We start from the raw sequence: 69,497 nt of genomic DNA on the forward strand, positions 1-69,497 counted from the left end.
ATTTGTATTGGAGCAGCCCCTAGCGGCCTGTGGAAGAAGCACGGGGAGCATCCTACACACAGCATACATTCCACATTCAACACCGTGAATACCGAGGTCATTTTTCCCTTACAAACATCAGGAACGCAAAGCTTCGCTTCCACTGCAAATGCTGCTATGGCTGAGGGCAGCCCGAGAGCTCTCTGACCAAAGGGCAGCTTCACCTTCATCACATCACTTCTCTCCCAGATTAAAGAATCCCTGTGTGTGATTCATCATGGAAGGAGGGGCAGTAGGAAGGGCCTTTCACCTTTCCAGCCCTTACCCAGGCACCAGCACGCTCTGTGTTGCGGTTTGGCCACCTGCCCTTGGGCATGGCTGTGTGCTGGCTGCCAGCCCTGGCAGCTCTGAGCCTTCCCCCCCCAGAACACTGGTTGCCATGGGAGGTGTTTGTCCCCCTCACACGGGTGGCACCCCCTGAGGCCCCACAGTTCCTTGCAGGCAGTGCAGGGAAGAAGCTCAGGTCTTCCGAGCACTGCTCCATGCCTTGCTCTGCCCAGAGCAATGGGGAGATGCCCACAGGCAGGTGATCACACATAGGCATATCTTAAATACCCAAATTCTATTTCCTTATTTAAAAAGCTGGTAACACTTAAGGGATTTTTCTGCCTAAAGGCAAAGGACTGACCTGCAAACATCTATGCTATGTCATAGCCAGCCCTGCACCACTGGCACGGGTCGAGGACAAGAGTAGGGATGGCTGTGAAGGAAGTGGGACCATTGGGCACAGCTCAGGGCACAGGAATGAGCCTCTGAAGGGCTGTAAGCGCCATCACTGTATGATTCTAAGCGCCGTGCTGTGTAGCTTTGCAACGCGGCCATCACGATTATCCGCCTCTTTTCCCGCCCCTCAGCCTCATTGGCCGCCTCCTTCCCTTCCCGCCCCCCGGGGCTCCATGGGAAAGCACGCGAGAGCCGACGGCGCCGTCTTGACGTCACGTAGCGTCACGTGAGAGAGTCACGTGACGTGCCGCGGGGGCTGGCCGCCCCGTGCCCCCGCTGCTGCCGTTGGGAGCGCCTCAGCCCGGGGCGGGAGGAAGATGGCGGAGCTCTGCGGCCTCGGGGCCGCCGCCTCTCTGAGGGGAGACGCGGAGGAACCCAAGCAGGTGGCGGTGGGGGCCGGTCGGGGCGAGCTACGGCGCGGTGTGAGCCAGGCCCGGGGGTTCTGTGGGGTCCCGTTCAGGTGCTTACAGCTGTGTGGGGGAGGGAGTGCCGCTGCCGGCCTGGCGAGTGCCAGGAATGCCCTCGTTATGATGAAGCTGTAATTGCAGGCTGTTGTTCTCTTCCTTAAATTGAAGTGCGGCGCGCTGCGTTTTAATTACCTTAATGCTGTGCCGTGGGTCCGTTTCTCCTTTTAAGTGTGTGAGTTCAAAGCTCTCTGTCTAACTCTAACGGCGTGTTTTGCTGCTTGTGTCACTCACCATGAAAGGGCTTAACAGGAAGAGCCGTCCTGTGCCTTTAAAGCCACAGAAACGCCGACCGATTTTTCCTTTGGAAACCAGGGCTCGGTGCTGTTCCTTGGAGGCAATGAGGTGAAGAGCAGCGCTGTGGTGAAATACTCCTCAGCTCCACCGCAAGCAGCCTTCGCCTGGCTGCAGGAGAAGACAGACCTGAAGCTGCCACCTGCAAATTGGTTACGTGAGAGTGCCAAGCTGGGGCCTGCAGGCACCACTGTCCTTGGCAACAACAAGAAGAGCACGCCATTCTCAAGGTATGTGCGGCAGGCTCTGCTGTTGTTTGTTTTGTCACGTCTTTAAGGTTAAATCCAATAAAAGGCCAAAGTTCACTATATTTTTTTCCAGCGAGGTATCACACCTGCTTTTCTATCCTCAGTTTCTGCCTTTATGCTGTCTCCTTTGTATATGATTAATGATGCCTTTAGTACTAGTGGATTTTATGTTTTCAAGTGTGTAATGATAGCTTCTATGACACCATGATGCTGACTTCATGTTCTCATGTCCCTCTCAAGTTGGCTATTGTCACTTGTACAGAATTAAACTAGTCTGCTTGAGCCAGCTGCTCTGCTTTTGGCAGGGGGTAAAAATGGAACAGGTGTGGTTTCCTTGGGCAGAAGAAGCTTTCAGTGTTTCCTTGCTTTGCAGAGCAAGGTCTTTGATGTCCTTTTGTCCTTAATGGCTTGAACTGTTTTCTTTATAGCTTTGGAATGGCTTATGACTTCATTGACTCCATTGGAAATGATGTGGATGTTGTGTCTGATTCAGAGGTTTGTATAACTTTTAAGTTTTATCATTCAAACATATGCGTTATGTAAACCTTACCCTAAACTGCTGTCCTGTCTTTTGTTATCTTCGAGTTTATTGAGGAAAAGCTACTGAAACAGCTCTGTGTAATTCAGATAAGATGATTCAGAAAAAGGAAGATATTAATATATGAACTAACATAGTATATTGGAAATGAAGATATTCATATGTGCATAATGATATTAACTTATGCATTAATATATGCATATTATGTGTTTATCTTGGACAGATGACGGCTTCAACTTAGAACTCTGTCCAGGTGTTCTTTGGGTACCTGACAAATTGTTATTCCTTTGGCAAAGATCAACTCTAAACCATAAATTTCCTTTTTTTTTTAGTCACTTCTGGTGGTACTTAGTTAGGCTGATCCAAGAGATAATGTTTAAACGCTGTGCACAGTTTATACTGATGACTTAGCACCATCGTTTGCTGTTGATTTTGTTGTTGCTGTTCACATTCTCATACCTGACCTCAGCAAATGCAGCTTCTTGAGAGATGGTCTTAAAGCCTTATAAAGGCAGAGATTTTATTGTTCTGACCATGCCTCCCCAGCGTTAAGAATGTATTCTTTGTGTCCACTTTCCAATGAGTTCTGACTTAGAGTGATGTATATATGGAAAGTAATGTCTGTTCTCTTTTCTCCTATAAGAATATTAAGAAACTTCTGAAGATCCCTTACAGCAAGTCACATGTGAGCATGGCAGTACATCGCATTGGGAGGACGCTCTTGTTGGATGAACTAGATATTCAAGAACTCTTCATGAGATCATCTCAGGTTAGCTTTCTTTTTGTGACATACACCATATGGTCAAAATGCATTATTTTGGGAGTAGTGTAGCCAGCAAGAAAGCATATATCTAAGTTCCTGAGACCAGTGTGCTAGTATAGATGATATGCGTGAAGCATATGTTGCAGCAATTGGTTTAATTACAAACTTTACTATTGTTACTGTGCAGTCTCTTATCATGCACACGACTTTCTTTAATGAGAAGTTGACTTTGTTGAAATCTTGCTGCTTTTAGGTGATATTTTTTTCAATAAATAACCAAGAGTTTAGCATTGGAGTTTGGATTTTGGATGTTGTAGTTGATATTCATAAGGTAATGAGGTACTTTGCTTAGTTTGCAAGTGCATCTTGATGTTAATTTCATATTATATTGATTAGACAGGGGACTGGACGTGGCTGAAAGAGTTTTATCAAAGACTAATTGATCAGAAGTGGCAAAGGAAAAAGAAGAGTAAAGAGCACTGGTACCAGAAGGCTATCCTTTCCAAATTTTTGTATTACAGGTAACCTTATGTCTGCATCAGTTATGCACCAACTTCTGACCAGCTTATTATTTTGAATTGAATGTTAGAATTTGTCCATCTTATTTGCTTCTTTATCTTTACATGGAGGGATCTGAGAGGTGACATCATGAAATAACGTGAATACATTCTTATTATGAGTTGTGGTATGTGAAAGCATAAAATTAAGCAGCATAGCTTAACTTCTCTCAGTATTCCTTCTCAAAAATGGATTTCAGTTGTGTGCAAAGTATAGTGATACCTCCCACAATACAGTAAAACCTGTCTTTGTAGCATTCTTCTAGCATATTAGCAAAGCTGTTCTCTGAGACATGCATCAAAGCAAACTTAAAAATTCTATAGAGGATTCTATATTGTAAACTTCTTAATGTTTTGTCAGCATTAATGGTGATGGAGCTGCTCAGCCTGTCCCTTCCAGTTCAAAACAGCATGAGGAGGGTGCTGTTCCAGGTGAGAGCGATGAAGCAGGAAGGGCCTCCTGGCCAGCTCCTTTTGAGATGCCTTCTTCGTTATCTGAAGATCCAGGTGCCTCTAACCAGGTTAGTGTATTTAAATGGTACATCAGTTTTTGTAGGGAATATATGTATTCCAAATCAAATGTTGTCTGTATTAGGTTTTCAAAGGTGCTGCCATTATACTCATTATGTCAGAAAGACATGAATTATAGTAACTTGGCAGTATTTTAGCTCATGCCAGCGTTTCCATGCTCAGAACTTGGTAATATGTTTTCTTATTTTTGGTCTCTGTAATACTAAATATGCATATATTTTTTTGAGAGAGAAAACTTCTGGCTAAGAGTAGCAGTGAGCGACTTCACCTTAAAGTAGGCAAACTTGATATTTGGCTGGTGTGCGAGAAGCTCATGGTTTTGAGTTGCTTCTTTAGACTACCATGAAAGTTCCATCATGGCCTTGAATTTATTGGTGAAGAGGGAGATAAGAATCTATGAAAATGTTTGTGAAATGATTAAGTAATATGTGCAAATGCTTGCTTTGAGGTAACACAAATAAAAGGCAGTGATGTTAATTACACAACAAACTGCTGTTAGTATTAAGCTCTAATCCAGGGTTTCTGTGTGGCTAGTTTCTTTATGAATATTAATCCTAGTGGTCTTGAAGTAATGCAATACAGGAATTGATGAAGTTTCTGAGAGGATGAAAACTGTATTCATACAGTCTGGATTATCTTTATTATGCTAAACGGTAGTGGTAATTAGTATGCCAAATTCCTTGAATAGCCAACTTCTGATGGTTCTTACCTATGTTGACCATCAAATCATAACTTCTTGTGTTCTGATACGGTAACATTTTGAAGTGGAGGGATAATTCAGTACTTGAAAGCTCTTAGAAAAAGAATTCTTCACTTTCTTGAGGGATTACTGCCAAATCACGCTGCCAAGAAGCTGTTGTGCATTTGTTAAGGTGTTGGGTTTTTTTTCTTATTAATAAATGAAATAAGACATGGAGATTGAGCATAAATCTACTGCAGGTTGATAATCTGGTCCTGACCCATGGGAAATAAAGTGTTCTTGGAAAAATCTTTCTTCCTGAAGATGTAAGAAACAAAGTAAAAAAGTTTTGGGAATAGCTGTAGCAGAAGAAACATTCTAGTCACTGACTGGAGGCATTTCCATTTTTATATGTATATTTTACTATAATGAGGGTAAAAGTTCTTGTCTTCTGTGCTTTTGTCATTCAGAGTATGAACATACAACTTCTATTCTATGGCTTAAGTTACCTCAGCAGTGGAATCACTCCTTATCCTTGTGCTCTTCACAGGGAAGTGTGCCTCTTGAACCCTCATATATAGTGGGGCATGTGGCCTCAGCCCCCAAAGAACAAAACCTGACTCCTTTGTTCAGTGACGGGGAGAACAGTCAGGTATGCTATCTGTCAAATTTGAGCTCAAACACAACTTCCCCAATTTAATCAGATACTTCAAAATTTGGTCTAAATTGGAGCCAAGAGAAAAACTTAAATCTGCTATAGAAGTAGTTTTTGTGGCATCTGTGATTTCAGTCCTTTGAGTTAACACAAATGCATAGCGTAGTTCATTTTGTGCTGTCTTTTATTTGCTGCTTTTGCATCTTGCTTTCTCATAATTCTGCAGATAGTCATGGAGAAATGTGTTTGTAACTGATTTATTGACCAGTTTTTTTTCTCTTAATGAAGGGACTTAAAAATGACTTTGTTCGTAACATCCTGTGGACCTTTGAAGATATTCACATGTTAGTAGGATCAAATATGCCTATATTTGGAGGGGGGAGATACCCTGCTGTGAGCTTACGTCTCAGGTGAATTGATTGCATGTGCCAGCCTTCAACTTGTTGTTTTGCTTTCCTATTTAGCTATCTGCAAGTTTTTAGTCGACTCTTAATACTTAGATGCAGTTTAAACAATCAAATTCATGCTTCAGACTTAAGTCGCAATGGCATTATAAAATCCTGGAACTCAGGAAGTCCTGTAGCTAAGTCCCATAGTCCTCCTGCACTGGAACTTGAGATGTTCTGCTGCTCTTTCTATCTATGTGATAGATAGCTTTATTTGAAAGCAGTGGCAGTCTGCAGCCTTTCATGAGTCTTTAATGTGTTTATTAGAACTTATTTCTATAGAACTTCTGTGCTCTTTTCTGTTTATTAGTACTTTGCTGATTACTTGGTTACTGGTCTCTCTGTTCCTGCCTATGGAGTGGCAGAGAATGAGCAAAAACTTGAAACTTGTTTGACGTATTTACCATCTTTAGGTGCATCTAGAAATTAACAGCGCTTTGCTTTGGAAGGAGTTCTGGAAAGTCTGTGAGAAGGTTTGTGCTATAAGTAGGTGCTGCCAGTGCTGCCATTCCTTTAGAACTTCAGAATATTCCTTTAGAACAGCACTTGCTATTTTGGTAATAGCATGACGTGTAAATCTTGTTGAAGTTTCGGTGTCAGTGTAAGCAAAAACTCAAACTGCTGAGGGAATGTGAATGTATTCCATTGTTTGCCTCTACTTACAGCAATTAGCAATTAAGTGTTTCAGTGCCATCCACTAAGGTGACTTAAATCTAAACCCCTTTAGTAAACATTGCTTATTTTCTGGAGTGTAAACAAAGACTTAAATAATAACACTAGGAATACTTGTTTCTAGGGATAACAACAAGCCAATAAATGTGTTAACAGGAATTGACTATTGGCTGGACAACTTAATATGCAACGTACCGGAGCTTGTGATGTGCTTTCATGTTAATGGAATTGTTCAGGTAAGCCTGTTTGTGCCTAGTCCTGTCAATCATTCTGTTTCTAAAACTGTTGCAGCTGTAGCAGGTCTTTCAAATCTTACTGTGCTGACAAAAAGGTGACAAAATCTTTGTTACAAAATGAGAAATATCTACACAGCTTGCAGGAGTCATCTAAAAATACTTGTTCTTTTTTCTGCCTTCCTTGCATGTAAGATTTCCATTTGCTCAGATGTACTAGGACAAAAAAAAACAAAAGAATATGGCTGCAGAAATGCACCAGTTTCTTACGTCTTAAAACCTGTGGTGCGTGCTTCTTAGTGTTTCAATTAAGAAACAATTCAAGAGCCTGCAGATACCAGCTGGGTTTATCAGTTGCACTTGGCAGCATATGGTTGCTGACTGAGTTTCGTTGTTGTAGGAAGATGTTGCATTGCTTCTTTTTCACCTTTTGTTCTGTTTGCTCAGTCATAAGTTTTTCTTAGCAGTGGATCTTCTTTAAAAGCAAGCATAGTTTGGTAACACCTCTCAATAAAACATTTGAAAGTAGGTCATAGAAATAACTGAACTTTGACACTTGTAATGGTTGATGGTTTCTTTAAGCAGATAATAGAGATTCTGATCTGTAGATGTGTGTGGTAGTGGCAAAAGAAACCCGTCTAATGTTGTTTTAAAATATATTCCTTGCAGAAATATGAAATGATCAAGACTGAAGATATTCCCAATTTGGAGAACTCTAATTTCTCTACCAAAGTGATAAAAGATATTGCTCAAAATATCTTATCATTTTTGAAATCAAATTGCACCAAAGAAGGCCATACATACTGGTTATTTAAGGGTAAGTAAACTTAGATTAAAGTAAATCTTTTCTCAGTTTATGTCATGCTGCTTAATAAAAAGTCTTGCCTTTCAGCAAGTGGGAGTGATATAGTAAAACTCTATGACCTAACAACCCTTTGTGAAGAAACAGAAGACAAATACCAAAACCCTTTTACAATGCCAGTGGCAATTCTTCTGTACAAGTGAGTTTTCAAATAACTTCTGTTGTAACTTCAGTTATTTCTTTGTGTAAACTGTGTTCTCACTAAGTCTTGTAGACCCGTTAAAACATTTGAAAAGCCTCCATTTGTGGTGATGTTGTTTAAAGCTTTTTTTTTCCCCTTACTGCACAAAGAAATTCACTAGTCTCTTTTTGACTTTTTCCTCTTAGAGTTGCTTGCAATATGATGCTGAAGAAAAACCAGAACAAGAAACACTATGGCACCATCAGAACATTGCTTCTGAATTGTCTTAAGTTACTGGACAATGGCAGACATCCTCAAGTAAGTGCATTATGTTCTTGTATCTTTGTGCAAAGGCAGTGGAGAAGTTTTCTTGGTGGTCAGAACCTTAGGCATCTAAATCCAGTGTTTGAAGCCTTAAAGCTACTACTTAGTGTTTGTATAATCATAGAGACATGTGGAGTCAGTCTTTTGAAGTGGAACATAAACACTCAACATAGAATGGTTTGGGTTGGAGGGGATCTTTAGGACCATCTAGTTTCATAGACAGTTCCAACTTAAAACTGCTGATTCCAGTTCAAGGTCCAGATGCCTAAAAGCAGGTCACTTTAATGCAGTATGTGGTCAGTTTTAGTTTATTTTCACTAGATCTGACCCAGATTTCCTAGCAGATTTGATGCAGTATGACTCATCCCTGAGACTCACAATTCCTCTTGTGATAGGAAAGTGGCTGCTCTCTGAGCAAGATTTCAGGCTTTGAGTAAACTTGAGGTAGAAATCCTACATCTTGATGTAAGAAATGTTATTTTTGCTGGAATAATTATTGGGTATGCTTGCTCATTAATGAAGCCTTTCTGCAAACACTACTTGAAGTGGGAGGAAATATATATAAAGTATATAAGTTTCTCATCTTGCTGAATTAATCTTAGGTGCCATTGCAGAGAAGTTCAGTGAAGCAGTCTTGACCACATTGCATTTCAGGTGTTCATGTATCTCTGTCTTGAGGGGAGAGGTAGAAGGTTATGAAGTGAAGTATGCAGGCCTGAGTACTGTGGCACACTTAAGGAAGAAATGGGTTATTTTTGTATTAAAAATAAACCTAAGGGTGAGGAAACAGTGCTAGTTTTAGATCACGGAGTCATAGAATCTTACATCATGACCAGTGTGCCTTGGATTTCTCCTGATATGCTATGTAGCTGGATGTTGCTGCTGCTATAGAATAGCTTTTAAGTGCCCAATATTTAGTATTTCATAACTATACATGGTCAGAGTTTCAAAATACATTGGTAATACTAAAGCAAATTAATATCAATAGTATATATAATGCTTATATACTTATTATATAAATATAATTAATGCAAATGAAAAAAAAAAAACTCTTAAAATGAGACTGAAAACAAGAAATGGTTGATCAAGAACTGACCTTTATGAATGAAAGAAAGGTATGGGACAGGGTGGCCATATTTCCTATTTCTTTTGTCCTCTTCCTCAAGAGAGGCAAAGGCCCTGAAAGGGCTGTATTCCAAAGCCGTTTTTAGATTGGTGGAAGGTATAAGGGCAGGCTGCTTTCTAGACGTTTGGGGAGGTTTATAATTCATTTGCATCTGTAAGGTGGGTAAAAGCAGATGTGGATGAGCTTGACTGCCTGCTTTGTTAGCCAGTTAACTGTTGTATGTGCAGTATTCTCTGACTTGCTTCTTAAATGTTGTTTAAACATTGAGTGCTCAGGCAAGGTGAGAATGCAGGCTGTACTTGTGGATTATTGAATATCTATTTCTATGTACTGTTTACTCCTCGTTCCCAAGTGGAAGTATATTGCTGTTGCCTTCCAAAAGAGAATTCTTACATGGAAATGAATCGCTGGTTTTTCTTTTTTCCTTTTCTGAAAAGATTATTGCTTCAGCAAACTACATGCTGTCAGAGCTATTCCAGTTGGATGAGCCTAAAAAAGAAGACAATACAGACTTCCCTATAAACGGGAATTCTGATGAAAGTTACAGTGAAGAAGAGGAAGAAATGCCAGACAGTGATGAAAATGGTTCTTACAGCAACAGTTCTGATCCACCAGATGACAACAAAGCAGTGGCTATAATAAAATCTGTAGGAGAGTTATCAGTACCAGAAAAATACAAGTCCGTTCATCGAATACGTGTAAGTAAAGTTACGGGTTTTTATTTAAGGAATTTCTTGAAAGCTTCAATTGATACTGCAGAGTTCTGTTAGTTTTGTCATAAGGTGTCGTCGTGTGTTTTCTCTTTAGTTCTGGTTTTTCACTTATTTGTGTTTTTGTTTTGTTTCCCTCTGCCTCATGCTTCAGTTAGCTTTTTCATTAGCTGCTCATAGAATTTGAGGTCCTCTACAAAAAAATGCATGCTGCTGTGACAGGAATTAGTATGTCCACTGTAGCCGTGTTTAAGAACTGTGGATGACCACAAACACAAAACAAACATAAACCCAGCCTTAAACTGCTGAGCCCTTCAAAGGTGAAGTGCTGCTTTGACTTAAAGGTTGCCTAAATAGCTTTTTGAATTGTGGGTCTGCATTTGCAAACAGTCTGTGCATGCTTTTGTAATTACTGTTATGATATAGAAATATCTATTCTTCCTTCTTCTCCTTAAGCTTACTGAGAAACCAAGAATAGATGTTAAGTTAAATCCTGTAGTGATGACCAGGTATGAATTGCTGTCTGAAACAGAAATACCATGATGCTTTTCAATGTGGAGATCAAATGTTTTATCAAGCTTTCTTTCATGCAGTCTTTTGTTTCTTATAGCCAGTAGTGTTGATATTTTGTACTTTAAACTTCTTCTGTTTTTGTTATTTTTCCCTGTTATGCCTTCAATCAAGCCTAGTTGTGCATTTCCTGTCTGCCATGGTGCTGAAGAGCGTTGCAGGCTTGTGCTTAGCTACGTCCTGGAGGTGAGTTCACTACCAGATTTGTATTGGTACTTCAGCTAGTGTACAGTTCTTCATGTGTTGTGTATTTATGAAGTATTGATTTCAAAGTGAATTAAGGCAGTTCTTCTTGCAGGGCTTAAAGTCTGTTGACAGCAGTGTTAAAAAAGAGAGTGACCTTCCTGCTGCTGACCCCAGCACACCAATCCCACTGAAATATGAGGATGAATCCACCAGTGGTGGTCCAGAGTGTTTGGAAAAACAGATGGCCTTATTTTTAGACAAAAGTAAGTTGTATTGTTGTGCAAATAAGACCTTTCCAGTACTAACACAAAATGCTGCCACTTCATTTTGGTTGACAAAACAGTGTACTTGTTGCTAATTATGCTGTGGACTCCTATTGTGAAAGTAGCAGCGTTCTGCAGGGTGATGAGTCCTCTGTAGAACTTTGTGCAAATGTCAGTAAGAAATTGGGGCATATCTTTGCATATCCTCAATCTTCCCTTTTTTCTCCTTTTCTCATTTAAATCCTTAAATAAGCAAAATCAGTTTTGAGTTAAGCATCAGAGCAGTTAAATGATTGTCTTCCACTTCTATGATTGTCATGAGTTCTAGTGAACTGGGGATATAGTAATACTATCCCGTGTTGTGTTTTTTCTATCAGATACTTGAGCACATGATATAATATCTCTATTAGAAAGTTGCATTGTGTTGAGCTCCCAGAAATTCTGCACAGTGCTGCTAATATGGACTGTGTGATTTGTTTGTATGGAGATCTACTGCAAAATTGTACTGAGGTCAGCTCAACAAGAACAATGTGCTGATTTCAGCTGTACTGCAGCCAGGCTCTATCTTCTGTCTTTGCTCTTTGGAGCTGGTGACACATTGCAGCTGCTTGCTTTTTTTTTATTTAGAAGCATGAGTTTCTTGGAAAGCATGGGAGATAGATATTGCAAAGATCTCAAAAAAGACTTTACTTGGTTTCTGGATCTGCACTGATGTAATGGTGCTACTCATTTGGGTCATAGCGACTGAATTCAACCTAGAGAAAAGTAACTCAAGCTTAAGGGAGAAATTTTAGTTTCCCAAGTGTGGTTTTCTGTGTTGTTTTTTGTAATGCAAATCATTTTGCATTACACCAGTTTCTCTGGTGTGCATTTGCATATTGAAAAGACAAGTACTCTTTGTTTCTGGATTTTTAATTTGAAAAGAAACACTTCTGAATATTATGTGCATGTAGCATTATGAGTATTCTGTGCCTTTAATTCATTTTATCTTAAAAAGCATGCAGTTTTTCTAGCACTCAGTGAGGATTGTCAGTTTGCAGGTCAGGTCTCATAGGTCCAGCTGTAAGCAAAAACCTCAATTCTTTGTGCTTCCCATAGTGTGTGCTGCTTATTCTGCTTCAACCCTCCTGGTCAGGACAGCAAAATTCTGTCCTTTGGCATCAGGACTCCTAATGTGCTTGAATTCTCTTATCTGCTGCTTTGTGCTTCCATAATCACTGCAGCATCAGAGGCAGAACCATGATCTTACGCTGATGATTATCTTGGAACTGGTGTGGGAAAGTCTTTGGTCTTATTTGCTGGACCAATTAGATTATCCAGCTTCTGTAATACTGGACAATTCCTTAATTTGAGGCAGTTAATACAGAAATAAAGCAAATATAAAGATTTGGCAGAACTCATCACAAATCATGTCTGCTACCAGAAGGAGTAGTCTTGGTTGTTGCACCAGCATTTCAAAAGCTTTGAGTATGTTGGAGTTCAACTGCATTGGCACTGTACTCTTTGTATTCAGGTACAAGGCTTTTAGGTGAGAGAAGTGGAGAAGTTCCAAATGTTGGGTCCATTTTGTAGATGAAAAACACAGTACAGTGCAAATTAGCATATACTCTAGTGTGCAGAGCTGTAATGTGGCAATTTACATTCTGTCTGTATGCTGAAGTAGGGTCAGACCTCTGGTGTATTGTATAGAAATGAGATTTACTGAGGAGGTTCTGTTTGTTACAGTGGGCTCGTTTCAGAAGGATAAGCATTCCAGTCAGTCAGGAATGATTCCTGGATCGTGGCAATATAAAATGAAACTCCAGCTCATTCTGAAGTCATCAAAGGCTTATTATGTCCTGTCTGATGCTGCTATGATTCTGCAGAAGTATGGGAGAGCATTACGGTACATCAAGCTGGCTTTACAGTGCCATGGTAAGTTACTGGAGTTGTCACCTCTATACTGACACACTTCACAATATCAAATACCTGTATGTGTGATTTAGCTTAGTGGCATGCGGTGACAAATCATATGCCTGTGTGTTTAGTTAAAACAAGTGTCTAGCTCATCCTTCTGGAGAGACGGAAGTAGTAACTTGCTCATCACTATTTGGGTAGAAGGGTGCTGCCATTTTGATGTGGTGGGAAAACTTAGATCACAGGCTTGACATTTCTGAGCACTGAAGCTGGGAGCGTTCAGTCCTAGTAGCAGCACAGAGGTAACCTGGGTTCTTAGTGCTGTCACAGGGTTCCCCTTTCATTTTAATGTTCACCTTAGATACACCTCTAAAGTGAATTTGATTCAAGGAAAGTGAGGGGAGTGGAGGAGAGAGAATTGGGCTGTTTAGGGTATCAAGTAATCAGAAAATGGTATACACTTAGAACTTTAGTACTGCAGTTTTGCTTCCATGTTTGTAGGATGTGAGGTGATGGGGTAGTAAAACACTTACAAAGCAAGAATGCTTGATCTCAATGCAAAGCATCAGAATGTGTAGATTTTCAGTCCTGGGAGGGCTTACATTTAACTGCACTGCTTGAAAAATCATTTCAGTCTATAACTGACTCAAGTTAATCCTGAAATGCAGTTTTCCCTGGTTGAAGTTTAAAGTCTGAGAATAGCATTTGTAATCATCAGCGTTGATACACATATTCAAGGAAGTAGTCACTACTCCTCAGCTGTGTAGAATAAGTGTGATTTTAAAACAGGTTAGTAACTCTCTGAAGAGCGTGTGTTGTCTGGATACAGGGAATGAATGTGGGAAGTAACATAAAACCAATTACGCTGTCAGTCTGTGTCAAAACTTAGGAATTGTGATTCTCTCCTTCCTTCTCCTTCACCCATGGGATTCTTTTCTTTCAGATACCTACTGTTGTCTCTCTGCCAGCATGCTTCCTGAGGTGTTAGTATTTCTTTGTCAGTGCTTAACACTTTGTGGTGATATCCAATTAATGCTGGCTCAAAATGCAAACAACAGAGCAGCATACCTTGAAGAATACAACTACCAGACAAAGGAAGACCAGGAAATACTGCACAGTCTTCACAGAGAATCCAGCTGTCAAGGTATGGCACAGGTGTAAGATAAATGTCTGTCATGTAGGCAGATTATGACGGAAATCACTTTGCTGTACTTCGTCCAATCCATGCAGCAATATCACTTCCAGAGCAGAGCTGGTTATGTCTCATTCTGTTTTAATCAGAGAAAGCACCTTTTCTTATGGCAGACACAATAAGTTATCAAAATATTGTATGGCATGCCTGAAGTTGTAAATGGGCTGAAGGCATTTGTTGTTTGTGTCCTGAGTAGATTCTGCTTGTGTGTGTGATCATTCTGACCTGGGTCTTATTCTTGGTCATCTTACTGGGTGATTTTTCTCTGTACTGTCAAAGGCTTGGATTTACTTGGAAATGCTATTTGACGTGGAGACATTGTTTTGTTTTTTAGTGTTTGCCTGGGCTACTGACTTATCTACAGACTTGGAATGCCAGCTTTCAGTCAGCTGCAAATGTTATGAAGCAGCTTACGAAATCTTACTGTTCAGTAACTTAAAGAAGCAAAATCCTGAGCAGCATGTACAGGTGCTGAAGAGGATGGGTAACATCAGGAATGAAATTGGAGTATTTTACATGAATCAGGCTGCTGCAGTGCAGACTGAGAGAGTGGGTAAGCATTCTTGTTTTGCTTCTTATTGCATACTGCTCATTTGAAAAGCAACTGTTCACTAATTGTGAAGGAAATCTTGACCATTCCTGATTATTAAGATGGCACTTAAATAACTTTGTAGTAAGCATCAATTCTTTGAAAGGGTAGATAACAGCAGGACAAGGGGAAATGGTTGAAGAATTATGGGTTAGAGTTTAGTTTGGTGGCTGTTCCTCATTTCCATGTTTTTGTAGGACTGCTATTGAGCCAGAATAGAAGCCTTAATGCTGAATTTGGCTTGTCTGTGAAAATCACTTGTTTCATTCTGCAAGTCCATAGAAGTAACTGATATCCTGAACACGACCAGATATGGGGAAAAGCACTTATTAATTGTACTTCTAATTCTCCTTGTGTGTTATCACAGTTCTTTCTGATGCGTGCTATGTGCAATAGTATGCTTCAGTTATTAACAGATTTTCATTTGTTTTGCTGCTATTTTCCATGAATTTGGGTGTTCAGAATATTTTTACCACATTTAAATTCTAAAAGGGGATCTTTAGAAATCTGTGAGGGAAAGACTAGCACAGTGAACAAATGTTAGTTTGGTGTCCTTGAAGAATTTGCATTAATGGAAAGCCTTGTGTTTTAACTTCAGTGAGTAAGAACGTATCAACAACTGAGCAGCAGCTCTGGAAGAAAAGCTTCTCTTGCTTTGAAAAAGGCATTCAGAACTTTGAGTCAATTGATGATGCAACCAACGCTGCTCTCCTGCTGTGCAACACAGGAAGGCTCATGCGAATCTGTGCTCAAGCTCACTGTGCAACTGAAGGTGACTTCAAAAGAGAATTTTCTCCAGAAGAGGCCCTTTATTATAATAAGGTAGTACTCTACTTTTACAATGGCCCATACCCTATTCTACCTTATAATACAGAAGTTACATAAACAGCTTAGAATCATTTAAATAAAGTGTTGGTATGGACAAGTCGGTGGCTTATCTAGATACAGCAGTTGGACTGATAAGGGGTTATCAGGTTTTGACTTTGTGTTAGTTAAATGTAGTGAATGTTTCCTCTTGAGTGTGTAAAAATAAGACGGTAAGTAGCTAGCACTGGACGTTTGCCACAAGATAATGGTTTCCAATCATGTTCATTATGTGGGATAAAGCAGACCAGTGATTTCTTCTGTGTTGGTACATATGGGGTATAAAAAGTTACCTAGGGCCAGATTGTCCTTTGGAAGTAACTTGGCTTTATCCTGATGGGTAAGTCAGGACTAATATTGTGATCAAAATGAGTCTAAGAAAAATACTGGTGAAGAACATAGGTATTTTGAAATGCTTCCTTTCAAAGCAAGTAGAAAGAAATGAATTTTTAGTTGTTATGAATGTATGGTTACTGCTTAAATTTATAATCTGTAGGCTATTGACTACTATCTGAAAGCACTGAGATCTCTTGGCAAGAGGGAGATGCATCCGGCTGTTTGGGATTCTGTGAACTGGGAGCTGTCTACCACTTATTTCACTATGGCAACTCTGCAGCAGGATTACGCCCCGTTATCCAGGAAGGCTCAGGAACAGGTAATGGAGTGAATTTGTGGCATCTACTGAAAGAAGCTATTTTCTTGAAAAACGGATCCGTAAGACAAGTTGATGCTGGAATAGCTTGTAGAAAAGCTTTGTAATCTAATAGAAGTTTGAAGTAGCTATTGCAAATCATAAAATAATTACATAAAGATTTTCAGTTTTGTATCGTAAAAACATGTTTAACCCTTAAAAGTCTGTGTAATGTGATTACTTTCCAACTGGAACATCACTGCATGGTTTTCTTTCCTTGTAGATAGAGAAGGAGGTCAGTGAAGCCATGATGAAGTCTTTGAAGTACTGTGATGTTGATACAGTGTCTCCACGGCAGCCTCTCTGCCAGTATCGTGCTGCAACCATCCACCACAGACTTGCTTCAATGTATCACAGTTGCCTCAGAAACCAGGTACTAGCACCCTTAGGCTTTTCTGTTTAAGTTCCGTGTTTAACATGTAATGATTGTAAAGGCAGATAATTATGCTCCTAACTGTAGCTGGAATATGCTTGGGGAAATATGAACGGACCTGTATTTATGTCAGTGTGAAGTGCAGTTATTTTCCAATAGAATACTTATTTGGAAGGGACCTTCAGAAATCCAGTCCAACTGCCTGAGCACTTCAGGGTTATGTGTGACTGTTAAGGGCACTGTCCAAATGTCTCTTGAACACCGGTAGGCACAGAGCATCGACCACCTCTCTAGGAAGCCTTTTTTAGTGTTTGTCCACCTTCAGGATAAGGATTATTTTCTTAAAATGTAGTTGGAATCTCCATGGTGCAGCTCTGTGTGCATCAGCCTTGTCCTTTACAGGTTGCTTCAGCTTTATGGTTCAGTCTGTTCTAGGTAGTTCACATGCTCACACTGATGGTAAATATTTTCAGTTTGATTTTGCTTGTGACTCTCCTGATAATTCTGCTAACATTCTGTTAGGAAGCATCTGCTAATGATTAATTAATGCTTGACTGTAGACTTGTCTGTTGCTTCTTGGGGTTGTTGTAAAATGAACACGCTGTGTTGGAGGGTGGTGGTTTTTTAATTATTCCTAATGAGTAACTTGGTTCTACTTGATATGAATTTGTTAATTGTTGAAATCACTGTATTTTCATAGCTAGGGTAGGGATGGATTCTGTAGATGTGCTGGTTGAGTGTAGCTGAACCATTTTGAAGTGAGATGAGGAACCACTGTTTGTACCTCTTGTTTTCTGTATTTTTGTCAGTGGGTGCTTTCATAACGTATTAATTATCTGGCATTTGCATGTACCCTACTCTGAGCACAGGTTGGCGATGAGCATTTGAGGAAACAACATCGTGTACTTGCTGATCTTCATTACAGTAAAGCAGTAAGACTCTTCCAGCTCTTGAAGGATGCACCCTGTGAACTCCTTCGCGTACAGTTGGAAAGAGTGGCATTTGCAGAATTCCAGATGGCAAGTAAGTCTGTCTTTGTACAATAGAGATGCTGTTAACTGTTTCATTTCCTTTCTAAATAACTTCGAGTAGAAGTAACATGCCTCTGAGGATGCAGTCTACTTGGGAAGAAAGGCATTTTTATCATACTGTTTCTCAGTTGCCTAGGATGGTATACACTTCACGTGAACTCCTGTAATCATTAGGTGGAGATAGAAATGCAATCTAGAATGAGTTGTTAATAGTGTCCTTGATTATTATTTTTTTTCCCTTTTTTAGGTCAGAACAGCAGTGCTGGGAAGTTAAAGACGTTGTTTGGGGCCCTAGATATAATGGCTAAAACCAAGTGTGCGTTCCAGCTTATCAGGAAAGAGCTTGCAGCAGAGAGTGAGCAGGTAAAAGAAAATAAAGTTATCTGATTGTCTGCTCCCACAAATCTTGTGTATTCATACACAAGTGGTCAATTGGCAATTAAGCTATTGCTCGTCTACTTCTCAGTCAACTTAGTTAAACTGAACAGGAATGGAACCTTCTGCAATTCACTTTCAGCCTTTATGTGGAAGTGGATGAAATAACTTAATCTAGAACTTGCCTTTCTCTGAGCGGTTTCTCCTCTTCCCCCAGCACTTTAGAGCTAGAATTTGCTCCAAGAATTGTCTTCCTTTTATTTGCACGGATCTCTGGCTTCAGAGCCTTTTTGTCCCTCTTTAGTTCTAGGAATTTCTTGAGGTACTGAATGGATTAAAACATGCCTGTATGTGGCCCTATACAGACCCAGTCTTTGTGTGAATGGGGTTGTGTAACTGTGCATTACCCCTTAAACATGTTACTTTAAGACCTGTACAACATAAACAACTATAGACAGAATTCCTTTTTAGTACTTCAGTATTAAAGTGTGGAAGGATGTCTGCAGCCGCTGTTCTTGATGCCTAAATAACTACTTGTATTTGCTGATATACCAATCCTTTACTGACAGTTTGAGCAACAGAATGACTATTGACACTTGTGTTTTCCTGGTAGCTTCATGATTAAATATTACAGTACAGAGATTTAGCAAGAGCACTTGTCATAACTTGTGTGCAGTCTTACTACAAAGTAATTACTGAGGTCTCATAACAATGAAGTCATAGTAATTGTGATGTGGTGCCATTCCTGTAAAGTATAATCTAACCTGCAAAGTATGGTCATCTGGCCTGAGTATTTCTTCCGATTGTGGAGTTGAGTGACGTGTTTTCCTTTGTTTCTCTTTTTGTAGATAAGCAAGGGTGAGAATAATGCTGAGAGTGTATCACCTAATGAGTCCTCCACTGCCCTTAACAAGGAAGAAGTAATGAAGCTGCTCAGTATTTTTGAGTCTAGAATGTCATTCCTTCTCCTCCAATCTATCAAGTTGTTAACTTCGACAAAAAAGAAAACTGGGTAAGCTAAATCTTTATGTATACATAAATATGGTTTGGATCCATAAATCTGTACAAACTATACTCCTAGGAATGCAAGGGTGTGTGATGTTTGTTCCTTTCTGGAGCAGACTTCTGTGTGGAGAAGGAGTTGGGGTTTCCATTGGTCATCTGAAGCTGGTGGGTTTTAGGTGTAATTGAGGGAGTGACCTTCACTTTGTGGCAGGTTTTTCCCTCTCATTTTCTGATAGTATTCCAGGACTGAGCAGACAAAAGCAGACTAATTCCTTTCAAATAAGAAATAAGCTTGTAGTAGTTATCTGAGAAGCACAATACAGTTATGAATCATGGATGCTATATCACTCTCTGTGATAGCTAGCTTATCCTTCATAGGATATACTTTCATATGCATAAATTGAACAGGATAGCTTGACTTGTACTGCTGTAACCAGCTGTCGTACTTGTTGCTGTCCTGACTCTATTTATGCATTTATTTAAAATGTAATTACTTGTTTTCTACATTAGGGGTCCTTTGTCTTACTGGCATCAGGTTTCATCTGTGGCAGGACTCTTGAAAGTTAGTGAGGGGGAAAATGCTGTGTACTAGCAGTGTACAGTACAAATCACGGTACTACTGTGATTAGATCTATCTTGATCATAAAATACACCATTGACAGCATAGGTAAGCACACGCAGTTCTTCATTATAAACGTAGGCAGACCAGTAGTGCTGTAAACAGAAGGATGTACGCGGAGAAGGTACCTGTTGTCATTAGCTTTCTAATGCCTGATGAAGTGAGCTACAAAGCAGTCTTCTGTCTCAATACTGCTGTGATCTGCTGTGGCAACCTAATTCCTTAAATTGCTGTTCTTTCCACTGGTTAAATACAGATGTGTGTGTTGTTTTTAGGATCCAGGGAACACTCCCCCCCTTAGTAGCAGATACGTGGCATGCAGTTATTTCTACTGTAACAAAGTTAATGAATGGAAATGGGGGATTAGGGGATTTTTAGAAGTTAATTGTTTGTCACATTGAAACAGTGCTTGTGCTAACTACTGCTTGTTATAGAAAGTTGTGAACAGGAATTATCTTGTACAGTAAATTGCTTGCTGGTAGGGGCCTGGTAAGTGGGAAATGATGAGACTGAAAGAAAGCCTCTCTGCCTTTCTAGCAGTGGCTTAGGTGCCTTGTTAGGTGTGTTCACTTCCAGAAAAGCTTCCACAAGGTGGCAATCTGAATATGTAGAATGCAGAGGATTGAAGTACGACTTGTATGTAACCACGCAGCTGTCCCAAGTAGCTGACTCAGCTGTTCTCATCACTTTGCAATCAGGCTACGTGTTGTGTAACAAACTCTTCTTCTGTGCTTCTCATGGAGTCTCTCATGAATTAGGTTTCCTGCTGAAGATTTCATACAGGGGAATAGGTTACAGTAAGGTGAAATGGGAGTGCTGCTGTAACATCTTAAGCTTCTTTAAGCAATGGTGGATTGAGGCTCATCACAGCACTGTTTTTTGTTTAACCTTCTGTTGAACCTTTCTGGTACCTTGTGCAGATTGAGCGTGTGTTTCCTTAGCTCTGCTTTACAGAAAGAGAAAACGTCTGTCTTCTGTTTTAATAACAGGCAAACTGAAAAGGGAGGAAATGAGCAGCCACGGATGCTATTGCAAGGCCTTAGATGTGCTTTGGCAGAGAGCAGAACATGTGGAAAAGCTGGTGGTTGATAGTGAAACTTGCAGACCAGCAATAAAACTGAATGAAATCAGTTTTACCTTCCAGAAGTTAAATGCATAAGTGCAACTGAACTGGGCTGCGTAAATCAGAGGGAGAAGTAATTGAAATTAATACTTTGCTCTGGGAATTCTTACAGCTTATCCTGGAAATACTTTGCATTTCAGTGGCTTTTTATTGACTACCTGTTCTGTTTTATAATTAAATCTGTCTGATTTCTGCCAAATGTCATATATTTAATTTGCTTTACCTTTTTTGTAACTCCCTGAGTATTCACAATTAAACTGCCTGCTGCTTGCATGCATGCACGCACACTTCATTTAGTTATAATGCTAATGGCAGCATTTTTTTTCTGTTTCAAGTCATTTATTTATTGGTCTTGGATGTTAAATGTAGGGTGGCAGTGCTGAAGTAATAGGGCAGCTCTTGTTTGATAAATTATTTCCAATGATGTCTGTCAAATAGAAGAAAAGGATGGGACATTAAACTGCAGGCAGGCAAGAAGCTCTTCTGTGTAAGGCTGTTGGTTGTGGAGAAGTCTCCAAAATACAGAGATAATGCATATGTCTGGAACTTAAGAAAAGGATGGTAAAGTCATGGACTTTTAGACTTGAACAGGAAAATGTCCATAGTGGGTAAGCAGGGTTGGGATCTGACAAATACAGCAGCAGGCAACTGGAACAGATAGCATCTCAGGAAAGGTCTGGTGTCTGCTGGCTTTTGGCCTGATCAGATGAGACAGACTCTGACAGAAGTACTGGGATTTGGCACAGAGACACTGACTGACTGGAGGGTTTACAATGTGAAGTTAATAAAATGGCCAGACTGAAGTTGAAGGAGTTTGGAACTCCTTATCCTTCCTGCAGTAGAAATAGAGGCTCTGAGTACAGTGCTGTGAAATGCCAGGAAATGGGAGCTAAGGAAGTGAGACTGAACGAATCAAAGCATTGGCCACATGGTTTCAAAGAAATAATGTTATTGTTTGATAATCGTTTTGATAATTTATAGAATAAAATATTGTGGTCAGGTTTAATAACTTTCATTATCTGTTTATTTTTTAGGAGCATTAATGAAGAAGAGGTCACTCTTAAGACAAACAAGCAAGTTTACTCTCTTCTGTTGCGTGCAACTGCAAACAAAAGTATGACCTTGCTAGAGAGAATAGAGGTAATCTTAAACCTGCTGGAGCAACTGTCTCAGAATAGTGAGGCCAGTAATGGTGGAATTCAGTGACTTAAGTGCTGCGAAAAAGCAGAAACAGTGCCTTGTGAATGCATGGGATCAGTGGTATTTTTTCCCATGTGGTATTTGGATTTATCAAAGGTGATAAGCATACTGCCTGCGTGGTTAACACAGGACACCTGGGGAAGAGTAGGAATTCCCTGTGAAGCTGTGATGACTCTGGCATGGTTTGGTTAATAGCATTTCTTTGTTTGAAATGCGAAGTTGGGGTTCTGGATACAAACAATATATGGTGTTCATTTTTTATCTTGGAGAAAAGCACAATGTTTCTCTTAAAGGCTTTGCGGCAATGCAAACATTTTGCATAGAAATATAACCTCACAGTTGCTCTGTTTGATATTTAACGAGATAGACTTTGTAAGCAAAGCTTTATTGGAATACTTTAACCAGTAACAGGAAACCAAGCAGTGCAAGGAGGTTTCTGTTGGATGTGTGGATACATTTCTCTCATTACAGTCACTATTCTGCACAAAATGTGTGCCTTCCTTGCTTTGATGCAAGGTTCTTGCATTTGCCATTGCTGGTGTTTCAGTTGCAACAGGAGGTGAATGATCTTTGCTGTGTTGGAATTGATCCACAGTAGTGTTATCTTTTTTTCAGACTTGAAACTGTGAATAAAAGCATATTTTTAAATAAATATTTATTAAATAAACCTGTGAATCGTGCTGCACTCTGTTATGCTTCCACCAGTGAGGCAGGCTGTTGAGCAGAACTGGAACCATTTGAAAAACACTGAGAGTTGGAAAAAAAAACTCTAAATGCTGTGGATTTTTTTTTCCTCTTGTAAGTATATAGATCATAGGAGGTGGTAGAAATGGTGTTTAATTGTCATTTAAACATACCACCACTCTTTGGGTGTGTGTTGTTTGTAAGCCCCCCCCACACTCAGACACAGACTGAATTAGATGTTTAAGCTGTTTGTTTGGAGGCAGTGATTCTTAATGGCACAGAGATGAAGTTGGTGGTGGTTTTTGTATGGGGTGTGTTGTTTTCATCCAAGGGGAAAAGGTTTACAGAAGCCTTTAGCTTTACAATATTGGTGTGGTTTTACATTTGTATCTTCAAGTCTGTTTTCAGGAGGACGCTGAGCTTTCAGATGCAGCATAAAACCTGCCTCACCTGAAAGGAGGAAATACGACTTGTGATGGGGTGAAAAATGAGGCTTAGTGTGTCCCTGATTTCTGCTGCTTCTGCTTTAGAATGAGTATTAGTTGTATGAAGTGGTGCACAGCAGGTGCTTTCATTCTGGTGTCTTTGCCTGCTTTTCACCTGGGGCTCGACTACATCTACCACCCCTTGTGCTGTCTTTGCTTCTCCGGAGCTGTGCTTCTCTTCTGTGGGCTTTAAGTATTTGCATTGTGACTGTCAGCCAGACTAAGAACATGGCTGCAGAGTAAGCCCTGCGACTCTTACTGTGTGAAGTCTGTTACTGTGATCTGGGGAGAGCTCTGTGAGCTCTTCTTGCTTTCCTGTAACAAAACCGAATGGGAGAACGTCAGCAAGGTGCATGGATCAGGCCTGCAGTCTGCCAGATGGCTTACTGATGGAAGTGCTAAGCCCTCTCTGGTTTAAGAATGCTACAGTGGTTGGATAAGAGAACATTTCCTGCTTCTTGATACCACAGGCAGACTTGCATCACAAAGCCAGCAGCTGGGTGAGTAGTTTGTTTCTTAGGTGAACACTTGTCTGCAGAGAACAGAAATAGGCCTGAACTGAGGAATTAAACAAATACTGGATGTGATTTAAGATAACAAAAGGATTTGCTGTGTAATGTGCGGGAGCACAAGCTCACATGGATGCCTTCAGCTTCCAGTCCTTGTTTGGTCCTTGCACACTATTACAATGACACTGCCCAGCTCTGTCTGATTGTTTAACAGTTTAACTTCAGTTGTCCTTAAAGGGGTGGGGGGGAGAAATAGTGGCAGAGAAAGTCAACAACAGCTTCTTACTCATCCTCTTCCTTCTCTCCTTGGGAGCACATCCATGCAGAGTCCTGCAGCTACATCCAGTTACCATAGTGATCCTAGTAGCCTTCAGCAGGTTCTTTTCTAATGATGAAATATTCCTCCCACTGCTTAGCAGTATCTTCCAGCAATTAGTCGGCTTCTGAGATCCTGTTTCATCTCAAGAAATAGAACTGCTCCATAAAGCACAATGGTTGTGTTACTGTGCCTGGCCTGACTGATGAATCCACATATACAACTTGAAGCTATTTCCGTTTATATTAAGATAATTGGGTTCAGATTAACTCTTATCCTAGGTACAAGGCTTCTTACCTAATTGGAAATTCAGGTCATACACTTAGAATTAGGCTAATAGAAACTTACAGCAAAGGGAGGGTTTCTGTGTTATTCCATGAACTTTAGTGCTATATTAACAACATGAGTGACTTGCGTAAGGATTATAATTGAGTGTATTATGATCCAAATCTTCTGTGGATTTCACAGTGTTGGCTGAAGGTAGCATGAGTGCTAAATAGGATTACTTCTCCTTTCACAGTTAAACAACTAAAGTATAAACCACATGCAAAACAGACAACTCTAACACCATTATTCGTGATAAGCCAGTTTATTTCTCTGTTTAGGAATCCTTCTTTACAGGAATAGGAATGAAAACCTACTGAGAATCTACAATCATCTGAGTATTTCAGAAGGAGAACAAGGAAAGAACAAGGAATAATCTTTGCAACAGAAAATACTTCAACATACTTACAATCTTTTACAACAAAAGACGTGCATGTAGAAACTGGCTGTACACAAAGAAGTGGAAACTTCACCCTGTGCACTAGGAGGTACCTGAGGTGACACATGGAACATGAAATGGCAATATATTACTCATTCAGCATGGCTTCTCAGTTTGTTTCCTGGGACTGCCCAGGTAAAATATTTACACTGCACACATAAAAAGGGACTTTAGGACGTGCTGGATGAATTCTAGATTCCTTCGATGCTTACGTGCCAGTAGCTCACACAAGCTGCTGCTGCTGGGAGAGTGTTGTGACTTCACTGCAGGACAACAGGTCTGCAAAGCGACAAAGCCTTCCTGTAGAGAACCAGCTGGCCCCAAACTCGTGCTGTGCTCTCACTCAGGTAAAATGCAGTTCTGTGGGCTCAGTGCTTTTTGGATCCCAGCAGCGAGGTCTTGAGGAGTGGGACTCTCTGCAGTGCAGCTTACTGGGATTCCTGCTGCTTCCATGGCTTCAGCAGTTGTTGGACCGATGGCAGCAAACTGCAATGACATTGTTTACAGCTGGAGTTACTGTGAGTAGGTATGGGATGAGCTCTTATTAGTTACTTCCTTTGCTAACAGAGTCAGAAATCAGTCTGCGTGTCTGAGCTCACTGAGTTGTACCATTTCGCACTGAAGACTTTCAGTAATACAAGTCAGGTACCAGCAGGGCTGTTTAGAAAGTACTTAGGAAAGATTACTATTTCACTCACCACTATGAACTTTTAAAGCTTGTACTTTAAAGAACAGGAAAAGTGAGAGGGATTTCAGTGTGCTTCAGCCTGCAATTGCTGACTCAAGATCTATTCACACCACTTAGAGAAAATACAGCCTTTATCCAACGAAGGCTGAGAAAGTGTGGGAGGAGAAAGAGCTCTGACTGTAAACTCCTTTTTTCTCAGCTATGTATTAGGACAGTGTAAATGAGACATCAGAACAAGTAGAGGTTGCAGGAATACAGTGTGAACAGCCTGATGAGTGCAAGTCAGAGCTCCTTGAGAGTGCATTGAGAACTGCACCGCAAGCTGCTGTGCTGCTGCAGACAGAAGTGCTGCATGTCTGCAGGAGAAGCAGCTTTACCTTCCCCATACCCAAACCAGCCTTTTTTCCACTAGAAAATGGACATTTGGAAAAGGTCTAAGAGCTTTCTTCTCCATTGGTCTCCCAACCTTGGCTTACTCCATTTTAAAAGAAAAGGTACCTTTACATGGTTGGCAAAATCACCGGAAAGCTTCTGAATGTGCTGGAGGCAAAACTTGACACCAGATGGGCTGAAGAACACGATGCTGGCTGGAATTCCCTGTGTGAAAGTAAGCAGAGCTTTCTCAGTTCCAGCAGCACATCAGTTCTTTCACAGCAACCCCTTTAGGTGTCTCTGTACAGACACAAAGTGGTTGTTCCTTTAATGAGAAACAGATGCTAAGCCAACAGAGGGCTCTCTGGTGCAGTGTGCCAAACCTCCACACCATGCTGAAGTTCAGGTGTGGCTTTAACCAAATCATACTGTGTCACATACCCATTTGGTGATAAATGTAATGCAATTTTTCTCATTTCCCTGTTTAGCAAGAAAACTCAGCAAGTCATTTTGCTAAATCCATTCCCTTCTATTATGTCAGTTGTGGCCTCAATAATACTGACATTCCAATTGCACCCAATACCTGCTGTGAGAAATAGCTGCTCAGCGCCTGCTGGAGGTGCTCGTGTTGGGCAGTCTGGTACACAGTCAGGCTCTCCAGCGCGATGCCTGGGATCACAAGAGGCATTCAGAACCATTTCTATTATTTCAGGAAAATGTTCTTATCGTACCACTTGCACTTTAAAGTACTATTTCAAGCTAAAAAGATACAGGAAAAAGGACAAGAAGGATTCATGCGTTATTTTCTCTATGTGTGTTACACAAGATCTAATAGAACTTTTCTAACCGGAGGACCTTGAAGCACGTTAGGACAACTGTCATGTCTCACAGCACTTCTGTGAGTAACTTCTCTTCCTTCTCATGGTGTCCATCGAAGGTGATGAATAAAAGCAAGTAACCCTGCTCAAGCTGCGCTACACCAAGTCCTGGAGCTGTGAGCAGCACCCAGCCTCAGAGATTGCCCAGGAGACACTCGAAGTCAGGCTGGATGTGGCTCTGGGCAGCCTGATCGGTTGGTTGGTGACCCTGCACATGGCAGGGGGTTGGAACTGGATGAGCACTTCCATCCTCCAAATGACATCACAGCAAATTCCATTTTCATTCACATTTGGTTCAAAAACAGTGAGGTACAACTTGTCTCCTAACAGACTGAGTACAGTGAGGCTCTAAGGGAGGTTCAACCTTTTTCTTTAAGTGCTGTAGGAAGTACTTCTCTTTTCAGGGCTCCGCAAGGAAAAAGAAGAGATGATGAATGAGGTTTCTCACCTGTAAATACACAACAACTTGTCATTAACTTCATGTTTTTATTAAAGACCAAACGATGCATTTAATCCACTGTAAAGGTATCAAATGCTGAACGCTGCTACAAGTGCTGCATGCTTCTACCCCAACGCAGCCCTGAGGTACCTGAAAACACTCACAAGGCAACTGCATCCCCAATTCAGAGCACAGAGCTACTTAGCATCTAAATTAAACAATATTCCAGAACTGTAATACGAATGCACCGACCAAAAAGATCTCATGAAAGATAAACTGCATTTCTATCCTCTGTGCCGTCCTACGAAGAAAAACAAGGACTGTGCAAGTTATCTCTTCCTTCTCAGAAGCACAATCTGCCTCGATTTTTGTATTTAAAACATCAGGTCTGCTCTGTACACAGCAGCTCTCTCATAAGGGAAAGAACATTCAGGCAGACAGAGAAGAGGACAGAAATGCTCTGCTGGAAGTTTCAGGCTATCTACATGTGTGTTTTCTTGCTTATCCAAGGAACAAAGGTTCCAATTCCAAGGGTGGGAGACTGGAAGTGGGTGCCCACACATCCTCGTATCCTTTCAAAAGGAACTGGCTTCCAACCTCAGTTGCTGTTACACAGCCTGCCTGTGGATGCTCCTTGCCTATCTGGGAAGAAGGACCTTTCTGGTTTGTCACCTCAGCTTCTAAGCAGTATCTGAGGCAACAAACACCATTACCCGACTACTGCCCTTAGAGAACAGCTTTTTGCAGCTACTGCCGCTAGCAAAGTCAGATGATCGTACAGTGACTGCTTTAAGTGTATTAACTTAAAGCGTTTAATGCTCATTATGCTAAAGATATTTAATGTAAAGGCCGTTTTGATGAGAAACGAGTGAAACTGATGATATAGTTCATTGTAAACCCATATCATCAACAGTCCCTCATCACTAAACAGCCAGAAGCTCAGATGTTTTTTGGATGGGAACTTAAACTTGTGCAGTTTGTCTTTTCTACAGATAAGAGAAATACAGAGAAAGCGTTCAGATGAAAGGAAGAAAAGCAAAGAGAAGAACAGCAAAGACGAAATGGGAAGACCTTAACTGGAGCCAGCACAGACATACTCAGCAACTGACACAAATATTACACTGCAATACATCACCGAGTGTGATTACATCTATCAACAAGCAGTCTCCAATGATTGAAATGTGCTGGATGGTTATTAAAACTGAAGGGTATTCAAAGGCAGTCATTCTCATAAGGATAATGGCAGTGCTACAGCTCTGTGTTAATTTAAACAGCCTGCTGGCGTTCTGGCATGAAACTGCCCTCGGCGTAACATATTCTATATAGAAGGCTGTAAAACATACAATTTTCTTCCCCACTGGTGGCTATCAGAAGCTGCTGCTTCTTCCAAACCACTCTCTTTGGATAATGAAAAACAGAAGCCTGCGTTGGTTCCCCTCATCCACTCTGAGTTCCGTGATGGTGAGACATCTCCAGCACCAGCTGCACTGAAGCAAGGGAGGTCAGGTCATCCCATGCTCACTAACTGCACGCTCAGACAAACAGAAGCAGCTCCATGTTATGACCGAGCAGCAATTTCAAATCGTTACAGCTATGACCTTTAATTAAAAAACACAACCAACACCGTTTGTCTGCTGGGTCATTCAGTATCCAACTGCAGGGGCTGAGATGTCAGGTGAATTAAGATGACACAGACCACACACACTGCTCTGCATCAGCATACACTCGACTGTGTATATAAGAAACAACAAGGTACATGAGCTTAATGTAAGTAGGAGATTTCAGATACTTACTTGAGCAAATATAGTCAGCTAATTTTTCAGCATTTCCACTCTTTTCTCCTTGTGGAGAAAGGCCAATTTCTTCCACTATAAGCAAAGGCAGTAAGAAAACTCCACTGAATTCAAGAACAATTCGGAGTCACAGAAACATGAGCTGAAATGGGGGTACCGACTTGATCCACTTTAAACTGAAGCTTACCAAGAGAAGCCGTAGCCTTTCCTACCACGTATGTTGGTTTGGTATTCCATTGTTGTTTAAGAGTTTTTGACCATGCTGTAAAACATTAAACGTGGCAACAAAATATGAATGCTAAGGGAGTATTTGGACTCCTGTGTAAAGCTCCGGATACAGCAAATGGCAGCAACTAATACAGCAGGACACAATTCAGCAAATCTGCATGTCCAGAATGAATTTGTAATGTATTTTTCATCGTGTAAATAGCAGCCAAAAGATCTCAACACACAACGTGAGGAACTTCACACAGCTGCAGGTGCAGGATTACAATTAGAGGCTCAGCCAAAGAGCAAAGAAAACCTCTATTCATCAATAAGGGGGTAAAATCTATTGGTGCTCACTTCAGTACTCTATAAAGAAGCTCACACAGGAGAAAAGTAGATCTGATTGTACATGAAACAAACATAAATAAGCTCTGAGCTCTGAAGTAAAATGTAACAGGAAGTAAAATAAAAGGACTGGAAAAGATGTCAAATGAAGTAGAATAATATATATATATATATTCCTCTATATATATATTCCTATATATATATTCCTCTATATATATAGGAATATATATATAGAGGAATATATATATATAGGAATATATATATAGAGGAATATATATATATAGGAATATATATATATAGGAATATATATAGGAATATATATATATATAGGAATGTATATATAGGAAATATATATTTGAAAGGCATTATCCAAACAATGCTGATGGGTGAAACAAAAAGGCAAACTTCATAAAACACCAGAAATAGGAATGGGCACTTACCTTCACTTTTACTATTCTGTTTTAAACATATCTTGATGGCTTCCAATGCTCTTGGACTGGTAAAAACGAGGCCTCTGTAATGCTCTGGATGAGAAAGCTGCTTGGAAATAGGAAATGTAGGAAGAACATCAAGAATCCAGCAAATATGGTACAAGAAATAAGTCAAACAGTTCCTTCTAACCTTGCAAACAACAAAACAACACCAACAGAAAACAAGAAACAGAAACATTTGGTGCAATGGAAGGGGGGACCTCAGGTGGGCTTTAGTGGTGTTTTATTGGCTGTGATGCCTGTGACTACTGCTTGTAGCTTTACCATTGGATCTATCCATTGTGTGTCATTAGGGAGTGCAGACAGCATCCCTCTCATTGTATGTTACATTGCAGGACAGACTTCTGCTTGTGGAAAAACAAGACGAGGTACTACAAAGGGCAGCAGTGTTATTAACTCAGTGTAAGATGCTGCACCGTGGCAACCATGGCCTAAACTCTGCTGAAAACAAGGCAATGGAAATCCCTCCAAACGTACCTTTTCAAACAAGGCTTCGAGAGATACAAATTCAAAGGACAAAACTGGAATCAAAGTTGCTTCGAATCCATACAATCCTAATTCCTATGGGAAAAAAAACACATAGATACAATTCTTGAAATACACTTCCAGCAGTTTCTATTTCAAAGAAACAACGAGGTCAGCACAAGTATATGTTTCATAAGCTAAAATACAAGGGCATCTTCCTTGTTTTCCTTAGTGCATCTGGTTTGGTTCACCTTCCTTGGTGAACAGAACGATGCTGTTATTTAATAGCAAAATGACACAACATGTAGTTTTTTAGAGTTTACTCACTTTAACGTACGGATCTGGTCCCGACTCTTTGTCTTTGGGGTCCTTCAGTAACAGAACCTTCATCGTTTATCAAATAATTGCGGAAGAACTCTGAAATACAAGAAAAGGATGTATCTAAATTAGATCTAGAAGCCTTTTTGCTGAGCAGTGCCCTTAATAGCTCAGCCTGAGTCGGAGCAGGGCTCCCTGTACAATGAGTAAGCAGTTAACACACGTTCTCTGGGAATAAATACCCACCCTGATAAGAGCAGCAAATAACATGCTGGCTTCAGATAATGCTGCTTAAGGGAGAAGCGACAAGGAAAGTCATCAAGGAGAAAGCTGCAAAGGAAGGAACAACCCCTACAAGGCAGTCATGTTCAGCAATGAAATGTGCTGCTGGCTGTAACAGCTTTATCCCATGCTGCTCTACCCTGTTCCAGGGCTCACACCTGTTGCTCATACACAGAAGGGACAGCATCAGTAACCAATGGTGTATACTGAAGTACTACGGGAACATATTCTAGGTGTTATTATATTTAATCAACAGAGGAATGCACAAACTTCTGAAGAACCAGAAGAGGTTTCCATACAGAGCAATGAACGGTCTGAGCTGAGTCCAGCGGTGCTCAGTTTGCACCTGCAACTGGGAACGTGCTATGAATAACCTGAGTTAAGTTTGACACTGCCGAGTTTACAGGATGATGTTGGCCTCCCACTTCTGGCTCACTAAACAAGCACATCGTTTGCATGCGTGCCAATAACTGCCCTGTGATGATTGCTCTTCAGCTGTTAAGAGAATACCATTTAGAACCCATTAGGCTTGCAAACAGCTAATGAGAGGACTGCAGATTTTCTGACTTGAACACAAACACAGGCAGAGATGAAGAAAAACTTGTCTGAGCCATTCTGAGGCTTGGGAAGCATCCAATTAGCTCTGATAACAAACCATGGGAGCAAGCAGAGCTCCCAAGGCATTCCTTTGTGGTCAAAGGTACAACCAGTTTGGTGCTGATACATTACCTGAGTCAGGAGAAGGGTAACTTTGGGTCACATTGTGCATTCTGAACAACGTTAATGCTTACAGATGTAACTGAAATGCTTCCCATTCACAGCTTTAAACAGTGAAATTCAACATTCAATAACCAGAGAAGGAAAGGAAGATTACCTGTGAGATAACACTGTATATACACCATTAAACACAAGCAACTTCTCTGAGTAATAATTCCTGTCATTCAGATGTCTACATCCCCAAACCCAACCCTGACCTGGCAATCTGGCAGTCCCCTGGGGCTGCAGGACTTGGACCTCTTATAGAATCATTCAGGCTGGAAATGACCACTCAGATCCCCCAGCCCAACTTGAACCAAATCAACCCAAACTGACTCAACCCAACCCAACCCAATTCAACTGACCCAACCCGACTCAACACAACCAACGCAATGTGACCCAAGCCAACCTGATCCAATCCAACTCTACCAACCCAACCCAATCCAACCAACCCAATGTGACTCAACCCAATTAACCCAACCAACCCAACATGACCCAACCCAACCTGATCCAATCCAACTCAACCAACCCAACCCAATCCAACCAACCCAACGTGACTCAACCCAATTGACCCAACCAACCCAACATGACCCAACCCAACTTGTCCTAATCCAACTCAACCAACCCAATGTGATCCAACCCCACCAGCCCGACCCAAGCTGAATCAACCCAACATGACCCAACCCAACTTGTCCCAATCCAACCCAACCCGACCCTCCCAAGGGAAGGCAGCCCCCATCCACGCAGAGCTGTCATCCCCCGTGTCCACACTGCAGCTTGGCTCAGGCCTCTCCTAGCGACTTTATTAGCACTCATCCCCCCTCATTACCGAGACGCAGGGCCTTAAATGAAACACGGTGAGCACGACGGAGGCTCAACCATCAATAGCACTTACAGCCCTTGATCCCCCTCCTCTCACCTGCCCCGCTCCGCTCCCGGCCGCCCCGGCCCGGCTCCGCCCCTCCCTCCGCTCGGCCTTCCGGCTCCGCTGCGCGTGCGCACAGCGGCAGCATGGCCACGCCGGCCAAGCGGAGGGCCCGGCAGCGGCCTGCAGGTACGGAACGGGACTCGGAATCGGAGCCGGAATCGGGAGAGTCGGAGTCCGAGGAGGACGAGCAGCTGGACGAGGTGAGCGGGGGGACGGGGTGAGCGGGGGGGCGAGGTGAGCAGGAGGTGCCGTTCGGCCGGTAGGAGAAGTTTTCCTACCCAGGAGGCGGTGGGGGAGCTCGCAGGGCTATTCGCTGCGCAGTGACAGGGCTTATAGTCTCTTAAAGCCCGTCAAAATACGCTTAATTTTCCGTATTGTGCCTTTCTGTAGGAAGTGAATGTTGAATTTGAAGCGCATTCGATATCGGACAACGACTACAGCGGGATAAAGAAGCTGCTGCAGCAGGTAGTGTGCTTTCGTGTCCGCTGGGTTGATGCTCGTGTGGATAAGCAGAGCTGAAGGAGGCGTCAGCTCACACCGGCTGCAATGCACGTCTCAAACAGCCTTGCTTTTTGTTTTCCAGCTGTTTCTAAAAGCTCCTGTTAACACCGCTGAGTTAACCGAGCTATTGATACAGCAGAATCATATTGGAAGTATTATCAAGGTAAGACAGAAATGGCTTAAATCAACTGGTTGTAAATTAACTGCAACGTTTCTTGCTTTGAAATGCAGCAATGCGCTGCTGGAAGCGAATCTTGTCTTCAGTGCTGTTTGTAACTTGCTTGACTCTGTTTGGGGATTCATTCTCCTGTTGGACCTGATATTTTCCGTGCCGGATTTAAAGCAAACAGTGAAGTTGGTTTATTGTTATGTGCAATTTATAGACTCATAGACTCACAGCATGGCCTGGGTTGCAAAGGCCCACAGTGCTCATCCAGTTCCAACCCCCTGCTGTGTGCAGGGTCACCAACCAGCAGCCCAGGCTGCCCAGAGCCACATCCAGCCTGGCCTTGAATGCCTGCAGGGATGGGGCATCCACAGCCTCCAGTTTCCTCTTGTGTTTTCTTCAGCACTCTGCAGAGTTCTGTGGTTTTAAGAAAGGACCCTGAGATGAGTCCTGACTTTTTCTGCCCAGCATTAATATGATTCTTAGGTAACAAGTGCATCTGCCGGAAAGCAAACAAACAAACAAACATACTCTGGTGCAAGGAGTGGAAATAGAATGTCAGTATGAATTATTTCTCTTTCCTTCATCAAACAGCAAGCAGAAGTACAAGAAGACAGCAGTGATGATGACGATGTTGATGATGATGAAGTCTTTGGTTTTATAAGCTTCCTAAACTTAACTGAAAGGAAGGTTGGTATTCCTGATTAACTTCTAGGCTGATGTAAGTGTGCCTGTGTTCTGCTTTTCTGCCTGGAACAGCTTGCTGAGATAGTTGGATCAGGATTCTGAATCCTGCTGTGGAGGATTATGGACTTAAAAGTTCAGCATCACTTCGGTTTCTTTTGGATCTAGTCCTGCATTAACTTGCTGAAGGTCAGAGAATTGAAACAGAGAATTAAGACTGATCTGACCAGTATTTCCAGGGCGGCTGAGCTGCCAGCCTCTTCCATTTCTGCACTTCCATCTGGTGATTTTCTTGTGTAAACAGTTGTTGTGCAACGTAAAGAAATCGTGCCTTTCGATTCTAGGGTACGCAATGTGCTGAGCAAATCAAAGAGCTGATTCTAAGTCGGTGTGAGCAAAGCTGTGACCGGCGTGTGGTTGAACAGCTGGATGAGCTCCTGAAAGACGATACTAAGCCTGTGGGTCTGCTGCTGAGTGAGAGGTTCATTAATGTACCACCACAGATTGCTTTGCCCATGCACCAGCAGCTTCAGTAAGTGTGTTTTATGTCATGTTTTATTTCGTGTTTAACATGAAGATGATCAATACTTCATATCTCTTGTATAGTACTGTGGTAAGGGAACTGATGCTCTCAGTAAGGCGTAAAAACAAAAAGATGATTTTCATCTGTAAAGGTCTGTGGTTTCTTTCATTGTTTTAAACACCCTTGGGCTTTCAAACTGTGCTCTTACAAGTAGCGTGCTGTAATACTGTCTTAGCTGGTTTTCTCTAAGGAAGTAGCTTTGTTATAGTTCAGCTTTGTATTACAGTCTGTTCTTACTTTCAGCTGGGAGAAGGGTGTAGTACAAATGGGCTTTCTAAACTAACGCACTGTGGGATTTACACTTGCTGAGGCTTTTAATTGTGGGCACTCATGATTAAATGGTACACCTAAATATTTATTTACCTTCAGGAAAGAATTAAAGGAGGCGCAGAGAACAAACAAACCTTGTGGGAAGTGTCACTATTACCTTCTTATCAGCAAAACCTTTACAGAAGCCACAAAGAATTCTAAGAGGAAGGAAGGGAGAAATCAGCAGAAGGAGGAATTAATGTTTGCAAATGCGGAGGAGGAATTCTTTTATGAGGTAATGTACACAATTCTATTACTTTAAAGTGTTTATTTTTCATTGCAACACTTGCAAAAAAGGTGTTTCACTTAAACTTCCAAGGGTATTTTTGCAAACAGAGCTGCATATTTTTAATTAAATTCATCTTGCAAGCAAGCTTCTTTTTGTATTGAACACAACTCCTTTTGTCTTTCATGATCCATTGAGAGGTAGATGTGGGAACAGCATCGCTGTGGCTGGAAAAGACTCTTAAGATCAAATCCAGCCATTAGTTGGACTTGAGTTAATGCTACCAAGTCCACCACTAAACCATATCCTTAAGTGCCACTTCTAAATGGCTATTAAACACCTGCAAGGATGGCAGCTCCACCTCCTTCATGGGCATCCCATTCCTATCAAAGATATTAGATGAGTTGAGTGTCTGAACTTCATCATGTGCATGTGCTAAATATATTAGTGCTGGAGTGTATGTCCTCCCCAGTCACACATAACACTGATTAGTTTGCCATTAAATGGCAGTAAGTGCAGTGAGGCAGAAACTGAGAGCCCACTCAAGCAGGGAGATGTTATTGTGGTTTCACCCAGCAGGCAGCTCAGCGCCCCAGAGCTGTTTGCTCACTTTCCTCAGTGCATCTGAGAAGGGTTGGGAGCCGCCCAGCCTCCTTGCTGGCAGCTTAGTATGAGAACCTGAAAAGTTCTTAACTTAGTGTAAGCAGCGCTCAGCAGCAACTAAACCGTCTGAAACACAGAACCATACCCAGTAGAAGGAAGGAAATCAATTCTCATCCAGCCAAAGCCAGGGAGGTGCCTGCTTGAGCTTGTCAATTGGCTGTGCTTATTCTGGTCCTTAAAAGGTTGTGGAGGCAGCTGAAGAGAAGTTCTGTTACGACAGACATGGAGCTGTTTGAAGGTTTAGGGCCTTCATTGCTCAAATTGTGAGTTCTTGAGCAAAACCACTCAATTAGTTTGATGGTTTTTCCAGAATTCAGTTTGCAGTTTGGGTATTATTTGACAGACAGGAGCTTCACTTTCCCTACAAACAGAAGATGTTATCTTTTATAGTTAAGAGTTCAGCTCACGTGTCTTAAACTGGCTCGTGTGAGAACTAGAAACGTTTCTTAAGTAAATTTTTCCTGCCCATCACCATTTTGTCTGGGAAAGCCAATAAAAAGCAGCTGTTGTATCTGTATGTAGTGGATGTCAGTGAGAAGATGAATAATAAATGTTACAGGCTGTAACAGTGGTGATCATTTAAGTATTTAATGTGAATTTTACAAATCAGATGAGAAGCAAATAGTTTATGGCACTTAGTAGTCAGTTGTTTTGGTTTAATAGTTGGTTTAATTGTAGGTTGTTGTAGTGGGCCTTTTGCATGGAAGAAAGTAACTGTCTTCCTCATAAGATTTCATTGTTCTTGCTTTGTTCAGATTATGTATTATCTTTATGCTAATCAAAAGGCTTAACCCTAACGCATTTATTTCTGTTGCTTAGAATGCTCTTCTGAAGTTCAGCTACTCCGTGCAAGAGGAAAGTGACACCTGTTTGGGTGGCAGATGGTCCTTTGATGATGTACCAATGAAACCTTGGCGGACTGTCATGGTAGTTCCAGCCGATGCAATGAATGTAATTATGGACAAACTCAAAGACTATCTCTCATTGTGAACTTCCCCTTAAATGGTGTTTTATTCTAAAGCAGGCACACAGTGCTGTATATTTTCAGAAGCCTACCGTGGAGTTAATGGTTTTGTACTGCCCAAACACTTCCTTTGTATACTTAAAAGACAAGTGGATGACTCAATTGAAAATACCTATCAGATGGCTGTTTTAATGCATTGTGTTTTAGCACACTTTGGTATCATCATTAAGCAGTCAATAAAAATCCAGCGTTACAAGAAAACTTGAAGGATCACTCCGTATGTTTTTAACTGCATTGAAACCATACGTTGTTACATTAGAAAAAAGAAACTCTTGCGACTCCTTTTGTGAATGAAAGTGCTGCTTTTCTGTTTCATCCAGGAAAAAAAAACATTTATTCTGGAAGTTCAAAGTAATGACCTGAGTTAAGGTGGGAATGCACACGGCATGCACTGTTCTATCCATATTTATCGGAGATATGATACTTCAGTCTAAAATCACTGAATAATACATCTCTGCTCAGTGGGAGTTTGGGGGGGGGGTTCATTTTCTTTGTTGTCACCGTTAGTTTTCTGTTTCTCCTTGATGGCTGGGACAGGTGACAGGTGATGGATCGCGTCCTGCAGAATCTCCTTACTTTCACTAGGAGGAAGATTGCTAAAGTAATACTGAGGTGCCAGCTCCACGAACCTGTTGAGGAAGTAAGAGAAAACGTTATGATGTTTTTTAATTGAATGTTGAAATCTTTGGATAGCTTTTAGCAGGCTCACACAAAAGAAAACACCAGCGGCAAAACCAAAAACCATCTATGAGATGTAGTAGTGATTTATGTTTCCAGTAGGATTGTTGGACCTGTTGTCCTCTTTGTTACATTTCAGGTGAACTACTTGTAGCTCAGCTCCCAGTGCTGCAGATTGCATTACGTGGTAATCTTTCTGGATCCGAACATGTTTTTGGTTTGGTATATAGGAAAAAAGGCTTTCTTAGAACCATGAGAAATAGAATAGCAAAGAAATAGAATAGCAAAGAAATAGAATAGCAAGGAGTTTATTCTCGGTACAAATAGGTTTTTGCAGATGAAAGACTGTAGTCTTGTTCTGAGCTTGTACACACTTGGTATGGAATGATTTGGCTGTCTGGGTGTGTTAATGTGGCAAGAAAGATCTGCTGGAAAACAGCTTTCAGGGAACAAAGCTTCCCAACTAAATGAACCTGTAAGTACACAAACATGTTAACTTCTGCTTGACTTTTGCTCTGTGTTTTACCTTTTAAGCAACTTTCACCTTTGTTAACTTACAGATGGGGTGATATTTCAGAGACCACTCTGATGGAATTGTCTTCTGAGATACTGAACTCGTGGAATAAAACCCACTCGGGACTCCTCCTGGTGTTATAATAGGATGAAAAAGGATGCAGCTGGGCTACTTGTCTGTGCGTTAGCATTAAGTAGTTACCCGAGCCATCTACATCACGAGCAATCTGAAAACACAGAGAGTTATCCATTACTTCATTGAATGTACAGGATGCATAGAAACTAAAGTTCAGATAGTTGCATGGGGAGAGCCAAACCTCTTCCCAGATTTCTATGGGGACTGCTGAGGAAACGTCAGCCTGTGTATTTGAAGGGAAACCATCTGTGAAATGATTCTACATCAGCTAACAATTCTATCATGAGTTAACAATGCGGGAAGATGAAAGCACGGCGTATTTCCTTACTTGCATAAAGTAACCAGCTAAGAGAGCCTTCTTAATGCTCAGTATGTTTTCTGGTGATCCAAAGTCCGGTTCTGAAATGGGAAGTTCAATGCGCTTCATAATGTCGACTAGCTCAGCTCTGATGATTTCTGCCATCCTCAGTGCAGAACAGCTTAGAAAATAATTACGGCACCATTTTTCATTACCGCAGTCTGTGGAAGGAAGAAGAGTGTTTTGGCTTCAAGCACAGTCCTGATGGGTGCTGCTAACAGAGAGATTGCTCTGTACAATGCTCACTGGTGCAGCGGATTAAAAGCACTTGGGGGCTTTTTTGCTGTTATCGAGAGCCATATGGACCACTTAGGCTCGTTGCTCTTGTTGGTGAAGTGAGTGGGCAATGCACCTCTATGTAATATCAGATATTTTTCTCATATTACAGACAGTTAATAGATGAACTGGTCTGACAGTATGGGTGGGTCTCATCATCTTCAGCTTTTATTTAGTACACGCAAATCTACCACTCCAGTGCCTAAGCTGAGTAAACCTGACCAAGATACATGAGTACAGGTAAATGTTCTGAAGACCACCTGTCTGCTGTACCTTTATTTCCTTCCCTTAAGCCTTTCTTTATTCATTAGGTATAAAACCTAGTGATTGTTAGGGCTGGGTTTGTGTCATGTCATGCCTTAAACCTGGGTTATGCGCACTTGGAGGAGGAAGCATCTTTCTGGTTTTGTACAGTGGCACATCAAATGACAAGTGTGATCAGCTGCTTCCACATCCATGTTGGATAAGGTAGGCTGCCTTAGGTTACTTCTAATTAGTCAATAAACCAGTGTTGGTTTTGCAGTGGCAGCTATCTTGAGTGACTCTTCATGCAAACTGACAGGTCTAGGAAGAATCATTCCAAAAGCGCTCATGAATCAACAGCCAGCAATAACTATTCCATTAAAAACAAACAGCAGTGTGCTTTGCTTGCTCTGCAATGGGTGCACTTACACTGGCCTGCAGAGTTTGTGCTGGCTTCCCTGAAGGCATTGAAGACATTGATAAGAGTAAAGTGATCTCCTGCAGGGTGTGAGAATTTTCTCCAGCAAGTAAGAGCAATCTCTTCTGTTCCAGAAGGCGCATGCAGGAAGCAATTAGGAGCTTAGGGAAAAAACAAGACAAAAGCCAACAGTTATTAAAACTCATGCACCAACAAGGCCCTTAGTCAGCAGCTGCACTGGTGTTTGTGTTTTTAGTGTCCTGTGATGGATTACAGCTGAGCTGAATACACTGCATTCATATTTATGTGGTGTTTCCTTCAGTCTCTTGTTTAGTAAATCTTCACTATGAGCACCAAAGGTGAGCGGCCTTCACCCACGCTGGTACCAAATTGCTTTGTAATGGCAGGGTCCAATCTATCCACAATCCAAGTGTGTGGTTTTAACTTAGAAAGGAAGTGAATGGAACTTACATAATGCCTGGATGTGGCTCTGGGCAGCCTGGTCTGCTGGTTGGCTACCCTGCACATAGTACGGGGTTGGAACTGGATGAGCATTGTGGGCCTTTGCAACCCAGGCCATTCTAGGATTCTTTGACAAAAGGCTGGAAGCTAATGGGACATCTGAAGCATGGAAGTGGAGTGCTACTGACAAATCTGTTGTGTTTCATTGCAAGCTCAAAGTCTGGACTTAAACAGCTGAAGACATTCAGGTGAAGGAGTAGAATATGAATAACACAAGTTTGCCTTCGGGTTGCCCCCGTGAACAGCTTTGGGAAGAGTCTGTGTGGATTTGGAGGTGGCAGAAGCCATGGAGCAAGACATGAGTTGGGAGTACCTGTTACCATGGCTGCGATGGTGAGCATTTCATCAACGCACTCAAATTCACAAGAAGCCAGAATTGATTTTGACAGCTGTGGATCCAGGGGAAATTCTGACATAATGATTCCAAATTCAGAGAGGTTTCCATTGTTATCCAGGGCTGCTAGATAATCAAGGTCCTCCAAAGCTTGCATCAGGCTTTCAGGAGCTAATTAAAAGGGAAAGATCATTCAAATACCTGAGAGTGGATTAAATATTATTTCAGTTGTACGTTCCTTATGGAAAGCTTTATTTCTCGTTCTGATGTTTCAGTTGTATGTTTCCTAGAACTCGGCCTCTATCATTTGATAGCAGGTAATGATTATAGAGCTGGAAATAGCTTTATCTTTTGGCTATCAGAGCAGTTCTTATCAAAAGTCAATAGTGGCTACTGACATGTGAGAAGGGAGCAGGTGTATGAGATGAATGGAAGATGAGCTCCATCAGTTTTGGTCAGTGGCTTACAAAGCTCACTCTGAGCATGAGAACCCCTCCAAGTCATGGCTGTATCTTCCTCATAGGCATGAGGGTGAACGAAATCAGCAACCTACAAGATGAGCAGATAGAGAAAACGGCTGATGCACGGACACAGATATCCTTTTTCATCCCTTTTTCATTCCCTTTTCCCTTCACCATTACATCTCATCAATTATATTCAACTGGAAGGCCTGGAATTCAGACCCACACAACCATGATGGTAAGAAAACCTATTTATGAGCATATCTGAACATATTTTGTGCTATAGGTTATGAAGTGTATGGATACACAGCAGTCAGTTTCGATCCCCTGATAGCATCAGTAATTTGCATTTTTATGCCCAGGAATTAGCTGCCTTGAGATGCGAAAGCACAAATTACTTTCCAATTTTGCTATCAGTGTTTTAAAAAATAAAGAAATAAAGTAACTCCTGGGTTTTATTGTGATAAAAAGGACGAGATAGTAAAGGTAGATAAAGCAGGTGAAGGAATGGCAATAAAGTACATAATAGAGCTTAGTCTGCGTTTTGAGGCACACTCTCAATCAATAAAAAACCATCATAAAGGAAGCAAAAGCTTGCCTGAAAGTTCCTCATGCTGTAGTATAGCAAAATGCAAGCTAAATAAATAGGGTTAGTATAAATGTTTAAATATGGAGGGCCGTCCTTTAAAAAATGGATGCCTGCATTGTCTTACAATGGCATCAGAGCAGCCGGCATCGTCATTTTTAGGGCAGCTGCTGCCATCAAGGCCAACAGAGAGGCTTCCCCAGCTGCTGCCTTTGCTGAGCCATCACATAAGCAGCTGCCCAGCCCTGCAAGTGAGAAAGGTATTTCCTTATCCCATGTTTTCTCTCCCTTGCCTGTGTTCTTTAGGTGCTTAAGGTTGGACTGCTCAGGGCCTGTCTCAAGGAATCTGGGCTCACTTTATTAATTATGCGTTTCCTCCTCATCATACTTGGGCTTTTCAAAGCAAAGAAGTAGCTGAATGTTATCAACAACATTGGAATCGTTCATCTAGGGTGGAAGGCAGGGCTAACTCAGGGGAGCTCAGGTGCATGCAATCACCCTGAGTGATTGGAAGGGCTGGAGCCAGGATCCACCCCTTCCCAGACCTCATTTAATGGCTGGCAATAGAAGTGAGGGTATCTCAGTGGAGTTCCCTGTGGGCTTGAGGCCTTCTAAAGGTAAGCAGTTTTTCTTCTTTTGTTTCTGTTGCACTGCGGTTTGTTCTCATTTGCTGCAGCCTTGAATGGTGTCACTCTGCTTTTATTGCAGTGCTTTCCATCACCTTACAGTATTACAGGTTTCTTGATAGATCTTCATTTCCAGAGAAGTAACTGGTAGGAAGTTAAAGCTGAAATGGGTGCCAGGGTAACTGGTAGATATTTGGAGCTCAGACTGAGACACTCTTACGCTATCAGTTCCATAGTGGTTTTCTTTATACTATAATTGGTCACTCAAGGTGTTCCATTTTCCCCTTATGCTCTTTTTGTCCCAGCACACAGGCTGGTGATGGCTCCTGCAGGACACCCAGCACAGGGGCCAACAAAGCTTTTCATTATTCAATGTATAATGCTATTTACTCCATCAAATGCAGGAGTTAAAGCATCAAAGAATCAAGAACTGAACTGAGGAGCATAAATCTGCCTTTAAGTGCTCTCCTAACCTTCATGGTTTGTCTTTAAAAACCGTGTTAGACTGTTCCTAATGAAAGCAACGTGCTTTGTCTCTGAAACAAGATGAAATTAGCCACATTTATACAGTGCTCAGTATGATGGATATTCTACAAGTACCTTCTTGGAGTTATAACACAGCTCTCAAACGTCAAGGCGTCCATGGCCATTGCGTATTTAACATGGAAGCTGATGATGGTGCTGTGCTAATGCAGAATCTGTGAACTGCTTTCACCTTGATTTCATTGAATCACTGAGGTTGGAAAAGACCTCTGAGATAATCCAGTCCAACTGTCCACCTACCAACAGTATTTCCCTGCTGGACCTCCAGTCCCACGCCTGAATGTTTCTTGAACACATTTCATATGAAAGTACTACTTAGCTTAACCTTTATACTGATTTCTATAGTTTCAATAGGGATTTTCCAGCTACGTGGGAAAACACGTGTAATATTGCAGCTATCTATGGGAAAAGAGTTCTTTTCTTCCATTCTATAATGCCACTATCAGCTAGGCCTGATTAACTGATAAGAATGCACGGACATCACTACTCCAGTGGCACAGGAACACATGTACTGCACTTCAGACCTGCACTGCCAAATACACTTTTGTATGGCTCATGAATCCTAAGGAGGGTAATGAGCCTGCTGCATTTGCTCATCTCGATTATAGCATGAATTAAAGGCAGCAGCTGTAAGCCTGACATGTTTGTTGCTCTCATAATGCAGTAATGAGTCGGAGTTAATCCCAGCTTTTTATTTTTCCTGGAAGAGCAGGAGGGGGGAAAAAAAAGAAATAATAATCTTGTGCACATTGTTGTTGAACAGGAATAAAATGTTTTACTGGTGTCATTTCTTTGCTTATCTGCTCTGTGTTCTCTGCTCCACATGCAGGGAATGGGCTGGAGATGTGCTGCTCTTTAAATCCTTTGTGCATCTTGGTGGGGTGTTTTTTATTTTTGTTTTAACCATTTTTCATTGGTTTTAGAAACTGAATTTCAGTGTATTTGGTTTTTCTGCTCAGCAGTTGATGGCTGTGCAGTGGTATCTCACATCAGTGAAAGCATCGTTCTTTGTGAGGAAAGACTCACCCTGAACTGACAGGATTCCACCTCTCTCCTCCCATCTCCATTGCAAACAAAACTTGAGTAGGTTGACTGAACAGGACTGGTGTGTGGGAAGCATGTAGCTTGTTGTTTCTATGTTGTTCACATTCATTCTGTGAGTGAATGGCTGCAATGCATTTGCTCCCTTTGCAGAGAGCTAAATCACATGCATGAAGGAAACTGAGGCTCTACAGTTGTCAATCCCAGGACAAACCATGCTGTGGAGCAGTAGGATGGCTAGTCTGTCTTAGTATCTGCACGCTCTGAACTTGGCTCAGCTGAGACAAATAGGAGTGTGCTAAAATACTGCCCTGTCTTTTTGTTTGTTGTGTTTTTTTCCATGTTTCTGTGTTTAGCTGAGGGTGGGCGAACTAGTAGAATCCATTGGCTTCTATGAACCCATGTGAACTGCTGTGAAGATAACAAAGCCTTCTGAGGAAGCTAGAAGCTGTTGCACAAGAAACTATGCTTTCCATCTTCAGTGGTCATTCCCTGCTCCTTTTCTATAGAAGTCCCTTTAACTTGTTGACTGCAGGTGCATGTCATCTACTTGAGCTGTGTCAGCTGATGTCATAAAACAGCTGAGTCTCCTTGCAAATACCCTTACATACATGGACTTGTTTCTTTCCCTCAAAAAAAAAAGAAGCTGAAAAAAAATCCAATTGAGAATTGCACTTACGATGTAGCACTATGCCCAATGCTGGGAATTAAGCTTTGCTGTGATTAATTAGGGTGCACAACATGTGAAGGCCATGTGGTGGTTCTAATTCCACGTGTGTGTGTGAGGAAGGGGAGGACAGTTTGGGAATTCCTATTGGCAATGGAAAACCATCATAAATGAGAAGGCAACAGGTCATGTGATCCCCAAAGCAATTATATCAGTAGGTCAGGATGGAGAATACCCTTCTGTGGGAAACGGATCCAAAATGTGAAGTTAGTAAAATAAAACAGAAAATCAGTAACTGCTTTCCTTACAGTCTTGCCTCAAAACTGAATGTGCCCTGCCAAGTATTGAAAGTGTACTTGGGTTGATTTTATCTGTAATGTCCTTTTGCAATGGCTCATTGGGAGTTTGCGGTGGGAGATGCTGAAGGATAAAGGCTGATTTTCTCCAAATGCATCTCTGAGGTAGCGATGGTGGTTTATTGGGTTGTAAACTCTTGATTAAAAGGATGTGTTTTGTTTGGTGTCTGTGCAATGACTTGCACAATGGGACACAGATTTTCTTTGTGGGCTTTAGGAAAATAGCGTGAAACCTGGGTGGGAAGTTACTTGGAGTATTGATTTAAAGAAAATAGGAATCTGAATTCCATTCAGCTCCATTATGGTCTTTTTCAGAGCACCTGGTTCATTCTGGGAAGTGTTTTTCAGAGGGCAGTTATTGCACTATGAGCCATCCCAGCAGTTAGTGATAAAAGCAGTGGCTGAGTTATTGCAAGGACTTCAATAAGAAACGTTCTGTGAGTAACAGGGCAAAATTAATCCTGAAATAACCAGAAAGGAAATGTAAACTATATGGAAAAATCAATGCATCGTTACCTGGCCTGCTAAGGAACTCGCAGTGTCTGAAGCCAGCTATATCCATCCTCTTCAGGAAGAGAACCATGCTGGTTAGGTTGGATTCCTGTATTTTGGCTGGGAAATCTGGTTTCATTTCTTTGTATGTAAATTCTTCAGGATACAAACAGAAGAGTTTCCCTGGAAGAGTTTTCAGGAATGTTACGTTTTTTCCTTTCTAGCATTGGCCCATTAATTCTATTAATAGCTTGGGCTGATGGGTTGCAATGGAGTGCTGATAACTGTACCTGATGGGGACGTGCTCAGAATTTGTTTGTGCATCTCTGCTTGGGCTTTGCTGATTGGCTGCGTTGTAACAGAGTCTGCTCTGATTCTAGGATTGTACACCTTTAAATGAAAGAGACATTGAGCATCAGATGAGTGAGGACTATGAATGTATTAATGATCTGGACTGAGTTTTTGTCTAGGTTATTGTACACAATGTGTAGTAGCAGTTTCATTCCTCCTTATAGTATTTCATCAGTGTGGGAACGAGAGCGGTCAATCCTCCAATAATTAATGCTGAAGTTTTGCAGTAGCTCTGTGGATGTAATCTTAAGATAGGGTAAACTTCTTCAGAAAGAACACCTATGAAAGCTTGTATCTAATGGTATCACCAAGCAAAGCATCAGAAAAGCTTGTTTATTTCTTCCAGTGATAGAATCCCAGCTCTATCTGATAACGTTTTGTGCCCTAATTCTGGAGTTTTGTCTTTATACTGAAGCCCGGGACACAAGGATCATCATCAAGGCATTCGAGGCCCATTCTATTTTTCCCCTCGTTGCTCTTGTTCTTTTATTTTGATGGAACTAAGGACCTGATTGACTTTTCCAGCCACCAGGTGATGGCCAGAAGCTTCTGTACAGATAATGGCTGGGTGAGGCAGTTTGCTAATGAAGTCATCTAATTGGATCTTGTCTGCTTTAAGCAGAATTTTAATCAAAAAGAGAAACTGTGTTTTCAGTGCCAGGGACAAATCTGTCTTCCACTGGATGCGTTCATCATCTATGCCACCTGCCAGACTTCAGTGGGATTTCCTTCTGCACAAAACCTTGCCTGCATTGAGCTGACTACCAGCCACGTGGATTGAATGCACATTTGATTTGCTGAGAAATGAATATTAAAGGACTGAGCTTCTGCTGTTATGACAAAGTAATTGAGTTGTAGGGGTAAAAATGGTGTAATTGATAAAGGTAATGTGACAGCCATCAGGGCTGTGCTGAAACCGATTTGTTCCCATCCCAATCTCTGGATTCTGCTTCAGGCTTCAGACCAAAGAGGAAGTGAGATTCATTTCAGTCATCACCCGGAACAACAGCTGTAGTTTCAGAAATGACTGCGTTATGCTCAACCTAATTGAAAACTGTGCTTCAGCCTTTGTTCCTTCCCTACAGAAGCATGACAGTTCTTTTCCCTCGACTTAAGGCTGAGTTATTTTATAACCCCTGAATGAGAGCCTTTAAAATGACAGTGTTAGACTTGCTATTTTCGTGGTGATAATGAGAGGTGGTGTTAGTTCCTAAGCCTGGACTAACCCTCAAGACTCATCAGAATTAACAATCCCTGCTTGAAAATGGTAGGAACACTTAAATTTGATTTGGGTGATTCAGTTGTGGGTTATTTAAAGACACCCTCATCTTGTTCCTTTGGCCTATTAATGGGATATCTGATTTGTCCATTAGGGCAGCTATGAAGCCAAAGTGCAGCTTTCCAACATAGAAAGTGATTTATTCCCATGTAGTTGCTCATTCTTTAGGACTCCGTATCAGTTTTTTTTTATAAATGAAATAAATAAACTCCAGTTTTGCAGCTGCACCAGTTCCTTCCAGAATAGGGTGGAAAACAAGAACTGAGGGCACAGAATGAATTAATTCATCCAGTAAATTGCAGCATTTTGAGATACTTGGAGGGAAGCAGATATGCCAAAGGAGCAGAGGCAGCTTTAAAAAGCCATGGTTCTGTCTGAGCACCCTTCTGTGTTATATGATCTATGGAGTTACGCTGCTGGTGCAGAAATTAATAAAGCAAGGAGTGAGGTTAATCTCCCAAACCAACAGGTAGATGAGAAATGATGATGTTTTGCTCCGTGTGTAAGATACTGAAGATACACCATCAAAGTTATTTAAATTTTGGTGACTGAAACATTAAAAGACACAGAATCTGGCTCATGAGAAAATATGTGATTCTTTAGTACCTGTCTGCACCTTCCCCTGAGAAACAGTTTGTTACACAGCTCATTTTAGGCATCCTGGCTTTGCTCAATGTTACCAACCTTTCTTCTTTCCACGCCAACATCAATGACAAATGTTACGTTCTTAATCCGAATCAAAGACTCTCCAAAGCTCGTGGTAAGCAGCACTTTTCTTCTGTATTTCTGGTAGCATTTCTGTTTGTCTTGCTTTGGTTTGGGAATGAAGTCGTTTCTTGTGGGGTATAAAGGAATCGGAATGAGCTCTCCGAGGTCAGGATTTGAATTAGACTGTTCCTGTCTGATCATATGGTAGGCTTTCTCAATGTCCTGTAACCAGGAGAGAGATTTAACTTTTTTACTCATTAATGTGAAAAATAAATATAATCATTTGATTATGAAGCACTCATTTCTGAAATAAACTTGAACCACGTATCAAACTCTAACGCTTTAATCTTACTAGAACAGCTATTATAGCATAAAGCTAAAATCGGTCATAACTACATGTGGGAGTTTGACAACTGTACCAACTGCAGAGCAGGGAATAGCTGTGCTTTTTCCTGTGTGATTTTCTAAATGCTTATCTCTAGATTTAATCATATCCAAACCAACCTCCGGGGGAAGACAGATGTGCATCAGTGTAATATGGGAACACTGAGGGTGGGAAGTTATGAAATGGTCCCTAAACTTTATGTATATGGGACACGTAGGATGCATCCACGTTCATAATTTAGAGAAAACTCTAAAGAATTTGCTTTAAAAATTGCCATGTGTGCAGGCCTGGGAATTCTGTAGCAGATACTCCAGTGCCTCACTGGTGTCCCCTTTCTAGCTGGTCCCAGTGCTGTGGATGTGGCTGTGTCCCCAGGGGTGGCTGCCTCTGTGCACAGTGCTTGGGCAGGGCTCTTGCTTGGGTCGCAACAAGTTATTTATAGGTTATATGGAAACACAGATGAGAATCATTTCTTGATTGAAACTATAAGTACTGGAGCCAGTCAATCACTCACTTGTTCGCATGCCAGGAAGATGACGATGTCACCCTTCTCCTTTGTATGGTGCAGCTCAAAGAGCAGCCTCAGTGCAGACAGAAAATGGTCTTTTGGCATGCTGCAGGTGTACACCACCTCTGCCTGGTGCTCATTTTCCACCTGGATGAGGGGAACGCTGCCACAGAAGTCCTGCAGCTTGCTGGACATGTGGGGGGCAGTGAGTATCACCAGCCTCAGGGCTGGTCTTGCTCTCAAGACATGTTTAAGAACACCAAGCAGCACATCAGTGGGAACGGTTCTTTCATGCACGTCATCCAGAATGATAACTCCATAAGAGTTCAGAAGAGGAGCAGACATCATTTCCCTCTGCAGCATGTTGTCTGTGCAGTATCTGTGCCATACAAATGGAGAACCATGCAAAGTTTCACAGAATATTCAGGTTTGACTGTACAAAATTAATGCAGGGTCTTGAGGACAGCTTTGCTCTTTCTGCTCTAACGAGAAAGATTTGATAAGAACAGATATTGTCTGTTTTGTAGGCTGCTTCAGCCTCAACAACCTAAATTCTTTTTTAAGTGTCTGAAAACTCAGTGCAAGTCAGTGATGCTAAATAGCATTATAGTTGAAAGGACAGGATGCTCGAGGAAAAAGAAGAAATCATCCCCCCTAAGATTGTAACTTACCTTTCTTTTCATCTTCCAAACTTTCTAAGCATATTGCATGCCGGAACAAATCCTTGTGCTGTGAAGTAGTACTTTCAGATAAGGGGATGAAGGTATGCACACACAGAGAGCAGTGCTAGAATGAAGATGAGGGACTGATTCTCATACCATGAAGTCCTTCCCACTTCTATTCCTATGGCTATTCCTCTGCAGGTCTACAAAGAAGGTAAGCATTAGGGATGAGAAATGCACCAACCTGAGGATGGTTTCTGTTGTACAGCAGCTCTCAAAGGGGACAAAGTACCCCACTTCATGGCCCACGTTGACGTCCATCTCATCAGCTGCACGCAGGGCCAGCCGTACTGCCGCCTGCCCGTGTGCCTGGGAGCACACTGCTGCACCATGCCTGCAGCCAGCAGCCAGGCAGTGCTCAGCACACCACTGTGGGACCTGCAGTGGGCAAAGAGTGCTTAACACCTCTAATGGGGACTGAAATGCAAAAGGAGAAGCGTGGGAGAGCATAGCCCACCTGAGCATCAGGTAAGTATCATTTTAGGTAAAATACCAGGCTTATATGTGTGTTACATCTTGTTAGCCTCTTTTTAGGACAGCTGGAAGAGCTGATACTTGTTAGTAAGTAGTTTGTTGATTTCATCTAAGTTGCAGTCAATTAAATGGGACAGAGGCTCTTCACTCCAAGAAATATCCCAGGCTTCAGGCCCTGTGTGCATTTTCCATGGCTTATTTTTACTTGAAAATTCTTCTCTGCTCTCTGGGGTAACAGGTTTCAGTTGTTATATATAGGCTAGACTTTGGGCAGCCTGGTCTGGTGGTTGGCAACTCTGCACGTAGCAGGGAGGTTGGAACTAAATGATCATTATGGTCCTTTTCAACCCGAGGTATTCTATGATATATTATCATGGCAGTAGACTTGAATACCCCTATTGGATATTGGGCTCCAATGATGTGTTTTACCATTAGTTCTCTAAACTGTGTGTTCTTGCAAAAGTATTTGCTCTTAGCTGGAGTGGAGGACCGTGGGGCATGGATCCTACCTGAGAACTTCACTTTCCCTTGTGCCCTTCCTGCAAACCTTCTTTATGTCTTTCCTGATATAACATTAATCAAAGTAAAACCATATTTTCCAAGTAAGAATATGCACTGAATCCAGCACAGGTCCTGCAGAGTTTATCGTTCCCACTAAGAGTTCAGTGTGCTAGTGGACAAAGAAGAGGATAAAACTCTGTATTGAGTCAATACAGAGGAGGATAAAAGTCTCCAGCTGAACAGAATAGCAGCCAGCATCAAAGGAATGGTTTATTGCTGAGTAGTAAGACCTGAAGTATTTTAGCTTTGGCCTCTCTGAAGAGAGTAGAAATGTGCTGTAACTTCAGTAGGGAAGGGTTATGTCTGATGTGCTCTTTAGCACAGTGAGAGTGTGTAGTTGATAGGTTTTGAAGCTGAGATGTGATGTATTCCACAAACAAAGTTTTCCAGTGCATGTACTGATGTTTGTAAGAGTATTTTATACATAATTTTCCCAATGTTATTTGTGTATTTGGTTCTAAACTTTGTAGGACAGGCTCTTGTACAAGCATTCCTCAGTCAGTGTCTAGAAAGGGCTCCGTGTTTTGAAATCTGGTGTTTAGAATGTAGGAAGTTGTCATTTGAGATTGGAGTTTATTGTTTATGACACTGCTTTAGGCAGTCAGTGACTGAAATGTGTTGATCTTCAGTGCCATGGAGCCTGAAGGACGTTGGGTGAGTAAAACAGGTTGTGAGGGGCCAACAGAAGCAAGCACAGATTGCTTGCAAGTGCTCGTGAAAAGTTATTGTGCATTTATATAAATTCCTGCATCTGCATTTGAGTGCCTGCATCTTCTGGAATAGCAGCAGCTCACTACTAACCGAAACCAGGCATAAGTATAACATAAATCTGGGTATGGGTATGTCTGGTGTAAATGAAGGGCGGTAGCAGTGAGTAGTAAGCTGAACGCATTTCTTTTTCTGTTCTAGTAGTATTAATAGACTTATTTAACAGTGCTGATGCTTAGTAGTAACCCTGAGAAAGAAGTTTGCAATAGTCAATGTTCTGAAGATAAAAACCCAGCAAAGCGTTTTCTAATACTCACCTGGGAGCTCTTTCCAGTCTTCGCATCTCCTGACACGATCACAATTTGATGATGAAGCAAACTTTCCATGAAGGCACATCTCACTTTCCATACTGGCAGTTCTTGTCTTTCTTTCATCAGCTTATAGTAACGGGAAGAGTAAGGCAAGCCGTCAAAAGGATTGAGCTCTAAGTCTTCTCCATATATCTGCATGTCGTCTTCCTCGCCATCGCTGCTGTCAAGTAACTCTGAAATGCAGTGGCTCTCTGGAGGAGTGTTTAAAAGCTCCATTTTTCTTACTTGTGCCGCTCCCAGCAAAACCACATAAGCAGTGGAGGTGGAACTTTGTACTGATGGGTCACGCGGGCTCTGTAAACCTGGGGAAATCCATTCCTGCTTGCTTTGGGATCAGTGTTCCCCAGCTTTTCAGCTGAATGGCTCACCTGATTCTGCGCCTTGGGGTCCAGCTTCTCTCATCGTAGCACTCCAAACCTCATGAAAACATATCCCAAATGTACTCCAAGCTTCAAAACAGCATTGACTGACCCAGCTGATATCTAGCAGTAGCACTCCTTGCACTTAAGCAACCTCTTAAAGTAGCACAGGCAGCATCTCTGCTGCTGTGGGATAACGGGAAAGGAACGTGGAGCTGACGGGGCGTGTTGTTGTCCCCGGGCTGCTCAGTACTGCTAATCCCAGCACAAAGGCTTCATCCTGGGAGCAGAGCTGGCATTGCACTGCTGGGAACAGCCAGCGGCTCGGGTTTGTTGGTTTAGAAAGCAGCAAAGTATATTTTCGTGCCCTGAGTGTGGTAACTCTGGGAGTCCTGTAAGGCTGTAATTAGAAATCTAAACTGTGTTTAATGCATTAAAAAAAATGAAAGAAAGCAGAAAGATGCTGATTCTAACACTTCAAGTATACCGGAAAGATGAGGGAAGCACTGATGTAAAGTAACTCTGCCTCTTAGGACTCGAAGGTAACGAAACAGAGGCTCCTAATCCAAAGTAGGAGAAAATACCTTTGTTCAGCAGCTGGGATAGCTCAATCTGAGTGAGATGAGTTACGTGCTGCTCCCAGAGTAGGCTGTTGTTGGCACTCAGCGTGGCTGGCAGTGAAGGCTGACTGACTGCCCAGTGTGGGGGGCGAAAGCCAAATGCAAACTGGAGGAACAGCCCTGGAAGGCAGAGGGACAGGTGATTGATCTGTGCTGCACAACATGCCTCAGGTGAGCCATCCGTGGGGACACTGCTGATTGATGGCCATCCTCATGGAGGTGACAGGAGGTCTACACTTCATGCTTGGTGACATTGAATGAGGTTCACGTTCAGCTGGGGGTGGAGCTTCTCTTCCTGCTGTGACCTTGGTGGGTCCCTGGGCACCTGATGATGTATCTGATTTTCTGTTATATCCTTCCCTGTTTAATTGCATAAAATCATTGTGAACTTGCTACTGTTCAGATCTCTGCCCCTCTCAAATGTGGCCAAAATCAGTCAATAGCACATAAATGTTCTGAGGGAGATAACAGGGCATTTTTAGAGGTTGTTTCTCCTCAAAACCCAGCTTAAATGACAGAATTTGAAGAGGTGAATTGCTATTATCCTACATTTTTTGCTACTCATTTTCTCATATGCAGTAGCAGTTTGTTCTCTTTACTTCTGCAGCTGCAGCATAGGTCTGTTGCCTTCAAAACGTAGGGGGGCAATGATACTTTTTTGCTCACTGGGGTTAGGGCTGAATAATCACTGAAGTCACTTGCAGCCCGTGCCATTCTTTGCTATGATTCTATGATAGAACAAGTTTGAATTTCTGATTGTACCTCAAGCTTTGTTTTGTTGTTGTTTTTACTTTTTCATAACTGCAATGGAAGGGGAAAAGCTTAAGTAGGTTACCAAGTCAGGAAGGATTTGTGCTATTTGGAACCCAGATACAACAAAACTAACGTTGTTGTCATCATTGTGCAGGTTGCAGTAGAACAAGTTGGTAACTGATTTAAATGATTTGTCTGTGCTGAAATGGGCTGTGGACGAGCTTCATCCTGATCTGCAGCCAGGTACCAATGGTACACTTTGAGCCTCTTCATGTAGCACCAGCCCAGCAGCTCTCTGCAGCCAGCATCCCTGGCAATTGAGGAGGCCAAAGAACACAGCCAAGGGCTGGGCTGGGAGCGTGATTGAGCATTGCCTTTGTTAATTCAGGCATCCAAGCAGCAGCTCTTTGCTGCTCAGTGTGCCTCGTTGCTGCAACTCAGCCATGTTAATCCAGAGCAAGTCTCTCAACTTGCGTTTCTAGTCCTTAACAGTGACCTCAGGATGCCCACCTGCCCTGTCTTGCTCCCTGCTGCCCTCTGTCTGTGCCAGCTGCTCTGAACCTTCACATTGAATGTCTCCTGTAGGCCCACCTCATATGTCACGAGGGGCAACCACGTGTGCTCCTGGCTTTGGCTTTGCTGTTGGGTGAGGTCTTCTCTTCCTCATAGTGTTGCACTGTTTTCTGAGAAGGCTTCTTGTTTGTCTCCTCAGATTGCTGCCATTCCATCTTTATTGGCACAGCCTGCCCAGGGAATGGTGAGGTTACCATCCCTGGAGATGTTCCAGAACAGCAGAGATTTGGCATCGAGGGTCTTGAGCAGCAGGTATGGTGGGGTGGGCTGGGGTTGGGATTGGGGATCTTGGAGAGCTTTTCTAACCTTCATGACTCTGCAATTCTCACAAGCCCTTTGGGATTTGTCAGATGTACTTTTTAACATAATACGGTGGGATTTAGTTAATTATAATAAATAACAGGGATGCCCACTGCAGATGAGTGCTTGCGGTAAATGGGGGGATAAGCTGCTGTCAAATACAGCAATGAGAACTTTGCTATTGGTTTAAATTACATGCTGTGTTCAGTGCTTATGATAAAGTGTTGTAGCAGAGCAGCAAATACCATGTTGTGTATTCTTTGTCCTTAACAAAGCCTTGCTAATATGGGGACTCTTCAGAGCTCTCCCATTAAATCTTTGAGAGGAGGAGGATTTTCTGCACATAAATGACATAAATTAGTAGTATCAGTAGTAATACGATGCTCTTTCTTTATTCCATTTTTCTCCCCTGGTTTTGGCAGCAGTAGTTTACAACAGTAATGAAAGTTTAAGGAGGCGACTCCTTTCCCAAAAATGTCATTTAAATGTGGGGCTTCAGATTAAATTTTAGACGATATTAAGTCCCCATTTCAAAGCTTTTCCATGATAAAATGGGACAGGATGGGATGGGTGTCCTTGTATACAACACATGTGGAACCTGTACGCACAAACCCTCTGGATTTGATTGCAGGGGGAGCAGTGCCAAGCACTCATAGATCCTGGAATTGAGGACATCACCGTGATTTATGGAGTCCTATTACTAAAAACGACACTTTAATAGTCTCTGCAGGCATATATTTTTGGTTGCTTTTTATGCTCATATGAATATGAAAGTTTGGTGCCTTGGCCAACAGACAGCAAGTAAATGTGGAAAAAGATCCCTCTCATTGGAAGAGTGTGTTAGTATTTCTGTTGGCCTACTGGCAGCAGCGTTTAACCTTGCTTATGCTCTAACTGTATTACGTTGTTTATGGAGTACACTGTAAAACTAAAATAGAGCATTTCCCTCCTATCCAATAGTTCTGAGTCACTCTTCTATTGTGTTTTAATTTCCACTTACTATTCTGTTGGCTGGCAAAATATGATTAGTTTTGTGGGGTTTTTTTGCTCATTTATTGACAGATTGGTTCAGAACAAAGTGTTTCAAGTCAGCAACCAAAAATCCAACCTTTAGCTCAGTGGTTGCCCAGTTTTTGAATGAGAACATTATGTTTTTTGACCTGGAACTTTGCCATTTACGTGCACACATGGAATACTTGCTTGGTTCTGAGGCTTCCTTTGCACATTTATTAGGGTAAAGCCATGAAAGATACTTCTTGTTATTTTTTTTTTTCTTGTTTGCTGATTGTGGATTGAGATGGGAATTCAATTAAAAGATCACAGCATAGTTGTTGCACATAGCAATTTTACTAAAAATACCAAGAAGAAGAAAAATCTTTTAAACTTCATATCAAATTTAAGAACAGGAAGTGGGAGTTGGTGCCTTGAGTGGATGTTTCTGGATTAGCATAATCCTACAAGACTTTCAATATGATGTGGTTTAAATTCTGCCTGTTTTCTTCCTTCAGTTGACTTCCCCCAACAAGTGACTGTCGTTGTTTTTCTCCTCCCCACCCCAAATAAGTTAATTATTGACTTGAATTCGATTCAAACCAAGAAAACATTCTCTTGTCACATGTAGTCTTTAATGGCCAGAGGCTGCTTTGTCATTCCAGCAGACTCTGGTACAGTGTAGTCACTTTGCTGAGCTCAGCTATGGGAATAAATGCTGATTTCTGCCAATGGGTCACAGTGAGTTCAGGTCTTAATACAGGTTGTTTTGAGATGCATTTGAAGTACGTTTTATTTTTGAAAAGAGAACTTGTACAGATTCTGAAGTTTATTAATCATTTATTTCCCTCCTCTCCCCAAATCAGCAACATGGGCAATTTTAACTGGAGAAATCAGCGTGGTTTTGTAGACTCTGTCCCATGAGATCAGTGTATGGAACTGGGCTTCTTTCTGTTGCCTGGGAGTCAGGTAAAGGAGAAGATGAGGAAGGTTGGAAACCACTGTCAGAACCACCCCATCCCCATGTCACCTCCAAAATGGGACTGTGAGGACTGGCTTGACATTCAGCTTCTGCCTCATACCACAAACTTTTGGAACGAGAAAGGAAGTTCATCATATTCTTGTGTTCTACCATAGGTATTACCAATGTGTGCTTACTAGAACCCTTGGCTGTCTCGTTACTTTCTGTATAGCAGTGCTAGGACATTATCCCCGGAGCTATCAGCCAGCCATCAGAGCTGTTTGTTTGCTCTTTGTTTGACTGTTGGCATAAGATGTAAGCTGGTGGCTATGCTGATCTTTTGCAAGTACTTTTTTATCCTAAGCTGTTTTAGAGAATGGCTGTAAGTGTTGTTTAAACACCAGGGCATCTTAAGAAGACCGATGATAGGAGGTCTAAATGGAATTTTATTCTAATTCATCAATGTTTTTCTATGTAATCGGATATCTTCATCTGCTTTCTATTCTCCTTATGTTGTAGAAAAAGCAAAGCCAGCGTTTTCTTTTCAAGCTGTTAGCCTAACAGCCAGGCGTTTTTTAGGCTTCACGCTTTCCAGAGCTGGAACAGCAGGAGGAGGAGGAGGAAGAAATAAAGATAATTCATCAGGAAGAGAATAAAGGGTATTTTGCACTTGGAACTGAATTGAGATGAGGAGTCAGCGAGGCAGTGTTAGCACGGTTTGTTCCAAATGACAACAGAGGAGCCTGGGCAGGGGCCAGGCCATCTGATGGTGGTGACAAACCTGGTGGGGCTGGAGGAACACAGGGCTGCTTGATGGGGCTTCAGCTTTGTGCACCACTGGGAAATGCTGGAAAAAGCAAATTGGGGACTGGTTGTGAATATTGGAGTGGCAGGGTTGTGTTTTTCTTTGAATGCAAGGGTTGAGATGTGTTCATGGCCTGAAACGTGACTTTCAGGGTGATAAAGTGGAACATATGGAGGGGATGTGGAGCAGTGAGAGGGGAAGGTGTGTGACGCAGTGGAACACAAATTCAGCAAGGCACCTGCAGTTATGGATTGTGGTAAATAGCAGCAGCAATGGGCCTAGGGGCGGAGGAGAAGGGACCACATGGTGGGCAGAATTCCATCAGGCTGGGGCAAAGGAGCCATCATTTCACCCAGAAGCCTGAGGAGGAGCTACAGAGGTTTCCCCAGTTGCCTTAATTCAAACCCAACCATGCTTTGGGCTGACAAAGAGAGATTTGCAGAGAGGAGCACAGCAGCAGGGCTGGCAGCTGCTTGCAGACTGGCTTCAATTTTCTCTTCAACTTTTGGCTGCTGGCATGAAGCTTTTGGACTGGTCATTGCTATTGTGGTGGCTGATAGGCAAAGAAGACTCTTCAGAATCAATTTTCTGTGTTTTAAGATATTCCAGCCTCCTCTTTAGGATGCAGTTGAAGGGGTTTGTTTTTATATTTCCCCAATGAAACGTCAGCCCCTCTCTGAGCATTTTTATGCCACAGGTGTTCACCTTTTTCTGTGAGGTTTATTCATTACTCTGTGGTTATGGATTACTGAAGTCTTAGATCAAGCAGAGTGGAAAGAGTATGTATAATGTTAATCTAATTTACTTCTTAATATACAAATATTTCATACCTGCTTTTTTTGTGAGGACAAATGTGATTGATTTTTCTTCACGAGAACTCCGAAAATGCCCATTTATTTGTGCTTGCTTACCTTTCAAAACCTTTGGGCTTACAGCTTAATAAACCTGGTGAATGCAGCACGAGAAGTGAAAACATAAATGTTGCACATTGAAGATGTTTCGTGGCAAATGCATTCTGCAGTGCCACCAAACACGATGCTGCCAATGATAAAAGTGAGGCTAGTGATGGGAAAGCGGCTCGTGTGCTGAGGCCAAGCTTTGTCTGGGCTGCTGTTGACGTGGCTCTTTTTCCTCTGCTCAGACACGGGGAGCTGGCGGGGGTCCCTGTGCTCTGAAAAGAGAAATTTGTTTTGTTCTGGCATTAGGAGGCCTCACTCATGTGACACCGCTTTGGCTGAGCGCCTCTGGGCTGCGTTTGGTCACTGTCGCTGTTGTGCTTTGTTACAGAGCTGTTGTAACAGCGGTTGTGTTGCGGTCATCTGCTGAGACCTGGGAAATCCCATTTCTCTGCTTTGGCTGCCATTTTGCCCAAGCTGTTGCAAATGTTTTACCATAATCAGGTCAATGGGAGTTTTGTTACAAACTGAAGCGGGGTCAGACTTCATTCTTTGGCTTTTGCCTGGCAGCCACTATTGGAGCCAAAAGGTTAGGGAAGGCCGTGTGGGTTGGTGTGGTTATGGCCTGCCAAATCAAGACTCCTCGTTACTGCACGTATAGATAATATTTAGTGTGAATGTCAGCTTCATTACAGACGCAGAACTAAATGCTTGGCCTTTGAATTTAATGGGAGTTTTGCCATTGATATCAAGCAAGCCAAATTTTCTTCCAGGAAATGTTGATAATATATCCGTGAGACATCTGTGGTTGGGAGAATTATGGAAACAGCTTGTTTTCCAAAAGCAGAGTAACCCCTCCTGTGGGGTCAGGCCTGCTTACGGTTTCCAGAGGCAAGCAGAAGAGTAAATGTTAGATAATGAGTGATCTCTTGATCCTGAATTTCTGCTTGCCTCTGTTGAAGAAAGCAAATGCAATTTTACATGTTGATTAAGAGAAATAACTGCTTTATTACTTTTCCTATGTTCTCATTAACTGTTCCTCCTACTGAGATAATTTCACGTCTTTTATTTCACCTTAACTTTGAAAGTTTCCAGAAGGATAACTTAAGCTCTTTCCTTTGATGGTGGTGAAGCAGACTGCACCTTTTGGAACCATTTTGCAGTGTGTTCGGAAGGACAGTATGATTGTGGCAATAAAATCCAGTATCTATTACCATAATAATTACTTCAATTAAATTTTTTAGAACCTCTGAAACAAGAGGTGAATTTAGTATGACTGCACTGTATGTGCATAAAAGGTAGCATCTTGTTTTAGAGATCAGAAAAACATTGCATGGACTAAACTGTTGCTTATTTTTACAAGTTACACACACTCGAACTACTGAATATCGATGTTTACTCTATTGTTATTTCTACACTCTTCTTGGTTCCTTTCAGTTGTCCTTTATTGAATAAGTCATGAAGAAGTCTTATGCAAGCAGAGCAACAGTCCCAGCCCTAGCAGCGTGTGATGGCTGGTGGGAATCTGCTCCAGTCCACCTGAATATGGTGAGAATCACTCATCATTGTGTTGCACACTATCTCTAGTTGTAAAACCAAGCTCACTGGCATCTGCATGTCAGTGGGGAATGCAGTGAGCAGATTATGTTCTAATTTGGGATGAAACCAAACCAGATACTCGTCTTTCAACTTGCTCTAAAGTATGAGTTCAGCACTGCATCCATTCTGCTTCAGTTTGGAAAGTTGGGTTAAATTTTAATTGCACTTGTGGAGGCTGAGGAGAGTGACCAGAATGTGGGGGATAGAGGTCTGAAAGAGGAGGAATAGCTGAGTATCAGATAGAAAATTGGCTTCTTTCTCCTATGCGCCTTGTTGGTCAATGGCAAATTGTGGGGAGACTTTCACTGTCCATGAAAAACTTGCCATTTTGACCACTTCCTTGGTCAAAATGGCAAGAGGTTTTTTAATGCTTTACAGATTTTAATAATGCTTCATAATTAGTATCAAAATTGTCTTACATAAAGCACAACACTACTTACAGGGCAGTATTTGCTGCTGTTAAAGCATATACAGTGATAGATATCTAGATAAATATTACCAACCAGTCTTGTTTTCTCTCAGCTTACAGAAAATGTGATTGCAATGAGAGCAAATCATCAAAGGGAAGAGGTAAAGTTATGTATATGGTAACAAAAGCAAAGTTACCTTAACAAAAGCACAATAGATGTAGGTATAATATGTTCCTTTATACACAGGAAAATGCAGCCTGTTTCCTTTTGGACTAAATAGGAAATGAGGGTGTTTGCAGTGGTAAAGGGGGGAAAAAAAATCTCTGAATCAGAATGAGAGATTTAGATATCAGTGCCTTAATATTCCCCCTATTCTCATCAGGAATAGAGAGGGACTGAAGCCTGTGGCACTGTATGATTGACTCTCTGGTGCTTTCTGCCCACTGCAACTGTTCTTCCCATGCATACAGCATTGACTTCAGGCAAGTCTTTTAGAGAATTTATGTGGGGGAATTTGTCACTAGGTGGCAGAATCAGACTGTATTAGTACCACCATTTTTTATGTTTTCTCCGCTTGGCTTCTTTATAGTCCATAAATGTCTCTATGACTGTATCAAGCATTCCAAAATATCTCTATTTTAAAACAATTTCTAATAAACACAGCTCTTTCAGAGGAGCGATTTTGTGGAATAGCAGGTATAGCCTCTTGGATGTATATTTATAGAAGTGTGAGTAATGCTTCACTTTGTGATTACTCTGCTCTTTGCTTCTGCATTTTGGAAGCATTTTAGTGCTCAGATTTGTAGATGACCTCTAAATGGAGCCATGTTTGTTCTTCTTTGGCGTTTTCTGAAGATGTGTAATATTCAGCTATTGCTTTAAGTACGTTTACAGAGGTATTAATATGCACAAATGTCTCTTCATGTCCAACTGCCATTTTTCATGCAAAAATGTCTAATACATAGGAAAGTTGAGGTTACTTATTTGTACCAGTGTGACCTCTGGTATAGAATGGCTTCTGCCTTGTTAGTTGAGCCCTTCTGTGAGGGGTGTGAGCAGAAGTGAATGTGCCCTGCCCTGACTGGGGGGGGTGGCTATGGTAATATGCGTGTTCTGGCTTTAATTTGTGACTTTAGCTTCTATTGAGAAAGATCATTGTGTTCCAACATAGGTTTGACGGATGCGTCGGCATGGGAGCAGTGGTGCAGAACTTGAGGGCGTGTGATTTGGAAGGAGAATGGTTATGTTTTCAAAGCTTTGCAGAAACTGATTCCTGAAACGTTTGGGATATTTCGTGTTCATCTGAGATGTTCTTTTCCGCTTTAGAGGACGTTTAAGTGTCATGTATTAATTGGTTGTGAGCCAAGAAGGTCCTATGGAGTTTGATTTAAGGTCACTCAAGGAGCTTATGCTTATTGTCCTGTTATCTCTGTGTTCCTGGCTAGTGAATAGTACAGGCTTTAATTTACAAGAACATCCTTAACTCAAGGATTCCTTAGGCAGGTTTAAAAAATAGGAAGGCTCAAAGAATTTAATGTTTTTCCAAGCAGACGTGATGGAAATCACATAATTTTATTTAATACTCAGATTAGCTAATATGGACTGTAATTATTGTGTAGATTACAGTAGTCTCTAAGGGGCTCTGTAGCATAATTTTAAAGGTGGAAAATGAACTGTAACTTGATTATTGTTTCTGCTCCTTCCTTCCCTCCTATTTTTTCCCCTAATTGTTTTGGTATATTGGAAGTTCAAGGGATGTGGGTGCAAAGGAAGCTCTGAACTTTTCATGCAGCTATTTTAGATGCTTTGGAAGAAGAATTTAATTATGACAGCAGAAATGTTTCCGTCAAAGGAAGATACAGACATGCATGCCCTTTCCTGGGACTTTGTTAGAAAGCATTTCTATCACTTTCCAGGTGTCTAAGACGCTGCTCAATGAAAACCTTACCTCAAATGCATACTTAAGGAGTGTTAAAAATGCAGTTGAAAAGGTGCTCAGTGGGAAGACACCAACTACAGAAGCAGTGTTAAACAAGTAGAAGCAAGAGTAAATTCTGCAACTGGCAGCTGTTCAGCTATCAGGAGAATAATATTAAATTCATTAGCCATGAAAATAATAAATAGAAATAGTTTTCTTTTCTAATTAATGCTCTGAGGTTTGAGTGATGTCTGCTTGGAATTGGGCAACTCATTTTCAAGTTCTCCAGAAGTTCTAATTCTGCATATTGCCAAGAAACCAGAGATTGCTTTAAAAATAGTAATATAACTACTTCTGAAGTATTACAGCACGAGTTGTACCCTTTGTCCAGATCATAACAGGCAGCATCTGACCCCAGGCATCACCTAAGTAACAGATTTTCCTTACAAATTCTTACTTGTGGCTGGGCTGGAATAACTGTGGGATAGCTATTATGCTACTAGGTAATTGTTGCAGAGATTAATTGCTCTAGTTAAAACACGTGCCTTGTAGTTCATTAGTTTTCCTTTCCAACCTATGCATCTTACTGCGCCTTTATCTTCTGCATCAAAGAACTGAGATCTCATCATGAGTAGAGTTATAGAATGAGAGAATCATTTGAGTTGGAAGAGAGCTTTGAAGGCCATCTGGTCCAATGACCCTACAATGAGCAGGGACATCTTCAGCTCTTATTTAGTCTCTCGTTAGATTCTTTCTAACCGTATTTAAATTTCTTTGAAGCATAAAGCAAAAATCTCTTTGAGTAGTTTTGCTGTAGGTTGTTGCATTGCAGGTTACACCATACAAGTTGATAGCAATCCTCTGCTTGGTTTAACTTCCAGAAAGTCTTCATACCAACATGTCATTCTCCACTAATATCTACCTATAGACTGTCTTTAAATGTGTTTCTGTGTGTATACATACACATGTGTATATATACATGTATATACGGAAGAACTAAATAGCATAAGAAGGATAATTCAAGCTTAAAATAATTTGTTGCTCCAACTGTTGGATTTTTTTTTTGTTTCTGATTGACATTCAAAGTATTTCAATTCTGTTCTTTAAAATATTGCCCGCTTATCATATGCAATAAAGCAGTAGGTTTTAGTTTGTATTCAGCTGGGAAGAAGTCCAATAAATCAGAAAACAACTGCTCTGTTTGAAGGAAGTTTTCTCTCCCTCTTTGGTAAAGTACAAGAGAATTCTGTTTAAATGAAGCATGCAATTTTAATCAATTGTACCCTAAAATAAATAAGACAAACAGCTGCTGCTTGTTAATTACTGAACGTCTTCACCAATGGACTCATCATTTATTCACTGCTTTCAGTGCAGCCTTAAATTCTAAGTGAAGGTGCTATTGCTGTGCTGTGTGACTGCTTGTGCATTTGCAGCAAAGCAGCTCGGATAATATGTGGAGAATTTATTTCAAAAGACAATTACGTAACCTTCACCCTCACCGATTCATTGTTTTCATCTAATGATCAAGTTTCCTGAGAAAGGTCAGATTTTATGAAACCAAAGGAAAAGCGTATTTAATATCCCTAGCTGAAAGCTGAATTTCTTGGTAATAATTATACCAAGCTGTGAAGTTTTCCCACTGTAAAAGCTTTTCGTGTAGAAATGTGGGCCCATGTGGGTTGGAAGGGACCTCCAGGCCACCCAGCCCAGCCTTCTCCTCAGAACACATCCAGGTGAAGCAGGTTGCTCAAGGTTGTTTCTTTCACCTCTGAAGCTCTCTTCATATCTACATGAAGGTACATGTAATTAATTTATTTTCTCAGTCCTGATGTCTTTAATCAACAGTTCTGTATCCATCCTTTACTTTGGGTTTTGAAGCAAAGTGCCTCAATGAATCCACACTGGTGGCTCTGGGAGCTAGATGGCTCCCTGGGTAACCTTTATAAGGAAGTTCTTAGAGATGTTTCAAGGAAAATATTAGACTTGAAAGCCATTTTTAAGCTCACATAATTTGGTATAAATAGGCACATCACAATAGTGAGCAGAAGTAGGTAACAATCATCGTGCTTGATTGGCCCGTTAGCAGTGATTTGAGACTGTAAAATGCAATTTGTTTGGTTCAACTTGTTCGTCTACTGGCTTGGTATGTTACTGGTCACCTTTCATATTAGAAATCAAGAAGGAAAAGGTATATAAGTGTTCCATACCTGTAATCTGTCTGTCCCTGTCTTCACCTTCAATCTTTTGTGTCCTACTCAATCAGCACATGCCTTTTCCATCTCTAGACTTTTCTCCCTTTTCTTTTCCATACCTCTTCATCTCATCGTATTTATTTCCCACAGGCTGTTACTTTTGTTAACAGCCCCTCTTTTGGGCTGGGACATTGTCCTCTGCTGCTTTGTTCATTCCGTTTTGTCCTCCTCCCTTTTCTCTTGCTCCCCATTGCAAGCAGTTTTAGCACCAAGCAATACCTCTGCGCTCTGTTGTTGCATTCTTATTTTTGGTTTGCCCTTGCCTCTAGGGTTGTTCTTCACATTTTAGACTTGTGGCTGTTATTTGTCTTTCTGTTGTCTGTATTTCTCCACATCAAGCAAGGAGAGACAGTTCTGGGCCTCTCCAGGTGACTCTGGGACTGTGCCAGTGTTGGGTATTTAGCTGAAAGGTACCTGCTTTGAGTTGTCTAGCTAGAAAACACTGATAACTATAAAATGAAAAGTCCAAATGTAGGGTCTGGTTTAGCTGAGCAAAGCAAAGTCACAAGTAATTGTCAATTTCCAGGATGTAAGTGCTTTATTTGATCACCTGTTGTCTTCACCATACGTGAAGTATTTTCTCTTATTTGTAGTACAAGCCCTTAGCATAAGTATGAGTGCTGTGTGACATAAAGGACTGCTGACTGATCACTGTGATATAGGTCTTGTTGTTTGGGTAAGCGAGCTGGAAACCACTAAATATTAGAATGCAGTATTGTGAAATACAAAGACTGACGTGCTACCAGTGGTAGGTTATTGCTGTGCTGCTGAAATGAATTTGCCCAACTTTGTATTCTATAGGAGAACTGATGAATAGAGAACAGCTCCTTCAGCTGTTGGTATGCAGGATGAGTTGGCAGCCTGGAACACCTTGCAGAAAGGACAGGAGATGCTCAGGTCTAATGTAACAGGTGTTAAATATATAGTATCAATTTATGTTATTTGCACTATAATTAGTGTTACAGCTTTAATATTTATATAGCATCTCTATTGTGGCAATTATAATGTAAATAACCATGTTTTAATACTATAAATGACATGTTACTGTGCTCTTTCAAATTTCATTTATCAGTATGCTCTGAGGCCGTATATTCTTTTATGTCTTCAGCTGCTATCTGCAAACTTATCTGAAACATAGTCTGTTTTTTCTTAATGAGTTTTATCATCAACCTGTGAAAACACTAAGGGGAAAGCAAACAGATGTCCCTCGGAAGAGTGGAAGTGGAAAGGTATATCGTATTTGTAATGCATGTTTGATGCATAGTGACTACACAACGCATATATTTGTCACTTCAGGTCTTCTAGTTGCCTCCAACCTGGCTGGAGCTGCCCGAACTGACAGTGAAGTTGGTTGGCATTGGCTTATAGGCTGTTTGGAGAGGTGATTTGCAGACAGACAAGAGGTAATGAGGAGATGAGGAATGAAAACGTGCATCAGAAAATTGCGTGCCTGTGCTTCATGTCTCTGTTGTGGAGGAAACTGGGGTTTTGTAACAGTTTCAGGGCTATTACCGAAGGCCATCACCATCCTGTACATAAAATGGCATTGGCGTGCTGGCCCTATGCCTTTAACTGCAGACTCTCAGCTTCTGGCCTCGCAGTTGTCTCTTACTCTATAAACCCAAAGAGATACTGATTGCTGCATTGTTTGACACCCATTCTCCCCTAATGGTTGGCAATCACAGAACTGATGACTGTGGGGAGCCTGACAAACCTGATAGCCTCTGGCAAGCCTATATTTTAGACCCATATTCTTTCTGATTACTTTTTTTTCCCCTATTTTGGCTTTTTTTTTTTCCCCTTTCCCCGGGGCTCTGCTCATCCATAGGAGTCATTTGTCCTTTGTGCAGCTTGGTGCTTCTCAGTAATATATTCTCATGTTCTCGTACAGCCCTCATCTCTCATATTCTAGTGGGATGCTGCTCAGCTTCTGTAGGGCTTTCCACTGGAGAATGCATCTTTTGACTACTTGCTGTTGGTTTGTCCAGTATTTTTGTAAACACTGTGGTTTTCCTGTGCAGTTTCGTGCCCCACAGGTTTCTATGCTGCCCTGTGTGTTACTTTGAAAAACCGAGTAGGAAGGAATGGTGTTTTAAGGTTTCTTTCATGCCCATCGTTCTTGGACTGCTTACAACGTTCCAGCAACAGACAGGACTCATCATAAACACTTTCTTACACAAATTACCCCAAGCCTTCCACACCACTTCCCATTCCCCCATGGTATCAGCAGGACCAGCTATCTGGGGAGGATGGACAACACTCATACTTGCAGCTTAAGTTCCTTTATTTACTTTCTTTACTTCATATTTCGTATACGTATTGATTTGGTGCAGAATGATTTGTATCAGTGACAGGCTGAGTTGGAGTAATATTGTATTTTGAGTCACATTGTGCTTTGGTATATCCAAGACAACAAGCCTTTTTAATGGGATTTTAACCGTAATGTAGCTGACGCTTTGCATATTCATTTCCATGGTGGTTGGTCTGCTTCCTGGTGGGATAAATATACCCTCGCGCTGGGAAAAGCACTGTGATAAATACAAATTATTTCTCATTTGAAGAGTAAACAGAAAACTACAACCATGGGTAACTGGGGGTTGGTTTTGAAGTGATTGACACAGGAATTTTGTTTGTCCAAGCAGTGTGTTGAAGACTCATTAGTTAAGAGAGTCCTACAGTTTTGTTAATTGTAATTTCTGAGAGATAACTGCAGATAATCAAGCACCAATCAGCTTTGGGTCTTTCTATAATACACAGGACCAGAAAGGATACGTATCTCAGGAAAAAAGAAGGGATTCTGCATCAACATAGTGATGTTTTTGGAACAGCTGTTCAGCTAATAGGAGAGAAATTCCCATTAAATTGAGGACTCTGCGCAAGAAAGGCATCAAAGTGTTGCCTGTAACAGCAGGATGTGGGACTCAATGAACTTAAAGTTCACTTTAAGTCAGGAATTCTTTAATTTTCAATATACGTGTGTGTATGTATATGCATATATATGAACATATAGTATCATATGAAAGGTGCAGCGGAATAAAGGTGATAGTAGCAAAGTTGACACAATATCTGATTTTTTTCCTAATTAAGAAAATTAGAATACTCTTGGATATTTCCTTAGCATTATTATATTAATAATATATACTATCTTATACAATATTATTACCCTATTGCTTTATAGAATCATAGAATCACCAGGGCTCGAGATAATGCTTGACTGGAGAGCTGATGGAGACAATAAACAGCTGGTGAGAGCTGTTCCACATGCACACTCTTGACTATTTTGAGGCAAGCAAAGAGCTATCATGGAATCCCATCTGCTGGTTTTATTTTAGTGCCACTAACCTCCAGCAATAGGCAGTACAAAGATGTAGGAATAAGCCTCTGGAGAGCAAAAGCATCTTAAATGCGTTTGCTATTTAAGTATGTAAAGGGTGTTTTAAGAATGTACCCAAGTAGAAAGAAACCTATTTTCAGAGCCACGGTTTGTCTCTTTTAAGATAGAGATCTGACTCCAGGTCCTTAAGGTTTTGATAGTTTCCAGCTGACATCTGGAGACATAAAGATAATGTCCTTGCACCAGATCAGGAGATGAAAATTCAGTAGGAAGAAGGCTGGTGTCTGGTATAAATTTGGGTGTTGTAATGACATCCCCTTCTGGAACTGCTGGGTAGTTAAGGCAGTGGAAGAGTCAAGAGCTGAGCATGGATCTCTTGGCATTTGTTTTTGTGCTCTTATCGCTTATCTTTCTGTCCTTTGAAGTGAGGTGACCCTCCAAGGGATTTCAGAAAGCTACATTAAGCTTTTGAAGTACATTCACAGTGTTATTCCCTGTCTTTTCAATGTCAGGTATCTTCATATCCCTCACATTCTGCCGTCAGGCTGCCACTGGTACATTTTTACTCGTCAGAAGTTTACACAGTAGCAAATATATTTAATATTCTCTGGGCAGAGACAATGATGTCCTGGGTTTGCAGCAGGCTGGTTTCTTTTTCTTATGTGTTTTTGATGTTTCAGCCTTGTAGTAGGTGAGTCCCCGAGATCACAAGGTTCTTCTCAGGAAGCTGGAGGTCTGCAGGTCCTGTAGCTCAGATGGAGGACATTGTCTCTTTACTGAATGGATAATGAATGGTGGCTGTAAGGTAGGTGTTTATCTATACATTTTGCATTGTTTGTCCTGAATGCCAAGAGGTTACTCTTAGTCTTTTACATTTGTGTTAGAATCACAGAATGGCCTGAGTTAAAAAGGGCCTCAAAGATCATTTGGTTTCAACCCCCCTGCCACAGGCAGGGTCACCAACCTCTACACCAGGCTGCCCAATGCCACATCCTGCCTGGCCTTGAATGTCCTGCAATGGTACATTTCTGAATCCTCTGGATAAAGTGGTGTTGCTGCTTATTGGGCACTTATTGCCTGAAAGAACAGTGACAGTGATGTGGTTTCAGAAGACTAAAGAACAGTGAAACTGTCTGAAAAATGGAGATTTATATGAAACCCTGCCAATATTATGGGAGCAAACAGAATAACCTCTAAGACAGCGATGCCTTTCATTGCAGTGGTTCTGTAATTAGACCTCTAATAGCTTTATTTCATTAATGGGAAAATAGTAGTTTTTTAATAGAGTGCAGGGGATAAGGGAATTTGTCCTATTAGTAGCTGATAAAGGATTTGAGAGGGGGTCTAAAACTGGAACTGTAAACGTATGGTATTTTCTTTTACCTGCAGGCATCTATGAAACAAGAGATGGGCAGAATTGCCTTGTTTTGGTTTAACATTAGAGACACAAACATGCGTAAGTGAACGAAATTGGACATATTTAGTAATGGCTCAATAAATATTAGCAAATGGGTGGCACAATTTAATGAGCGTGGTTGCAGTTGATAAGGTGCTGAAAAACTCTGATTGAGACTGCTGGGAGGCTAAATGAAAAGCTGAAGATTTGGAGATAAGGATTGATGGACATAATGTTATTATAATTGGGAATAGTAGAGAACGTAAAGCACTGAGAAATTAAATTGATGACCTGTAAAACAAGCTTAGATGAAGGAAAAAATCAGATTGATAGAAGCTCCTGCAGGCAAAGCACAGGGCAAGAGAAGACAGTGTTGGATAAGCTTAAATTTTGCCCAACTGCTTTCTTAAGTAGTTGGGATAATATGGATTTGGGAAGTGTTGTAATAGTGTAGGTGTCAATCAAAATCTCTGTTCTATGGAGATTTGACATTCCCTTGAGAGTACTGCAAACCGTATTTAAACTGCTACAGATGAAATGCAGCATTCTTTTTTTGCTTCTCTATCACTTCACTCTGATCTTCCGGGCTCCTTATTTCTTTCATGGTTGCCCCTCTAGTAAACCAAAAAATCAGCATTTCTTATCCAACGCGGCATTAATGCTCATCTTCAGGTTTTTCAGGGAGTTGTTTCTTCAGCTCAAATCATGAGCACAATCCTGGTGCAGCAAAGTGTTCTGTTGTGGGATCAAAGGATATCCGCGGTATCAGGGCATTGAGTATTCCTTCAGGAAAGCATAGTAGACTCCAATTAACTTGATTTATCTTTGGGGGTGGAAAAAAATGTGTTCATCTTTTTTGGCTTTCAGAATGGAAAAAGTCATTTACAACTTTACCAGAAAAAACAATTGGATATAAATTACCTGGGGTCATTCAAGGCAAAATTTCACTTTGCTCTGTCTGCTAATGACACTGATGGAGAGGTGAAATGAGTTCCCACTATTGAATTCTACTCGGAAAAAGGCGCTGTTCATTTTAAAGTAAAAACATTATTTCTTTTCTTTTAGCTTAGCCTAGTACTAAATAATTTCTTAATCTACTTTAAAATATTGTACTGTTGTACGCTGAACATTTTTCTGTATAGCGCACTCGTTCTAACTCAAAAGGCAACTCATTAAG

The 69,497-nt window shown here is 41.4% G+C and overlaps 5 protein-coding genes across 8 annotated transcripts in view; 2 read left to right on the forward strand and 3 right to left on the reverse strand.

The window, feature by feature from the left end:
- TEX36 (testis expressed 36) overlaps positions 1–355 on the reverse strand; it is a 2,259-nt gene extending 1,904 nt beyond the window's left edge. Inside the window, exon 1 of the mRNA XM_072340965.1 lies at positions 305–355. Coding sequence (XP_072197066.1) covers positions 305–355 — 51 coding nt within the window. The remainder of the gene's footprint in view (positions 1–304) is intronic.
- Positions 356–973: 618 nt separating this feature from the next.
- Positions 974–22,622, forward strand: EDRF1 (erythroid differentiation regulatory factor 1). Of its 2 annotated transcripts, XM_072339969.1 has the most exons (25): positions 974–1,145; positions 1,542–1,750; positions 2,197–2,263; positions 2,950–3,075; positions 3,466–3,590; positions 3,988–4,147; positions 5,387–5,488; positions 5,780–5,901; positions 6,734–6,845; positions 7,512–7,659; positions 7,735–7,843; positions 8,032–8,143; positions 9,713–9,973; positions 10,670–10,741; positions 10,854–11,004; positions 12,730–12,918; positions 13,844–14,044; positions 14,427–14,645; positions 15,280–15,503; positions 16,042–16,200; positions 16,460–16,609; positions 17,479–17,632; positions 17,888–18,003; positions 18,864–19,027; positions 21,797–22,622. In XM_072339969.1, the coding sequence occupies exons 1-25, from the start codon at positions 1,080–1,082 to the stop codon at positions 21,966–21,968; spliced, it is 3,690 nt and encodes a 1,229-aa protein (XP_072196070.1). In that variant the 5' UTR covers positions 974–1,079; the 3' UTR covers positions 21,969–22,622. The 2 variants fall into 2 exon arrangements, with proteins under 2 accessions (XP_072196070.1, XP_072196071.1); XM_072339970.1 differs by lacking the exon at positions 5,387–5,488.
- Positions 22,623–24,532: 1,910 nt separating this feature from the next.
- On the reverse strand, positions 24,533–32,724 carry UROS (uroporphyrinogen III synthase). Of its 3 annotated transcripts, none has more exons than XR_011904017.1 (10): positions 32,673–32,724; positions 30,725–30,814; positions 30,410–30,493; positions 29,882–29,978; positions 29,077–29,151; positions 28,890–28,964; positions 27,022–27,105; positions 26,363–26,538; positions 25,906–26,004; positions 24,533–25,205 (listed from the first exon to the last, which is right to left on the reverse strand). XR_011904017.1 is itself a non-coding variant. In XM_072339921.1 (10 exons), the coding sequence occupies exons 2-10, from the start codon at positions 30,785–30,787 to the stop codon at positions 25,059–25,061; spliced, it is 810 nt and encodes a 269-aa protein (XP_072196022.1). In that variant the 5' UTR covers positions 30,788–30,814; positions 32,673–32,724; the 3' UTR covers positions 24,533–25,058. The 3 variants fall into 3 exon arrangements, 2 of the variants coding, with proteins under 2 accessions (XP_072196022.1, XP_072196023.1); XM_072339921.1 differs by having other exon boundaries at positions 26,363–26,448; XM_072339922.1 differs by having other exon boundaries at positions 26,363–26,448; positions 32,583–32,679.
- On the forward strand, positions 32,705–38,174 carry BCCIP (BRCA2 and CDKN1A interacting protein). The gene is made up of 7 exons (XM_072339920.1): positions 32,705–32,881; positions 33,072–33,146; positions 33,265–33,345; positions 33,943–34,038; positions 34,377–34,564; positions 34,985–35,159; positions 36,633–38,174. The coding sequence occupies exons 1-7, from the start codon at positions 32,765–32,767 to the stop codon at positions 36,801–36,803; spliced, it is 903 nt and encodes a 300-aa protein (XP_072196021.1). The 5' UTR covers positions 32,705–32,764; the 3' UTR covers positions 36,804–38,174.
- On the reverse strand, positions 37,274–51,370 carry DHX32 (DEAH-box helicase 32 (putative)). The gene is made up of 11 exons (XM_072339919.1): positions 51,101–51,370; positions 49,225–49,418; positions 48,325–48,697; positions 47,402–47,647; positions 45,378–45,477; positions 45,112–45,270; positions 40,295–40,486; positions 39,471–39,620; positions 38,493–38,683; positions 38,074–38,255; positions 37,274–37,466 (listed from the first exon to the last, which is right to left on the reverse strand). The coding sequence occupies exons 1-11, from the start codon at positions 51,368–51,370 to the stop codon at positions 37,274–37,276; spliced, it is 2,250 nt and encodes a 749-aa protein (XP_072196020.1).
- Between the last annotated feature and the right edge of the window lie 18,127 nt (positions 51,371–69,497).

The sequence above is a fragment of the Excalfactoria chinensis genome, chromosome 6 (genome assembly GCF_039878825.1).
Source record: "Excalfactoria chinensis isolate bCotChi1 chromosome 6, bCotChi1.hap2, whole genome shotgun sequence".
NCBI classification, from domain to species: Eukaryota; Metazoa; Chordata; class Aves; order Galliformes; family Phasianidae; genus Excalfactoria; species Excalfactoria chinensis.

Coding starts and splice junctions, on each gene's coding strand:
- EDRF1 (XM_072339969.1), top strand. CDS start 1,080: ATGGCGGAGCTCTGCGGCCTCGGGGCCGCCGCCTCTCTGAGGGGAGAC. Junction 3,076..3,465: donor TCTTCATGAGATCATCTCAG/GTTAGCTTTCTT, acceptor TATATTGATTAG/ACAGGGGACTGGACGTGGCT. Junction 4,148..5,386: donor ATCCAGGTGCCTCTAACCAG/GTTAGTGTATTT, acceptor TGCTCTTCACAG/GGAAGTGTGCCTCTTGAACC.
- UROS (XM_072339921.1), bottom strand. CDS start 30,787: ATGAAGGTTCTGTTACTGAAGGACCCCAAAGACAAAGAGTCGGGACCA. Junction 26,449..27,021: donor TACAGCACTTAAAGAAAAAG/GTTGAACCTCCC, acceptor TTGTGATCCCAG/GCATCGCGCTGGAGAGCCTG. Junction 26,005..26,362: donor GCAGCTATTTCTCACAGCAG/GTATTGGGTGCA, acceptor ACTTTCACACAG/GGAATTCCAGCCAGCATCGT.
- BCCIP (XM_072339920.1), top strand. CDS start 32,765: ATGGCCACGCCGGCCAAGCGGAGGGCCCGGCAGCGGCCTGCAGGTACG. Junction 33,346..33,942: donor ATATTGGAAGTATTATCAAG/GTAAGACAGAAA, acceptor TTCATCAAACAG/CAAGCAGAAGTACAAGAAGA. Junction 34,565..34,984: donor CCCATGCACCAGCAGCTTCA/GTAAGTGTGTTT, acceptor ATTTACCTTCAG/GAAAGAATTAAAGGAGGCGC.
- DHX32 (XM_072339919.1), bottom strand. CDS start 51,370: ATGGAGCTTTTAAACACTCCTCCAGAGAGCCACTGCATTTCAGAGTTA. Junction 47,648..48,324: donor TCTTCCTGGCATGCGAACAA/GTGAGTGATTGA, acceptor TCCTGGTTACAG/GACATTGAGAAAGCCTACCA. Junction 45,271..45,377: donor TCTGAGCACGTCCCCATCAG/GTACAGTTATCA, acceptor AAACTCTTCCAG/GGAAACTCTTCTGTTTGTAT.